This window comes from Coregonus clupeaformis, chromosome 18 (genome assembly GCF_020615455.1).
Source record: "Coregonus clupeaformis isolate EN_2021a chromosome 18, ASM2061545v1, whole genome shotgun sequence".
NCBI classification, from domain to species: domain Eukaryota; kingdom Metazoa; phylum Chordata; class Actinopteri; order Salmoniformes; family Salmonidae; genus Coregonus; species Coregonus clupeaformis.
The window spans coordinates 56,051,280-56,112,227 of NC_059209.1; the positions used below are offsets into that span (position 1 = coordinate 56,051,280).

General features: G+C 43.1%; 2 protein-coding genes across 4 annotated transcripts; both read right to left on the minus strand.

Moving 5' to 3' along the window:
* Positions 1-19,457: 19,457 nt before the first annotated feature.
* LOC121550530 (TBC1 domain family member 10A) lies at positions 19,458-29,961 on the minus strand. The gene is made up of 9 exons (XM_041862824.1): positions 28,974-29,961; positions 27,012-27,111; positions 25,608-25,715; positions 25,421-25,527; positions 25,170-25,284; positions 24,851-24,916; positions 24,547-24,736; positions 23,335-23,489; positions 19,458-22,733 (listed from the first exon to the last, which is right to left on the minus strand). Exons 1-9 carry the CDS (start codon positions 29,153-29,155, stop codon positions 22,023-22,025), a joined length of 1,734 nt encoding a protein of 577 aa, XP_041718758.1. The 5' UTR covers positions 29,156-29,961; the 3' UTR covers positions 19,458-22,022.
* A 712-nt stretch (positions 29,962-30,673) lies between these two features.
* Positions 30,674-57,683, minus strand: LOC121550529 (splicing factor 3A subunit 1). 3 transcript variants are annotated; one of them, XM_041862823.2, is made up of 16 exons: positions 57,633-57,683; positions 57,438-57,513; positions 52,609-52,718; positions 52,291-52,498; positions 51,894-52,145; positions 50,489-50,563; positions 35,274-35,424; positions 34,974-35,173; positions 34,701-34,815; positions 34,267-34,574; positions 33,840-34,094; positions 33,528-33,735; positions 33,196-33,356; positions 31,389-31,490; positions 31,187-31,258; positions 30,674-31,082 (listed from the first exon to the last, which is right to left on the minus strand). In XM_041862823.2, exons 2-16 carry the CDS (start codon positions 57,483-57,485, stop codon positions 30,981-30,983), a joined length of 2,367 nt encoding a protein of 788 aa, XP_041718757.2. In that variant the 5' UTR covers positions 57,486-57,513; positions 57,633-57,683; the 3' UTR covers positions 30,674-30,980. The 3 variants fall into 3 exon arrangements, with proteins under 3 accessions (XP_041718757.2, XP_041718755.2, XP_041718756.2); XM_041862821.2 differs by having other exon boundaries at positions 51,894-52,151; XM_041862822.2 differs by having other exon boundaries at positions 51,894-52,151; positions 57,620-57,640.
* Positions 57,684-60,948: the final 3,265 nt, after the last annotated feature.

Genomic DNA, 60,948 nt, shown 5'->3' on the forward strand with positions numbered 1-60,948 from the left:
TTTTACTCAACATATCATATTCCATATTCACTATAACAAATATATTTACTACGACATTAGCAAGAACCGCCACATCCTCAGCCGGCTAATCCAGTGTGTGAAGTTTTGCGGAGTGTTTGAGTTAGCTTTGCGAGGCAAAGATGAAACTGAGGGCTCCACCAACCCTGGTAAGCCAACACTTTTGAGATCAGTCAATAAATGCTTCTGGTATTGACTTATATGCTGCCCCTGTCTTCATGTTGTTGCTGGACATATCTTTTTTTAAATGTGTGTAGGTCACCTAAATCATCAGAAAAATTGCCCCTCCTGAGAATTTTTTCAGGAGCCGCCACTGGGTATAGGGAAAATTCGAGCATCATGTAGTAGCCTAAACCTATCGCTGTTACATTGAACTGGGTGAATGGAATATGAACGAGAGTCATCCAATATGCTGTAATAGAAATCAGGCCATTTTCATGAGAAACAACATGGTCCTCCCTCATCTTAAACGGCACTGACCGCCACTGATGTGCAGGGATACTTGATGTGCACTATGAATCTCAATAAACAGCAACGTTTAAAATTGACTTATAATAATCTTCAGCACCTTCCCCCGTTTCGCCATTATGCATAGTTAACTCTTCTCCTCCATCTCCCCAAACATCACTCCAGGGAGAATTGTGTAATGCCCGACATTCTGCCTGAAATCATGTCGGACCTGGAACGTCTATGGATCCGGCAAATATATAATTACATTACAGAATGCTAGTTAACTCATTCAGATACAACATATTCCATTCACCCAGTTCAATGTAACAGCGATAGGTTTAGGCTACTACATGATACTCAAATGTTCCCTATATCCATCATGAGGTTGCTACAACCTAGCCTATGAATTAAAGTTTACAACGTAGGTGCACACAGGTCGACAGACAGTGACACATGGACAGACAGTGACACATTCAATACCGCCTTGCACACTCTTGCCTGCATCTAGCTGATATAGGGTGTAATCAATAGTCCAACAGTTGCAAACGAGAGTGTAATCATTAGTCCAACAGTTGCAAACAAGAGTTTCTATTGGACAAATTCAGGTATGTTTATCCCCATTTTGTTCTGTTTAAGAAAGGTTTTTCAAAAGAATAGGCAGAATGAATACACCCCTGATCACGCGTAAACACTGTTCACTTTCATAACAGCCAAGTTGTATTCCTTCTCGAATCTATGCACTCTCCTCCTCTCACCTTTTCCCTTCGTCACTTGTGGACGTCAATGCACAACACATCAGCTGTATAATAATAAAATAATAATATAATATGCCATTTAGCAGACGCTTTTATCCAAAGCGATTTACAGTCATGCGTGCATACATTTTTGTGTATGGGTGGTCCCGGGGATCGAACCCACTACCTTGGCGTTACAAGCGCCGTGCTCTACCAGCTGTGCACTGGATCACAATAACAGAGAATCATTCTGAGAATGAACCTTCAAAACATACTCAGATTGAAAAGTGAATATTCTACTGAGTAGACCGTTTTGAAATGAGTCGGAGATTTCCGCAGGGGGTATCGATAGAGACTGTCTCAGACTCAACCTCCCCTTCCTCTTTTGTTGCTCCAGCGTGGGTTGTCAGAGCATGTGTATGATGGCTGCTGTACGTTGTGTGAGAGAATGGCGTGCCCAGCGTTCAGTGAAAGGCTGCAGGTGGTGTGACCTGACGCTGGCCCCTGACCTTTACCCAATCGGAGTGAGGCTCAGCTGCAGGGTGCCTGGGTTGACATGACAGCTCCTGCTGTGAGTTGTGGCGGGGCGCTAGGCACTAATCCCCCTCCAGCTCTACCAGCCTGCTGTCCCCACCCCGCCTGCTACACCCAACACATTCCTGCACATCAGAGCACAGCAGCAGCCCCTGCTAGGCCACAGGAAGAATACCCGCTGAGCCCTAAGGAGAGAGAGAGAGAGAGAGAGAGAGAGAGAGAGAGAGAGAGAGAGAGAGAGAGAGAGAGAGAGAGAGAGAGAGAGAGAGAGAGAGAGAGAGAGAGAGAGAGAGAGAGAGAGAGAGAGAGAGAGAGAGAGAGAGAGAGAGAGAGAGAGAGAGGACGGACAGACAGAGGGACAGAGGACGAGAGAGATAACTATTATGTGGTGCAACCAACACAATTCATGAATACTCAGTTAACACACATTTGAATAACTTTTATTTGTATTAAATCAGTATTTAACATCGGCATAACATATGTAGAAAATAGTATATGTACATCCATCCCTGCAAACCCATTCAGACATGCGCAGGCTTGTATAGCATAGTGTGCATGTTAGTGTGTGGCCACAGGCGTGTGTACGTGCAGGGCTGAGGATTTTGCCTTTGGGGCACAATGCCCAACGTACTGACTGCAGGACCTCAAAGGAGATCAAGAATAGAGGGTAAGGCACTCAGGGGCTGCCTGAAAGTAATTACCCTGGCATGCAGATAAACAGAGAAAACGCACATACGCATTCGTGCGCATGCACACACACACACACACACATACACAACACACACACACACAACACACACTCTTCAGGTCAGCCAGTGCAGACCAGGGCCCAACTCCCTGAGCTCTAGCTTTGCAAACACACCCTTCCTGTTTTCATAAGGGGAGAACACAGGAGCAGAAGTGGAGGAGAGGAGAGGAGAGCGATGGGGCAGGAGAGAGCTGTGAGGCCCAGGGCAGAGCCACAGTCCTGGGTGGTGAGGGTTGAGGTGGGGGAGGAATAGTTGATTCAGGTGAAGGGTGAGGGGTGATGTTAAAGGCAAGGGGGATTTTTCTACAATACAGGACAGAAATAAAATACAAGTTACGCATTAAACATTTTCATAACATAAAAGATGTACAGTTAAAAACAACCCTATAGAAAGCATACACATACCCAGTTTACAGCTTATCCAGGCACGTTGATGGGAGTGTACCACAGCATCAAAGTATTTCCTACTGTAGATTTTCCCGGTCCTTTCCTTTAGAATGCAAGGCACCGGGACATTAATGTCAACTTCAGGAGCACACTGTACCTGTTCCATGAGTCTCAGCACGTCTGTGAGTAGCAGAGTAGACAGAGGGGAGGCGACCAACTGGAGTGTTTCAGATGTATCTGTCGGTGGTGTGGGAAGTAAGGACAGAGTGTAGGCAAACATCAAATGCCCTTTCCTGTGGGATGCTGCCTCGCTGTGTGTGTTGCCATTTTCTCAGGGAAGACACTTACACTTTGACAAAAGATCCCACAGACACACTATGAATCAACCACATTATCAATGGAGTGGTGGTTAGTCACTCAACCTTGAATTGAACCATTACTGTATTGTATTCTCATCTATGTGTGTATTGTGTCTGGCTGAGTGAGTACGTACAGCATGTGGAGGAGGGGTTGCTGATTACTCAAGTTGCAAACAGAGAACTAATTAGGCCAATGCTGTACACCATTCAGTGTGTGAGCGGCTAGGCCGGCTGTGGCTGTCATCACAACATGTGGACTCCTGGTTCCAATGACTTCCTGAGAGGCCCCTGTACCTCTCCTGTGACTTGACACCATCACTTCAGCACAAAGCCCCACACACACAAGAAATTACTGAAAATAAATATACATTTTTCACACAATGACGACAACAAGTATACATGTGGGGATTCATCTTAGCATAAAGGACTCTTGGGATTCCATTAACAAAATGAAATATCAATGATTATAGAGATCAAGAGACTTCAAAGATTGGTTTCCAAATCAAGAGGGATGGAGATCATGTTTCAGCTAAGCTGAATAGTCAGAGGAATAGTGGATCCATGCAGTGGTCACTTATACAGGCTGACTTGTACATTATCCTGCTCCATCTGGGCTAGGAGGGTTAGGAAAGGAGAAGGAGTCCCTATTCCCCGCACTTTAGACACAGCGCTCAGCTAAGAAGCTGTTTCTCACAGACACAAGAGGCCCCATGATAATGTATCTCTGTATCCGGTCTCCTTCCTCCTTCCACAGTTTCTCATTCACCTGGTGTCTCTGTCTCAGTCCCTTTCCTTTACTCTGTCGGTGTCTCATGCTTTTCTGCTCTCTACAGTATATGGCAAGCTCTCCGTGCAAGTCACTGGGACTGTTTTATGGTTCTCCTTTGCTTGCGAAACCTCAGACCTTTTCAACTCTGCTTGGAGATGAGGAAGGCCCCTTCAGGGCAGCCATCACAGCCTCTCCCATTACATCAGAGCGATATCAGGAGGGAGGGAAGGAGAGAGAGAGAGAGGCCGTGGGTGGAGTCCCAGCTGGATCAGCTCCACCACACCATCTGTGTCCAGGCCTGGTCACACAGCACAAACACATGTGTGCAGCAGCCGCCCCTGGATCACCACAACGAACACTGGATTATTCATTCTTTAATAAGCTACTGTTTTTGCACAGCTCTGCCCTGGTCTTTAACTGCTGAATGGTGCAAATGCTCACTGATGAGTTTTCACCAAACCAGGTCAAAGTTCATGTTGATGCAACTAAAAGTAAAATGTATAGTCATTAAGAGATACTTTGATGCCAATTTAGTAAATCCCCTCTGAGTATCCGATAACACCACAGCTAAATATAGTTATAAATACAGTTTCTTCCAATGAATTGAAGTCTGTGCGAACCTTTCTCTGAGTCGGCCAAGTGGCTGAGGGAAAATAAGGGAAGGGAACTTTGCCTGGGTTATTTCTGACTGCGACTAAGCTAGGTCTGAACATTGGGCGTGTTCAGGAGGAAGAACCTCTCTTGATAAAGTGTAACTTTGCTGGGCCAGCCAGACAGCCAGTCTCCAGTTCTGACAGGGCTCTGTATTGGCTCAGTTCACCCAGGGCCCGTTCTGATAGGGATATATTGACCAATTGTGCCTGATGCCAAAAGACATCAAGTCCGGTGTTTTTACAATCTCCCTCAGTAATGGCATGGTGCTCCTGGGTGGCACATTCTGGGTGGCAGACTACACTATTATCTATCTGGGCCAGAAACCTGGCCTGGGCTTTGGGGTAGCTGTCACCTGTTCACATAGCCAAACCTCCAGGCCCTGCCTGCTGTTCCCCCTTCGTCTTCCTATATACCCACCCAAACAGCTTTGATCAATAACACTGTGGTCGCCAGCAGTCTGCCAATATGTTCACCAGGCAGAGAAACTCATTGTTATCTTAATTACAGGCCTTGCGCTCTCTGACTGAGTCAGTTCTTGGGTGACTTTAAATAAGAGTCAGCTGCGTAGCTGGGCTCAGCCTTTGGTCCTGGGCTCTTTCAACTGGAACCCACAGCTTGCGAACACAGCACTACTAAACAAGGCATTGTTCACTGTGTTTTTGGTCAGGGTTGTTTAAACGAGAAAGGCATTGGCCATGACGGCTTCATTCGATGGGATTTCAAAGAAAGAAACGCAACCTGATTGAGAATCTACCCACTGGGCACACACTGGTTGAATCAACGTTGCTTCCATGTAATTTAAATGAAATTACGTTGAACCAACGTGAATAGACGTTGAATTGACGTCTGTGCCCAGTGGGTAACTTGTGATAAAATTGAGTGCACCTGTGACATCTGGAGAGGCTGGAGCTGAAACCCATATGTGGTTCCATCCGCAGTGTGAGAGTAGAGGAATATCAGCACAATGGCTGACACACACTGCCTCGGCCAGGAGAACATCACTATCTGTCAGCAAGGACAGGCATTGTGTGCCAGGTCCATTGTTTCAACTGACTGAGTTGATGGATAATATTTATGTGTGTTTATGTGTTTAAGAAGTGTAGATTTGATAGAAGTCCAGACTGCAGCTCACAACTTAAACCCCCTCCTTTCCTGTGATAACCAAGGTTGTTTGATTTTCTTCCCAGTCTATAGTAAGCCAGTTCAAGATGGCGGCCGTCTCTGGGGCTATAGCTGCGGCTGCAATAAGGCCGTAATAATGTATGGAGGAGTCAGTGTGTTCCTGAGGGAGTGCTCACAGGAAACACCTTCTCCATTATTATCTTTCCTGCTGTTATCGCTGGCAGCGCCGCCACTCTCCCCTCCTTACTAATCTCCTTTGCCGGCAGCGGCCCGCACGCCATCCCAGCACCGCTGTGCTTTCTCAGGGTCACCCGGGCCCCTCACACCCCCACCCACCCCATAGCCCAGTCTCCTCATATAACATACCCATAGAATACTCTATATACTGTAAACCATGCTATAAATGGGCCATATCGGTATGCACTAAAACCACATTAGATTTTGAGTTCAAATTCCTAAACACTTTTGCTGCAATGCAGTTGTTGACACCTTTTTCATCTTAAACATACAAAAAGGACAAGTCAAATAAAACATGTCGATTGGAAGAGGCAGTATGGGCTCCTGATGGCTCATTTGTCCATGATCGTGTTTCTCTGTGATTAGATAAACCTTCTCACCTGCAGTGTTCATACAACTATGAATGGCTGTGCCTGATGAGACCTGAGCCAAATCACAGCCTGCTGTCTAGCTGGATGACAGCACACCCCCAGGCAAGCACAGTGATAAAGGGACCTCAATGAGATTAATATGGAATACCTGAGTAATACACACACATATGCAGAAACATACCCTAACCCTAGCCTAAACTCCATCCAGATGTGTTCAGGAATGCTAGGACTTCATTGACTCCAATCAGAGTTATGTAATCATCCCCTCCTCAGGGGAAGACATGTATTCTAGATTTAAAAAATACAAATGGCTGACATGCACTCACTTACATGAATATTCTGGCTATTATTCTTCCCAAAACTTAACAGCAACAGCAGTTACATGTTTGATCTTGTGGACTATACAATTAGCATGAAACATCTACTGCTATTATCTGTCAACCCTGAAAAAAACCCAGTTAAAGGGGCAATCTGCAGTTCGAACAATAACAAAGTGGGCATCCCGCCACTGGTTTGGTAAAGAGCTGAGGGATTGGGCTGGAGAAATTTAACCACTCCCAAACTCATGTACAGAGCTATGGATACAAGTTTTAATCATGATTTGAGGCTGTATAGTGTTTGTTTACATTTGCAATTTTTACAAACAAAGGAGTAAAACAAGCATATATTTTGGTTTCTGATGGGGTACGACAGTTGAGCTAAGCTCATGAAGCTATAAGTTATATTATTCAAGAATCAATGGGTGTATATCATGTATGTATGGTTATGTACACCTTATCCACAACCCTAACCCTAGTACTTCAGCTGTCTGATTTAAGAGAAGCCAGAGAGTACCCCCGGAGACTTCAGCTCCATTACTCCACATAACGTTACGGCGTTAGCTAATGGGGATCCTAATAAAATTCACAAAAATGCACATCTCCTCACCGTGTCGGCTACACTACAGCCTATCCCAGGGTCTGCTTTTCCCAGCGCCCCTAAGCCTATACTAACTGTAAGTCGCTCTGGATAAGAGCGTCTGCTAAATGACTAAAATGTAAAAATGTAAATGTATACTACCCCACACACCCAGGCACCCAAGTTCTTACTGTCTGAACAATACCAGCAATGTGCCGTCTGTGACTGAAGATGTCAGAGAGAGTATTTGGTAATGCTGCTACTAGATTACGCCAATCCAAACATGGACTCATCTCAGAGCATTATTGCAGTAAAGCTGTCAGTACAGCAGCACTATTATGTCCTGGAACAGTTGAACAGAGTCATCTGGCTGTCTGGAAGCACCCTGTCTGAGGCATCCTACTACAGCTAGCCAAAACGGGTTGCATCACACTGCTAGAAAGAGGGTTGATACTGATGCACTGCTGATGAATCATCTTAGTGATGTGTTGAAATCCCCTGAGATGCTAAATGGAAATACAACATACTTTCACATAAGCTTAAAGCTTAAATCGTTTTTTGAGGGGTGGGGGGATATCTGGCCAGTGTTCAGAATCTAAGGTGAAGTCTGTTTCCAAGGGAGATGGATCCATCAATCCAGTGTGGAGGGGGATCTTGATAGTCAGAGTTATCAAAGAGGAGCTACTGGAACAGCTACCGCATCTCACACAAAAAATGGCAGGAAGTGACTGCTGATTTTCAGGAGGTGAACCAAACACAACACCTTTAAGCAGGATTCATTAGCATGGTTTTGGGGCTTGTGCAGCGGTTGGTGGGGTCAGGGGTGGTGATTGCAATACACCTCCTGTATTTAGCGCCTAACCACGCTCTGGACAGGACCTGCATGCGCCCAGAATATTGATGACCCAAATGTGTTGGGGGGAGGATTGTTTTTCATACAGTACTGTATCTTTGCTTTGTAGTGGAATCAAGTTGAAAATATCATCCTTTTTTAAAGAAATGATGCCAACAATATCATAGCCTACTGTCTCAGATCATTACTAGTGACTAAAATAGTGTCAGTGTGTGGCTGTGTGGTCCCATCTCTGCTCAGAGAGCACAATGGTTTGTTGAGTGCCTTCCAAGAGAGGACATCCTACCCATATGGTTGGGGGAGCCCGGCTCCGTACTAATCTGCTCCCACTGTTTGTAAAATAAACAGGCCCCCGAACACTAACCCACTGCCCACTTTGTTTCCCCCTCTGGCGGCCCCAATAATGCATCTGGCTGACCTTTAACCTAATCCCGTTTGAACCACACTTCCTGGCCAGTGCACAGTGGATATCACTGTATGGGCATTTGTGCAATGCCAGCCGTTTTAACATTGCGGAACAGGAGATTACAGGCGGGTTCCTGTTGTGGTTGCACACACAGGAGTGGGAAAACAAGCAGGACAAGAGACACATCATCCAAAACAAAATCACCTTGGTTATGAATCACATCACAAAGTCACAAACAGGAGGCATGAAATATACAGTCGACTCAGGAGGTCATATGGTTTCAAGCCAATAGGAAACGACGATGACTCTTTAAGTGGAGTTCAACGAACCAAATTATTACTTACTGGCACTAAAATAGTCCAAATTGGTGAAGTGAAATGAAAAACATTACTTGTTTAAAAAAATTCAAAAAGATAAATAACGGAAAAGTGGTGCGTACACATGTATTCACCCCCTTTGCTATGAAGCCCCTAAATAAGATATTGTGCATCCAATTACCTTCAGAAGTCACATAATTAGTTAAATAAAGTCCACCTGTGTGCAATCTAAGTGTCACATGATCTGTCACATGATCTCAGTTTATATACACCTGTTCTGAAAGGCCCCAGAGTCTGCAACGCCACTAAGCAAGGGGCACCACCAAGCAAGCGGCACCATGAAGACCAAGGAGCTCTCCAAACAGGTCAGGGACAAAGTTGTGGAGAAGTACAGATAAGGGTTGGGTTATAAAATAATATCCAAAACTTTGAACATCCCATGGAGCACCATTAAATCCATTATAAAAAAATGGAAAGAATATGGCACCACAACAAAACTGCCAACACAGGGCCGCCCACCAAAACTCACGGACCAGGCAAGGAGGGCATTAATCAGAGAGGCAACAAAGAGACCAAAGATAACCCTGAAGGAGCTGCAAAGCTCCACAGCGGAGATTGGAGTATCTGTCCATAGGACCACTTTAAGCCGTACACTCCACAGAGCTGGGCTTTACGGAAGAGTGGCCAGAAAAAAAGCCATTGCTTAAAGGAAAAAATAAGCAAAAAGCCATGTGGGAGACTCCCCAAACATATGGAAGAGGGTACTCTGGTCAGATGAGACTAAAATTGAGCTTTTCGGCCATCAAGGAAAACGCTATGTCTGGCGCAAACCCAACACCTCTCATCACCCCAAGAACACCATCCCCAGTGGCTAGATGTGCCAAGCTTATAGAGACATACCCCAAGAGACTTGCAGCTGTAATTGCTGCAAAAGGTGGCTCTACAAGGTTTTCTTGTTTTTTTTGTCTTATTTCTTGTTTGTTTCACAATAAAAAAATATTTTGCATGTAAATCAAATGATACAAACCCCCAAAATCCATTTTAATTCCAGGTTGTAAGGCAACAAAATAGGAAAAATGCCAAGGAGGGTGAATACTTTCGCAAGCCACTGTATTTGAAGAATCTCAAATATAAAATATATTTTGATTTGTTCAACACTTTTTTGGTTACTACATGATTCCATATGTGTTATTTCATAGTTTTGATGTCTTCACTATTATTCTACAATGTAAAAAATAGTAAAAAGAAAGAAAAACCCTTGAATGAGTAGGTGTGTCCAAACGTTTGACTGGTAGTGTATATGTACATACTCTGCCTTCAGAAAGTATTTACCCATTTGTTGTGTCACAGCCTGCATTTAAAATGGAATACATTTAGATTTTGTGTCACTGGCCTACACACAATACCCCATAATATCAAAGTGGAATAATGTTTTGTTTTTTTACAAATTAATACAAAATGAAAAGCTGAAATGTCTTAAGCCAATAAGTATTAAATCCCTTTGTCATGGCAAGCCTAAATATGTTCAGGAGTAAATATTTGCTTAACAAGTCACGTAATAAGTTGCATGGAATCCCTGTGTGCAATAATAATGTTTAACATAATTTTTGAATGACTACCTCATCTCTGTACCCCACACATACAATTATCTGTAAGGTCCCTCAGTCAAGCAGTGAATTTCAAACACAGATTCAACCACAAAGACCAGGGAGTTTTTCCAAAGCCTAGCAAAGAAGGGTATCTATTGGTAGATGGGTGGGGGAAAAAGAAGCTGACATTGAATATCCCTTTGTGCATGGTGAAGTTGTTAATTACATTTTGGATGGTGTATCAATACACCTAGTCACTACAAAGTTACAGGCGTCCTTCCTAACTCAGTTGCCGGAGAGGAAGGAAACCGCTTAGGGACTTAAAATCAGTTACAGAGTTGAATGGCTGTAATAGGAGAAAACTACAACATTGTAGTTACTCCACAATACTAAGCTAAATGACAGAGTGAAAAGAAGGAAGCTTGTAAAGAATAAAAAATATTCCAAAACATGCTTCCTGAATACAAAGTGTTATTTTTGGGGCAAATCCAACACATCACTGATTACTACTGCTTGTCATCGGCAAGGACTAGGGAGTTTTTAGGATAAAAAGAAACGGAATAGAGCTAAGCACAGACAAAATCCTAGAGGAAAACCTGGTTCAGTCTGCTTTCCAACAGACACTGGGAGACAAATTCACCTTTCAGCAGGACAATAACCTAAAGCACAAGGCAAATATACACTGGAGTTGCTTACCAAGACGACATTGAATGTTCCTGAGTGGCCTAGTTACAGTTTTGACTTAGTGTCATGCCCTGACCTAGAGAACTCTTGTTGGTTGGGTCAGGGTGTGAGTTCAGGATGAGATCTATGTTATTAGATTCTATGTTTAGGATCTAGTATGTGTATTTCTATGTTTGGCCGGGTGTGATTCCCAATCAGAGGCAGCTGTCGCTCGTTGTCTCTGAGATTGGGGATCATACTTAGGTAGCCATGTTGCCTACCTTAGTTGTGGGATCATGACTCTTGTTTGTGTTCTGGTTTGTTGTGAGTATAGCCCATAGGACTTCACGTTACGCTGCTTTTCTTGTTTTGTCAAGTGTTTATCTTCATTAATAAATATGTACGCATACCACGCTGCACCTTGGTCTGACCCGTCTCTCAACGATCGTGTGACACTTAGATCGGCTTGAAAATCTATGGCAAAACTTGAAAATGGCTGTCTAGCAATAATCAACAACCAACTTGACAGAGCTTGAAGAATTTTTAAAGGAATAATGCGCAAATGTTGTACAATCCAGGTGTGCAAAGCTCTTAGAGACTTACCCAGAAAGAAGCACAGCTGTAAACGCTGCCAAATGTTTTTCTAACGTTTATTGACTCAGGGGTGTGAATACTTATGCAAATGAGATTTTTCTGTATTTCATTTTCAATAAATGTTCCATCAATTTCTAAAAACATGTTTTCACTTTGTCATTATGGGGTATTGTGTGTAAATGGGTGAGGAGAAAATCATCAATTTAGTCCATTTTGGAATTCAGGCTGTAACACAGCAAAATGTGGAATAAGTCAAGGGGTATGACTACTTTCTGAAGTCACTGTAGCTACCTCAATTACCTCGTACCCCTGAACATCGACTCGGGACTGGTACCCCGTTTATATAACCAAGTTATCGTTACTCCTTCTGTATTTATTCCTAGTGTTATTATCTTTCTACTATTTTTCTCTCTGCATTGTTGGGAAGGGCCCATAAGTAAGCATCTCACTGTTAGTCTACACCTGTTGTTTACGAAGCATGTGACAAAAAAAAACGTGATTGATTTGATTCTAATAAAAAAATTGGAGATGCAGTAGCATCACAACAACATGCTAGAACAGAAACGTAATGCCTTCTTAAAACAAGCCAGTTTGCTTGAAAAAGGCTGCTCAAACAGACATGCAAAGCAGGCCCCTGAGCCTGTTTGTCCCACAGAGGGGGGAGTGGGACTAGATAAGCCAGTGGTCCCCCTCCATCAACAATGGAGTCCTGCCACAGAAGGTAGAGTTACACAAGCAGGCAAGGCAGGCTTACAGTCCTCTGGGGGCTCAGTGGGAGTGGGCTGCATAGGGCTGGGTTAGACATGGGAGGCTAATATGCTCCCGGCCGGCCAGGCTGCTTATACCCACCATCTGTGTCAGTTACTTGTCACTAACTGACCAGGAACCACCACAAGCACAAGTAAACAAACACGCCTTACAGAAATCAATTTAACAGCTAACTCTCTACCTGCATGGGCCTTTTAATTACTGATAATCAGTGCCACCAAAGCAGCAGATTTCAGAAACCCTTTGCCATGTTCAATATCTTGAACATGTAGCTCAATTGGTAGAGCATGGCGCTTGTAACGCCAGGGTAGTGGGTTCGATCCCCAGGACCACCCATACGTAAAAATGTATGCACACATGACTGTAAGTCGCTTTGGATAAAAGCGTCTGCTAAATGGCATATTATATTATTATTATCTTTAATTTATTTTATTTAATTTATTTAACCTTTATTTTATCAGGGAGTCATACTGAGACCAAGGTCTCTTTTACAGACGAGCCCTGAATTACATAAATTACAGAAAATACACACATCAATATAAATACAAAATGCAAGCAGAAAGAACATGGTCATAAAAAACAAACACATTCATCAGTAATAAGGTCCTCAATAAGCTTTCTGAATTGCCCTAGATGCACCAAAACATCAAATTTAAGAACATTTTGAAGATTGTTCCACAAATAAGGTGCAAGAAAACTAAAAGCTGATTTACCTAACTCAGTAGAGACCAATGGAATTTCCAGAGTTAACCATCCCTGAGACTGGGTGTGGTAACTCGTATGTCTAAGGTTTAGTAAAGATGTTAGGTACAGTGGGACTTTTTGTAAAAGGGCTTTATAAATGAAAACATAGCAATGTATCAACCTACGAGACATTGAAGAGGGCCAACCAACTTCCTGGTAGAGAATGCAGTGATGAGTCCTAAAATTGTCATCCGTAATAAAGCGCAGTGCGCTATGATAAACTGCATTTAATGAAGTGGCAGCTGTGTTCATATAGATGATGTCGCCATAGTCTAGGACCGACTAAATAATCTGTTTCTACTATTTAGCGAGAGGCAGGACCTATTTCTATGGAAGAACACCATTTTTATTCTCAGCTTCTTAACTAACTCATCAATATGCTTTTTAAAAGACAGCTTTTCATCTATCCAGATGCCCAGATATTTGTAAGCAGGGACACGATCAACATGGACACCATCCAAAGTCTAGAGAACAACATATACTTAATTTTACCTGCATTCAATACTAATTTCAGGTCAATAAGGTATTTCTGTAATACAATGAAGGCAGACTGTAGTTCAGATAGAGCCTGGTCAACCGTGTGGGCAATAGCATACACAACAGTATCATCAGCATACAAGTGCAGGTTACAGTTTTTCACAGACAAGTCGATATTGTTAATGTAAACAGTAAAGGGTACAGGACCCAGAGTCGACCCCTGCGGGACACCTTTCGTAATATCCAGGAAACCTGATTTAACACCATCAGTAGATACACATTGAGTTCTACCTGTCAAGTAATTTTTAAACCAGTTATATGCAGCCTGGTCTAGGCCAATTGAGGAAAGCCTCTGAATTAGCAGTGAGTGATCAACAGTAGCCTTTGACAGGTCAATGAAGAGGGCAGCACAATGTTGCCTTTTATCCATACAGTTAACCACATCATTTACAACTAGGGATGCAGCAGAGCTAGTGCCATGACTTGGTCTAAAACCCGACTGATGTACATTTAGAATACATTTAAAAAATAAGAAAGATCTTAGCTGATATTAATCAAGGATTCTAATATTTTAGCTGGCAAGAAAGTTTAGAAATAGGGTGATAATGATTTAGGTCACAAGAATCACCACCTTTGTGAAGTGGGAGTATATGATATAACCATCAGGTTAAAATTATGGGTTAATGATTCAGCAATCAGGGGGGCAGAGAGCTGCAGCAAAAATGGATCAAGCATATCAGATGGAGGGATGATGGGGAGACTGTGAGACTAACGTGAATTCTACTGAATCTTCCCATTATTACTTTTACAAGTATTATGAGGAAAAACATGCCCAGAATCAGATAAATTGGGATTGGATTACTTTAACATCCAATACATTATTGAGACAAGCAAGGAAGACACTAAACTAACTTAGCCAAAGTTCATGAGTTTCAGGGTGAGAATGTGGGTGTCGCTCATGGTTCATGAGCCCTAATTGAGCATGCCTCTGGCACTGCTGAGCTGGAGGATGAGGTGGGTTAGAGGAGTCGTGGTAGAGGGGAGCTGTGTAAGATTAAATCAAAAGCTTCAACACCCAGGATTGTGACAGCCTTTGCAGGGCACACAGGTGTGTAGCACTTACCCCCGCACACCCATCATCTCTTTCTGCTCAGTGTCCCGTGGGCTTAGCACCAAGCAGGTGATTAGCACAGACACTTACTACGCTTCACTTCTCTTTCCACCATTCACCCGCACATTACTGAATCTCACAAGATGAACACAGCCTCTACTGTTCATCAGATAAGAGTCTACTAACTGGCAGGCTGAATTTAGTTCTCGGACTACTCAATCGCTGTATTTTATTTGTCTATAGCCGCAGGCCGTATGTCAACTGGGGGTAATTGGAGTAAAGACCATGATGACATTCTAAGTATTTCCCTTTAAACGTGCCCTTGGGCATTCTTGCTTGTTATCATAAGTTACATTTACCACCTTGGAATTAAGTGTATACTTAGACCCCATATGAGGATAATAATAATATGGAAATATAGAACAGGTGCCAAAATTACAGTCCCACATGTTTTGAAAAGCCTCTATATCAGGAGGCTGTATGGTGCCGTACTGGGGCCCGCAGGCAAAACAGAAGACTGAAAACATTAACAGACATAATGATAACATTAATAAACGGCAGCCTGTTTGGAATGGTTGGGAATACATGAGCCAAAACATGGGGAATATTTGCAAGGACACACGAGACAAGCAATGTCTGTTTGGAGGAAGGGATCTGTAAGTAAGTGCTGTGTAAGCACAGCATATACACAAAGACAAGCATTGCTTTGCACAACTTACATTTACGTCATTTAGCAGACGCTCTTATCCAGAGCGACTTACAGTTAGTGCACACAATTTTTTTCATACCCCCTGTGGGAATCGAACCCACAACCCTGGCGTTGCAAACACCATGCTCTATCAACTGAGCTACATTCCTGCCGGCCATTCCCTCCCCTACCCTGGACAACGCTGGGTCAATTGCACGCCGCCCTATGGGTCTCCCGGTCGCTGCCGGCTATGACAGAGACTGGATTCGAACCAGGATCTCTAGTGGCACAGCTAGCACTGTGATGCAGAGCCTTAGACCACTGCGCCACTGTGCATATATAAATATCGACGTATTGTGTATTACCAATGTTATACAAGGTAACTACATCTTCATAAGGAAGGGAAAACATCAAAGTGTAGAGTTTCCCTTTGACAGTTGAAGATGAGAACTCCACATGGAGAAACACTGTGATGATTCAATTATCAGGCCTGCCCCAGACACCCTTCCTGAGTAGGGCTCCTCGCACAACCACTAATGTTTTCCCTGGGTGTGATAAATTACCCTTTTATTTCACCCTGCCTTGAAAAGCTCACCTGCAGAGCCTATTACAAGGTCTGCAGACATTCAGTACCAGTCAAAAGTTTGGACACACCTACTCATTCAAGGGTTTTTCTTTGTTTTTACATTGTATAATAATAGTGAAGACATCAAAACTATGAAATAACACATATGGAATCATGTAGTAACCAAAGAAGTGTTAAACAAATAAAAATATATGTTATATTTGAGATTCTTCAAATAGCCACCCTTTGCCTTGATGACAGCTTTGCACACTCTTGGCATTCTCTCAACCAGCTTCATGAGGTAGTCACCTGGAATGCAGTTCAATTAACAGGTGTGCCTTCTTAAAAGTTAATTTGTGGAATTTATTTCCTTCTTAATGCATTTGAGCCAATCAGTTGTGTTGTGACAAGGTAGGGGGGTATACAGAAGATAGCCCTATTTGGTAAAAGACCAAGTCCATATTATGGCAAGAACAGCTCAAATAAGCAAAGAGAAATGACAGTCCATCATTACTTTAAGACATGAAGGTCAGTCAATACAGAACATTTCAAGAACTTTGAAAGTTTCTTCAAGTGCAGTCGCAAAAACCATCAAGCTCTATGATGAAACTGGCTCTCATGAGGACCGCCACAGGAATGGAAGACCCAGAGTTACCTCTGCTGCAGAAGATAAGTTCAATAGAGTTACCAGCCTCAGAAATTGCAGCCCAAATAAATGCTTCACAGAGTTCAAGTAACAGACACATCTCAACACCAACTGTTCAGAGGAGACTATGTGAATCAGGCCTTCATGGTCGAATTGCTGCAAAGAAAACACTACTAAAGGACACCAATAAGAAGAAGAGACTTGCATAGGCCAAGAAACACACACAATGGACATTAGACCGGTGGAAATGTGTCCTTTGGTCTGGAGTCCATATTTGAGATTTTTGGTTGCAACCACCGTGGCTTTGTGAGACACGGTGTGGGTGAACGGATGATCTCTGCATGTGTATTTCCCACCATAAAGCATGGAGGAGTTGGTGTTATGGTGTGGGGGTGCTTTGCTGGTGACACTGTGATTTATTTAGAATTCAAGGCACACTTAACCAGCATGGCTACCACAGCATTCTGAAGTGATACGCCATCTCATCTGGTTTGGGCTCAGTGGGACTATCATTTGTTTTTCAACAGGACAATGACACAGCACACCTCCAGGCTATGTAAGGGCTATTTTACCAAGGAGAGTGATGGAGTGCTGCATCGGATGACCTGGCCTCCACAATCCCCCGAACTCAACCCAATTGAGATGGTTTGGGATGAGTTGGACCATAGAGTGAAGGAAAAGCAGCCAACAAGTGCTCAGCATATGTGGGAACTTCTTCAAGACTGTTGGAAAAGCATTCCAGGTGAAGCTGGTTGAGAGAATGCCAAGAGTGTGCAAAGCTGTCATCAAGGCAAAGGGGGGCTATTTGAAGAATCTCAAATATAACATATATTTTGATTTAACACTTTTTTGGTTACTACTTGATTATTATTATTATTTCATAGTTTTGATGTCTTCACTATTATTCTACAATGTAGAAAATAGTAAAAATAAATAAAAACCCTGGAATGAGTATGTGTTCAAACTCTTGACTGGTACTGTATTCGTTACATCTGCCTTTTAATTTGACCTGAGCCAACCTGTCATGCTCCATCAAACGTGGGAATCGGACACCTTAGAAACACAGGCGGCTTTTGCTTTGCACTTTGCCGTCCCCCCTATTCCTTAACACATAGAGCCATGGGATCAGGGAGAAAGTCACCAGCATCGCATGAATCAACCACTGTGACAGGGGTCCGTTAGGTCGAAGGATCAGGACCACATCTCTCTTTTACTGCTCCTTCTCCCCATCTCTATTAGCAGAGGACAAGAAGGGAGGGATGGATTTCTAAAGGCATATATTTCCGTTGAACAGATAAATCAGATATTTTCTGGAGAGTGGAGAAGAGCACAGAAAGGGCCTTCTTGATGTCTCCCTTTGAGATGTAAATGGTACGGTGGCACTGAAAGAAGGGCAGGTGTCCACTGCTGAGAGAGGGAGTGCGTAACGGTGGGTGCATGGATTCCTAAACGATTAACTGTTGACATACCTCTAGCGAGTTTAGAGACCACGAGAGCAAGAGGCAATACAAATTGTGACTATTAACAAATCATTGTACTCTTTACCATGGTTTCGCAAGGCCCCATGCAACCAGCCAACCACCCATTATCAAACTGAAATTATGCACAATACAGTGTATTCAGTATCTTACTGTATTTCATCACTTTTGGTGCTCAGTGCCAAATTAAACAATGTAATTCAAATACTGGTAATTGTTTAGTAATTTCAAAATCTTGACTTGCATTTGTTCATTCATCCCACAAGAAAGAAGAATAGAAAGACCAAATTATTAATTCCTACTGATCTCAAGGAAAGAAATTACCTGTTGCTTGGAGACACATGTAGTCCACCTATCGTCTGACCGTCAGTGGGTTTATTGGGGGCGTGGAGGTAACAATTTGTGCTGAACAAGGGGAAGAGGTTTGGTATTCACTCCAATTATCTCACACTTCGAGGTGGGAAAGAGATGTTTGACCGTCAAAACGAATTAAGAAAAACAAAACCGTCAGTATAATTGTTGTCAGGGTGGCAGACGTACCTTGGGATGACCTCACCTCGAGTAGGTTACATGTTGCAGAAATGAGGGAGGGTAAAAAGGGACAGATGTCAAATATTTCGTTAATTGGTTTAACTGTTTGAGCGTTCTTTCAATAGACGAATAATCACAAATGTGGAAGACGAGTCTACAATGTGTGTACAAAACATTAGGAACACCTGCTCTATCCGTGACATTGTTGTCACTTGTTAAATCTACTGCAAATCAGTACAGATGAAGGGGAGGAGACAGTTTAAAGAAGGATTTTTAAGCCTCAATACAATTGAGACATGGATTGTCGATGTGTGCCATTCAGAGGGTGAATGGGCAAGACAACATTTTTGATTGGGGTATAGTAGTAGGTGCTAGGGACACCGGTTTGAGCGTGTCAAGAACTGCAACGCTGCCAGGTTTTTCATGCATAACAGTTTCCCGTGTGTATCAAGAATGGTCCACCACCAAAAGGACATCCAGCCAACTTTTGGAAGCACTGGAGTCAACATGGGCCAGCATCCCTGTGGAACGCTTGACACCTTGCAGAGTTCATGCCCCGACAAATTGAGGCTGTTCTGAGGGCAGGAAGGTGTTCCTGTTTTGTACACTGTGTATATTCTCTTCTACGGCTCTACGGCTCCCTCTGCTGCTAGAAAGTAAATTCACACCCCAAACCTCATTAGGCTCCCTTGCCTATTCACTACTATACTAAATAATAACCCATTTCCAATTTGCAAAGTCATTAGCTGGTGTTGAGCAAAGTGATTTTATTTGTAAAAACAACAATATGTAACCACTTCTTGGAGAAATACAGAATATATGATATATTTACTGATGGTCGACAGAAATAACAGAGGTCTCTTCAGAAGAACAAAATTAAAATAAGCATTATGCTGAGAAGACATTGGATATTTCTAGGGAAGAAAGCATTTATTTTGTGTTTGCTTTTCAAACTAAAACTAGTGTCAAAAGTGTCTAGGTAAAATAGATTCAGTTAGGTTTATTTATGGCAAATGGTGGATTTTGATTATTGTTCTTGTTAAATAAAATATATGTAGTATGGAAACAATTGAAAAAATAAATGTTTGTTACAAAATGACATTGTTACTTTACAAATTTGTCTTATATACACATTTTAAGCATCAAGTTCAACTAGAATACCTGCAAACTGGGAAGTATGTGATTCAGGCCACTATGCACTTAGGTGGAGAAAGGCTATGTTTGCTGTTTTTTACTTGCCCTCCATTCAACTTTTATTGCTTTTTATTGAGGGTTTAGAGGTGACTTATAATAGAAACTTGTAGGATTCAGTGGAATTATGTGTAATAATACTTGTTGTGCATTGAGTTATGCACATCTTAATCCCTACTGAATTATTTCCCATAGTTCCGTGAACAGTATATTTAAACTTAACACCTCTGATTGCAAACCTTAAGATCCCTCTAAACTGAATTCACCAAAAAGGTTGTGGTCACTGCCTCACGATGTTCCCAAATTAATAAAACAGATTTAAAAATGGAAATGCTTCAATGTTATCCCAAAACATGAAGATTCAAAATGTCCCAAAAGTAAGGTCTCGATCACCATGTACAGAAACCCTCTTTGCCTGTCTGCAACGATGGCGTTGAGACAACTAAGCATCCAGTAAGAGGTAGTGGATCACTCTGATGATTCTAATCACAGCTTTGTTTTCATCAGCATCTTTGCTCCATCTGTATCTGTCACTCAGCGTAGCAATAAGGTGATTAATGTCTTTCCAATACCACAGAGCTACAGTATCTAGCCTGCCAGGTCCATATCACCCAGCGCACCTGTGGTAAGGAGCAGAGGTCAACACTTCACAGCTAACTGCTATGGCACTCACACAGTCCCCCCATAAAGTGTAAAAAATATGAACATGCATGAATACATACATGATACAGAGAAGACTATGCATGTCGGCCACAAGACTAATTGGCTTTTAAGGAACCCAAGGGCAGGAATGTGTCATATTGTGAGGAATGTCCAGTCCTCTCTCCCTTTTGCTTATCTTACATGAGTTAAACGCTACATAGGGACTGGAATTGCCTGGCACAGTGAGGATGTGTCTGTTCTCAAGACATTAGGCCCATTACCACCTGGCTAGGAGAATACAGTCACACAGGATTTATGCACACGTCATGTCACATTTTACTGTAAAGTAAAACATGCTTGCATACTAATGAAGTTCCTTTGAACAGAATTGATAGGGAATGAATGTGCTCATATTGTAAATTCGAGACAGGATTGCTGTGCGTTCCTTTTTAGGAAGGGGAATGTAACAGCTGGAAGCACATACCAAGGCTGCTCTCTGGTAGTGAAGAATGGAAGGGCTCTTTGCTTATCACCAAGGCCAACTGGGACTTTAAACAATATTTACCCATCTCTTTCTTAAGCATTCCTATTTCCTACACACCACAGGTGATTTGGAGATTTTAATGAATATTTTAGAAATAAACTTGCATTTTGCACAAATGAAGGCAGGTTGAGTAAATCAAGCCTCTTGTTAAACCCTAGAACATGGTACTCTATTGGGTGATCTTTGACATGTCTAAAAGGAATGCATCATATATACAATAACTACACTATCAGTAACATGTCTCCCTTTCACAACACTAATAGTCAGAGTGAAGAATAATGAAGAGGTAACATAAGGATTAAAGTAGTAGAACACTTAGAAGTGATGCATTAGTGTATGCTGCTGACTGTGCGGTCTAGGCAATTCGGTGTCTTTAAAGCAAGCAGAATAAAAATCAATAGGAAAATATACAATTGCCGCTCATGGTTGGGCAGCAGTGCCATTGGCCATGATACACCCAGTTGCTGGTTTATGGCTGAGCTGTGCTAGTGCCTGGTAAAGAGACAGAGGGCTTGGTTGGCATACAGAGGGCCTAAAGTGAGTGAGTGAATTGGAAGATCTCAATGGCATACTCCTCGTGCCCTCGCTCCTCAGCTCCTTCTCAGAAATTCAATGGGTTTTTAGAAGGAGACAAGGAGAGAGGACGCAAGGAGTATGCAATTTAGAACATCCCAATGACAACTGGAACATCCTCAGTAGAGCCACCTTGGAATCTCCCACAGAGGTCAGGGGGCACATATGCCTGGCCTGGGGCAGAGCAAGGACTTTTTGTGTCTGGGTGGCATCAGCTTTAGACTCACACTGTGGAAGTGAGTCATGTCCAAGATAACACAGGGACTGTTCCAGTTCATCTTTCACTATTCACTCCTCCTCTACCTTGTTCCCATCATGCCCAGTTTCAGACATGCAGTTCCACCCTCTGTCCAAAGCAAGAGCTACAGGTATGTGTCCTGATCTGCCTCTGTGCTACTCAGGCTCTGTGTGGACTTCTGGAGAGGCGACACTGTTAGAAGAGACTGGTCGTTAAGGGATGGTTGGTCGTTAAGGGGTGGTTGGTCGTTAAGGGGTGGTTGGTCGTTAAGGGGTGGTTGGTCGTTAAGGGGTGGTTGGTCGTTAAGGGGTGGTTGGTCGTTAAGGGGAGGTTGGTCGTTAAGGGGAGGTTGGTCGTTAAGGGGAGGTTGGTGAGGCGGTGGAGATTCTTCAGGTGTGTTTGGGAGGGGTGTGTCATTGACGAGGGGCTGCTGTACTGTTGAGTCTCTCAGAGTAGGCTGAGGCAGAGGATATCTCAGTGGAAGCTGAGGCAGAGGATATCTCAGTGGAAGCTGAGGGTCACCGGGTAAAGGATAAGGGTTGGGGATCTCCATGACAGGAGGGGCTTTCTTCATACTTCCTTCCTTCTTGCTCTTCTTCTCTCCCTTCTTCAGCTGAGGTGTGGGCTGAGGGGGAGGCAGGGGCGACTCTACGATGATGGTGGGGTTCTGACGCAGGTCCTGGCGACTGGGAGGCTCCGAGGCCATGATAGCCCTGGCACCATGCATTCTGGGAGGGGACTTGCAGTGAAGCTCACCATGGTTCTTCCTCCAGCGCTTCAGCTGAACATGGTGCTCCCTTTCAACGTCCCGCTCTGACACAGGCACCTCCAGAACCTGATGGAGGAGAAGAGAGGTTACTGCTGGTGGTTGACATTACAGGCACATAGTACAGTGTTTCTAAATAGAAAATTGGTTTAGTCTGCCTAGTAGGAAATGTGATGCAAAAAGACCAGTGCTAATGGCCAAGAGGAGAAAAGGCTCTTTCAGTGGGGATTCATTCCAGTCCTAATCTTAACCTTGTTAGTAAATGTCAAACTGCCTGAGGCCGAAGGAGCGTCTCACAGTGAGGATGGTCAACTCTATCAGAGAGGCTATTGTCAAACTGAAGAGACACTCACACGAAGCAAAGGAAAGGGACTAGACACTAACTAGTCAGAACTGTGGTCAATGTGTCTCTCTCTGCATCAGTTGAACTTCCACTCTGAACTCTACATTTCCACAGTACTACAGAGTTCTGAACAGCCATTGTTCTCTACAGACAAACAATGATGACTATTCTCAATCTGGGTGAAATAGGGGTGTGATCTCATTCTCTTGGTCCTTGCTACTACCCCAGTCTGCTCAAAGACCATACTTCTCCTGTGGTTATGCATCGCTAACCATGTTTATTATTGGGTAAGTCCTATGTATCTCTGCCTGCTAGTGAAGTCCTTACCTCTCTGACTAGGAAGCCCTCCTGCATGTAGCGTGGCTCTATGGCCCTCAGCAGCTCCATGGTCTCATACTGGCCCTGACACGCCTTCAGCTTCTCACGGGTACCCAGCATGCACTTCAGCAGCACCAGGCCCACCCGGAAGATGATCTTCACACCTGGGGGAGGGGTCAGAGGTCACACGGTCACTAACTGGACATGATGGATGATTCCAGATGTTAGAATCCACAATTTCAAGCATCAGAGGAACTTTACTGATTATATCATTTGGGTGATCAATAAGGGAGAGTGGGGTAAATTGAGCCACCCTTGTTTCTAGGAAACCATACACAAAATTAATCATTGGACCAAATATTTAGGAAGAGGCCTAATTTCATCACGTCTGTGAAGGAAGAAACCACATGGAAAAAGTGGTAAGCAAGTTGGGTCCAAAAAACTGATTTTCACCAAGTCAAATGAATGTATTGTTTTAATGGTTTCATGATGCTGTTTAGATCAGTTGGACTCTATAAGCTTCAATAGGAGGTCCTAAACCTAGCATGAACGTGCATCCTTCTAGCTGTGTGGGGTAATAGTCAAAATGTTTGCCTTGGGTAAGTTCAGCCAATGGCCATGGGGTAAGTTGAGCCAATGGCAAGATGAGCAAATTGAAATGTTTTCTTCCCAGGTGTAATACAAGGCATTATCGCTGGGATATGAAGTAATAACAGGGCCTGGCCTATGTTAAGTGTTTTTAAAAAATATTTTAAACTGTTAGGTGTTAAACGTGTTTAGAAGCTTAAAATGATTAAAAGACCAAAAAGCGATTGTGATGAATTGTGTTTGGGAAATGAAAATAGACATGGCTTTAAAAAGGTAGTGGTAATATTTCATTCAGTACAGACATTTGTAGGCGGCTTAACTTACCCTGTCCAGCGGCTCAACTTACCCCATACCCGTGGTAAGTTGTGCCAAGAGATCACTTTATTTGGACAAGCTATGTTTTCAAAACTGTAATGTTTACATGAATTCTGATTATTTACAGGGATACACATCCTAAAATATTAGTAGATATCTTTGTTAGAAAGAATACTATATTTCCCTTGACAGAGTGAAAGTAAAAAAATGGCTCAACTTACCCCACTCTCCCTTACTGTAGATGTCCAGTGTATAAATTGGAGGTTGTAACTGAATGAATGCAAGACAGATGTTTGTGTGGAAGTTTCTGCAACTAACCGTCACAGAGGAACATGTCCCAGACGCGGAGCACTGAGGCCCAGGGCAGGGTGCGGGAGAAGGCACACATGAACCACTCTGTCATGTAGAGGATGGGCTCCATCTTGTGTTTCTCCAGGTGGCGGTAGGCTAGTGGGGAGACGCGCCGAGTCAAGGCATACAGGATTTCTCCATCTAACTGGATGGCCTCCTGCAGGGAAAGAAGAGCGAAAGAAGCATGTAGTCTCATACTGACAGGATAACAACACATATCTTGTGTGGTCTACCTAACCTGTAGTGCATTAGTGAAGGGTACATGTCTTACCAGCCCTGCACTGTAGTATCCAGGAAGGTACTTCTCACAAATTTGGACCAGCCCCCAGAACGCATCCTGTGGAAAAACATACAGATGATGGTGTTAGGAAATTGGGACTAGAACCTTCCCTTTAAGAGGGAAACAAAACTAAAGCACACACTAGTGGCAGGCAAACTATAAGTGTAGCATACATAAACAATTCCATCGTAAATAGGGTCACAAAAAGTAGGAAGCTGGTTCAGAGCACTATTCACTGAGCTACACCAAAGGTCAGGCAGTCATTGTGAGAGAAGCAGTTCAAGCATGAGCCCAGAGGCACAGGGTTCACCTCAGCAGGCATGTGCATGAGCAGCACAGCAGCAATGGGAGCCTGGGCTTGACAGTAGCCCTCCTCTGGCCTGTACAGCGTGTAGGCCTTCAGAACACGGAACAGGTCCTGCTGCCTGTGTGGGTAAACAAACAAACAAACATACAAACCCATGAACACAGCAATGAACACACACAAGGACAAATAAGACAAAAAGTTAAACATCAGTCACTGAGTGAGGGTCAATTATTCCACTGTGTGAGACAACTAACCCGTGGCCCCCCCGTGACACAAACATCTCATGGAAGGGGAACTGTCTGTGCAGGTCTTTCTCAATCACGTCCAGCTCCTTCGGGTCTCCAGCCAGACTGTCCAGCTCCTGAAACAACACCAGGGAGAGTCAACCACAGTCCCACACAGTAAAAACAAACAGAGAGCAAGGGAAAGAACATAACCAACCTCAAACTTCCCTCGGTTCTGTTCCCTCTTCACTTTTCCTCCTGACAGGTAGAGCCAAGCACGGCCTCGCAGTGAGGGAGGAATCCCTTTCTGACACCGCAGTCTCACCTGTTAAACAGAGACAGAAATGTATTCATCACCAACCAAGGAATGTGCCAGTTAAAATAAAGCTGCATTACAACAGAGTTATTATACTACAGCTTTATACTGTAGGCCAGTATCGTTGACTGAACTGGAGGGACCCCATATTCATGGGAAACAGAACAGGCCTTTGGACATAGGTGATCCAAGACAATATTGTACAGGTTCAGTGGAATAACAGCTTATTCACAGTACTACTCAGTCCATTTATTTTTACTGAGATCACAGACCACTCCTACTCCTCCCAGAAGAGTGTGAACATCCATATGAAGATGTCATGGAACAACAAAGTAGAGAAGCGGAAACAGAGACACGACGGCCTTCACTGACTGACCTCAATTAACCAGCATAGCAGTCACAGGAAAAATGCCTACTGAATAATTGTGTTTATTTAAGTGTGCCCAACAGTGTTTCATGTGGCAATGCCCTTAACCAAGTCCATACTTGAGATTGCAGTCAGAACAAGCTAGTCTCTGTCAAACCTGAAATCTCACCACCATCTTTGTAACAGGGATGTGATGTTAGTATTACCACACCCAGAGTGTTGCTCTGTCACTTAGCCCAGCATGGAGTCGGTGAGGGAGATGAAAGGCTCATGATATCCGGGATCCTTGGGACGTCCCTTCTCCATTAAAGTTTAAATGTAAAATGGTTAGGTAAGGGTTAGAGTTTAGGGTAGGGACCCCCTAAGGATACCGGACAGCACTAACCGCTGACTCAAGGAAATGAGGTGAGGCTGTAGTTGAATAGTTAACGCTAGACACACTGGTAGATCCGGCTAGGCAACTGGAGATGCAAACAAACTGGCCAGAGGCCAAAGCCCAGCACAACCTCCATGAAGAAAACTATCAAAGGTTTTATGCTTCTTCCAAACATTTTAAGTTTACAGAGGAACAAACAGGCCAATGTGTGAGCGACATACAGGTTAACACTGGCTTGTCTTTGAATTATTAGGCACTGCAACATGTTATCGTCCAATACAGCCCAAACACCCAACATGCCTGCCCTGGACAGAGGATGGAATGGAAGTAATAGTTTAATGTACAAATACAGGGCAGTGTCAACAAGATGCAAGCACTAACTAGGCCCTGGTTGGCTAATAACATAATAAGGAGTTGCCACATACTGTGCAAAAATGTATTTAGGATTGTTTGAGGAATAATTGAGACCAGATGGTGAGAGACAGTGTTAAAACAGTCTAGACACGGCAACAAATGAAGTTGTCAGACCTATGAATGTTCCAAATCTCAGCAGCTCTCTGACCTTTTTGTGTCTTTTGACCATCCATTTGTCCCAGTTGCTGAGCATGTCCAGCCACTTGACCTCTCGCTGCCTCAACACCTCTGGAGGGATGTCCTGAGCCCTGGGGGGGAGAGAGAAGAACATGAGGAAGAAAATATTAGCATGTCCAAAACTATATCTAAGAACAATAATAGAATGTATCTCAGAAGTGTGTGTGTGTATTACAGCTATTTTTATATAAACGGTGTATAGAAGAACTACAATGCAAATGGACAGGTTTTGAAGCATTAAAGATAAGAGATTCAAGCAGGGGTAAATGGAAAAACAGGTAGGCTATCCGAGAGGCATTCGATTTTCCCTCTACGTACTTAGGCAGGGCGGGCCTGGTGCAGAACCAGTCGAGAGATGAGGTAATGCTATAATGTGGTAAGTTTGGCTCTATCCAAGAAACGGAACTGAGAATGATGGAACACTCACAAAGCATGACAAAATATAGGCCTAACGTTTTCTTATAGCTTGGCCTGATGGCACTCAACTGTATGTAATCATCAGCACAACCTTGTAATCATGAGATGTAAGAAGTTTTCAAAGAGAGGCCTTTAAATTTGGACAACCCTCTTTCTGTAAAAGAAGTCTGCTGTAATTCTGTTCACTCCAATCCCCAAAATTTGCCAAGAGCTATAAATATGTGCATCTCCTTTGCAAGTTTGTCTACCACCCTACACAAATGAAAATAAAATAAAACCCTTTTGTCTTCCACTTCCGATAAAACCCTTAGCCACAACGGGGCACCAGAGCTGTGGCACAAGGCCAGCCAACCTTGCAGAAAACAGGAAGCTCCCAAGCAGCTAATGCTTGGCACAACTTTCATTCAATCCTCCACTCACAGTGTGCTACTCCGCAGGGCGAAGGGAGCAGTAATCCAGTGACAGAGAATCCAGTTGTGTAATTGTGCTCTAACTTTACGCATCCTAAGAAGGAAACTATTAGCGTTAGGAAAAGAGCTAAATCACAGGCATGAAAAATAAGTGCTGAACCAAGTGTAAAAGGAAGAACACGTGCTCAAGAAAACAAAACCTAGGGGCGGCAGGTAACTTAGTGGTTAAGAGCGTTGTGCCAGTAACCGAAAGGTCGCTGGTTCTAATCCCCGAGCCGACTAGGTGAAAAATCTGTCGATGTGCCCTTGAGCAAGGCACTTAACCCTAATTGCTCCTGTAAGTCGCTCTGGATAAGAGCGTCTGCTAAATGACTAAAATGTAAATGTAAAAACCTAGTGTCCCTACAATAACAAAAAGGGAGCATTTGCGTCTCCATGCTGCCAGCTGCACAGTCGAAAGTTATATGCCGTCAGTGTCCATAAGCCATTGTCATTCAAAGACGCACAACAAAAGAGGTGGATGAACTGGAAAGGAGTTTAAGATGATAAAGCCGGTCGTCAGCGTCACCCTTCACACCCCACAAGTTATTCTCGGTTCGCCTCCAGAGTATTCTGTTCTTATGTTATACAGACCAAACATTGGACAATAACAAACAATCAGGGGCATCCCATGAACTTTAGAGCAGAGAAGTGGCTGGAAGGCAGGGCTGTTTACAGAGACTATGATGTTAGTAAAAAAAATGCACAGGTCTTAAAATAGTACTGTATTTAAATGACATAGCTAGCTAGAGAAATAAATCACATTCTGTAAGAACAGTGAGTTTCTATCAAGTCCACCTCAAATATCCCATTCACATATCAACTAGGAGACATGATTGGGAGGTTGATACTGGTGGCATTTATTTTTCATGGGTGGGGTTAGAGAAGAGAAACCTTTAAAACACACATTTGATGTAGTTCAGTTCATGTACATCTGTGAAAGAATTGGCATTTGGTAAACATTTCACACCTTCCCCACCCAAGTTGAGACAGTTAGCCAAGCAACTACAGGAGTAAGCAAACTTGCAAATGATGGGCCATGCGAGCAGAACACCAAGGTTACTTACGATTCTTCTGAATACTGTTGCGCCCCTCCAATAAATCCATATTTATCGGTATGCCTGTCGTTGGTAAAGCCGTTGATCTCGGAGTCTGAGCCAAGAGAGCTCTCGTCGTCCATATGACTGCTGCTAATTGTCCTGATACTTCTTGAGTCGGCCGACTGGCGACCATTCTCTATTTTAGCCATGATTAGCTCAATAATACCCAAAGCTAACGTTATTTCGTTGGCACTGTCACAACCAACGGTATGAAACCAGACGAAAGTTTCCAAACAAACAAAACCATTGCCATGGCATGGAACACGTAGCTAGGCTAGCTAGTTAGGCTGTTAGCTTGTTTGCTGCTAATGCTGGCAGCTAACACTAGCTATCTGTCAGGACTTATCGAGTTTTTTAAAAGTTAGCTAGCTACTGTAATTAACTACTACCGTTAATAACGAGATGAAGTAACTAGCTAGTTAACACAAACAAATACGTAACGTTCCCTGGGCGAGCCAAATGAGTAAATACCGTAAAATTCCACCCGTGTGATGTTGACGTCCCAGCCTTTCCAATCTGGCTAACGCGTTAGCCTAGCTAGCTTGTGATGCGTCAATGAATTAGCTCGCTAGTAAATTAGCCGGATAGCTAAAAACGTATCCTAGTTTGAAATAACTTCCATCGACTACATGTTAATCTAACTAGCACAATTCACCACAAATGTGACATTTGTGTTTGTTATGTCGGTGAAGCAAACTAAACAACGTTTAAGTGACATTCCTTCCTTCCTGGTCCATTGATTCCGTTTCCTCGCCAGGGGGGAGGTTCGGCTGTCTCATTTTAGTCTCAGTGTCCCGGGGTGTAATTTGTCCAAACAGGTCCAAACAGTTGTAAAAGGTAGGTCCCTCCCAGTTTCGTTTAAGAAATCCCTTAGTCGCTTGACGCATCCCGAAAATCGGTCTTCTCGCGAAAACGTCTGTAGGGTCCGAACGGTTTGACCTACAAACTATTATGGCCACTCTATGGAAAGGGGAGACTCAAGTGTCACGAGACTCGTCTGAATGTAACCGGTAAAAAAAATATATATGGAAGTATGAAGGTAGTTTTGTGCCTAACCCAAAAAGGGGTTAAATATGTGTAAAAAAATACACTAAAAAGAATCCTGAACTTTCATATATATATATATATATATATATATCATACATACATACATACACACATACACACACACACACACTAGATATAGATCAGACACTTCAAAAACTTGTTTCTTATGATTTATTTTTGGACTGTCTTTTGCCATTTATGAATGTGTTATTCAATGCGTTTCTCTGGGCTGTAGTAGTAACGTTAAAGGCCAAATTCAATATATTATCAAATAATTTGTATATATATATTTGTTATACCTGAAGGGGTCCTAAAATGCAATATCAAATAGCTAAATGATCTATAGTATGACCATCTTAAAACAATTCCCCCAACAGCTTAGACTTACAGGGGCTAAGAAACATTTTAACAGAATCGGCATAATGAATACACCCCTGGCTGCTCATCTGTTGCTGTGGTTGCAACTTTAATTTCCTATTGGTTGTCACATCAGCTGCCTCACTCTCTTGAACTTCTGCTTATTTTTAATATTTTGAACTACGCATATGATATCCCACTTGCACAGCATGACAGTATGCCCCATTCCATTCAACATACTGAACAAACTAAAATGACAATGGTGGCATTTTATTACTTTATTTGATAGATTGACATGGGCTGTAAGGTCTGGACATGGGTAACAAGACCTCATGGGATTTGCAGAACAAATACACTGACCAAACCCCCTGCAAAACAGCAGCATGAATTACAATCCCCTTAAACAATACAATTAACCTTTAGAAAATAATAAACGCTTAAAATATGAAACTGTAGCAAATTATAGTTTGTTTATGGTTTATCTATGCCTTAAGCATTCTTTACAATTTGTATGACCAAAAAAGGATATAAATTGTTTTGAAAGATCTGCTCAGACAAATGTCCCAAACCTCACTTCTTTCTCCCACCTCTCTCCTTCAGTGCCAGGTGTATGACTGAACCATTGTTTATGTTGTAGTAGGCCAGCGAGTTGGAATCTTTTATGAAAATTCCCTGTAATGGAAGAAGTGATAGATGTAAATGACTCCAATGATACCCGTTCATGTCAGTTTACATTTACGCGTACAATTATTCAAAACAGGGACGACAATGCTTACCTCATACTGTAGCTTTTGCTTTCCGGCTGGCATGCCAGTGGCTTCATGGATTTTTACTTTAATAACAGACACCTGTGGTGAGAGAATGGGAAGATCAAATATTATAAATATTCCAGTAAATTTGACTTGGGGGTGCACTCCTGAGAATATATAAAGTACAGGTAAAAGGGAGCGTGGAATGGTGGGTGAACTACTAACATACCTGATCTGTGAGTGGGACAGTGAAATTGAGCGCTTGTCCACTTAGCTTCCATTCAGTCTTGTCCTGCATGTTGGGAACTTGCACTGTGATTGACACTGAACCCTATAAAATAATATACAGTAGAATAACTATATTTGTACAGGAACCCTTACATGTCAATACACAGAACAACCAACAGCAAGCATACGATGACTGACAGGGCATACAGTGCATTCAGAAAGTATTCAGACCCCATACCTTTCCACATTTTGTTATGTTACATCCTTATTCTAAAATGGATTACATTGTTTTTTCCCCTCCCTCATCAATGTACACACAATACCCCATAATGCCAAAGCAAAAAACATTTTTTTTTGGTGCATTTACATAAGTATTCAGACCCTTTACTCAGTACTTTCTTGAAGCACCTTTGGCAGCGATTACAGCCTTGTCTTCTTGGGTACAAGCTTGGCACACCTGTATTTGGGGAGTTTCTCCCATTTTTCTCTGCAGATCCTCTCAAACTCTGGCATGGGGAGCGTCGATGCACAGCTATTTTCAGGTCTCTTCAGAGATGTTCGATCGGGTTCAAGTCCGGGCTCTGGCTGGGCCACTCAAGGACATTCAGAGACTTGTCCCGAAGCCACTCCTGCATTGTCTTGGCTGTGTGCTTAGGGTCATCGTCCTGTTGGAAGGTGAACCTGAGCGCTCTGGAGCAGGTTTTCTTCAAGGAGCTCTCTGTAGTTTGCTCCGTTCATCTTTCCCTTGATCCTGACTATTCTCCCAGTCCCAGCCGCTGAAAAACATCCCCACAGCATGATGCTGCCACTACCATGCTTCACCGTAGGGATGGTGTCAGGTTTCCTCCAGATGTGACACTTGGCATTCAGGCTAAAGAGTTCAATCTTGGTTTCATCAGACCAGAGAATCTTGTTTCTCATGGTCTGAGAGTCCTTTAGGTGCCTTTTGGCAAACTCCAAGTGGCCTGTCATGTGCCTTTTACTGAGGAGTGGCTTCCGTCTGGCCACTCTACCATAAAGGCCTGATTGGTGGAGTGCTGCAGAGATGGTTGTCCTTCTGGAACATTCTCCCATCTCCACAGAGGAACTGGAGCTCTGTCAGAGTGACCATCGGTTTCTTGGTCACCTCCCTGACCAAGGACCTTCTCCCCCGATTGCTCAGGTTGGCCGGGTGGCTAGCTCTAGGAAGAGTCTTGGTGGTTCCAAACTTCTTCCATTTAAGAATGATGGAGGCCACTGTTCTTGGGGACCTTCAATGCGGCAGATATTTTTTGGTACCCTCCCCAGATCTGTGCCTCGACACAATCCTGTCTCGGAACTCTACGGACAATTCCTTCGACCTCATGGCTTGTTTTTTCTCTGACATGCACTGTCAACTGTGGGACCTTATATAGACAGGTGTGTGCCTTTCCAAATCATGTCCAATCAATTTAATTTACCATAGGTGCACTACAATCAAGTTGTAGAAACATCTCAAGAAGTATCAATGGAAATAGGATGCACCTGAGCTCAATTTCGAGTCTCATAGCAAAGGGTCTGAATACTTATGTAAATAAGGTATTTCTGTTTTGTATTTTTAATAAATTTGCCAAAAATTATAAAAACCTGTTTTCGCTTTGTCATTGTAGATTGATGAGAATTACTATTTTTTAAAAATCTATTTTAGAATAAGGCTGTAACATAACAAAATGTGGAAAGAGTCAAGGGGTCTGAATACTTTCCGAATGCATTGTATCTAAATCCAGCCGTGGATCATTCACACTACTGCATTTTGCAAGTAGTCCTTGACATTTAATTGGCCAACAAACCTTGTATCTGCGGAGGAACTCCTCCTCTGGCATAAGGTTGTCCTCTGTCTTCATCTTCTTGCTGGCAGGCTCATCATTATGGGGTGGGGGTGGCTGGGAAGGTGGCTGCGGGTCAGGGCGGGGGCGGGGGGGCTGCGGGACGGGAGGGGCAGGGACAAATGCTGGACAGGGAAGAATAAAATCAGTCAATAAATAACATGCTTAAAAGACAACCTGAATTAAAATGGTAAATAATCATGAAAGTAATTGGTAGCAATGCATATTTCTGAAGTCATCCATTGGATTTCAAAGTATTTAACACTGTGGGAATAGTGTAGCAATGGTTCGCTTACCAGTTGGGACCACCATGGGTGGTGGTCTGGGGGCCATCATGTGAGGTGGTTGGGGCATGGGCACCACGTTGATGCGGGGAGCATGCATCATGGGGGGCATGGGTGTTAGAACCTGCCCTGGGGCTAGGCGCATCGGCACAGGGGCCATGGGGGGCCGTGGAATCACAGGCACAGCTGACAGGAGAGTGGTGCGTACAGGGGGCAGCATCTGCATGATTCACAGGGGAAAATAGACAGTCAACCTTATATATTGACATAACGTTACAAAAAATGAATGTTTTAGCACTTCTATTGAACAAGAAAGCAACTTACAGAAGGAGGGGCCCGAGCAATCGTGTTCATTGGAAGGTTGGGTTTGGGCAGAAGGGGGGCAGAGGAGATAAGGGGTGATTGATGATGATGATGGTAAAGCTCAGGCTTGCTCGGTCCAATCTTCTCTTTGCTCTCATCCTCCTGCACCAGTCCCTTGGCCTTGTGAATGGCCTCAATCTGCTCTTGTAGGGTGATGTTGGCCTGTGCTGCCTGCTGAGTACGCGCCATGCTGCCAGAGTGCCCATCCCAGGTCACCTAAGGAGGGAAGGTGCATTAAGTAAAGACTTTGACCTCATAATGACAACGAGAATAAACAAGATTGAAGCTAAACAGAGATTATACCCTAATGACTCGTAATCGATTCCTCTTAGACATTTATTTCACTCATAAACCACATGGCTATTTCCCTCTCTCCACTTGCACTCACCTTCTCCTCAGGCTTCTGGATCTCCTCTTCTCCAATCTTCTTACCGATGGCTGTCTCCTCCACACCAAAGATATCAGTACGCCTCTCAGCCAGCTGTTTTAGGCTGCTCTCAATGTCCATGCCAGGGGCGTAAACCTCGTCCTCGATTTGCCTCTCTCTGATGCCGCGGTCCCTCTGCTCCAGCCAGCGGGGATCCAGCAGTCCAATGCGCATGTGCTCCTGCATCTTACTGGCTTGGATCCTCTCACCCGTGATGGGAGAGATGAGGTACTCATCCAGAGTCTTGGCTGGAGGCTGGGGCTTGGAGGCTATAGGGAAAGAATAAGCAATAAAATGTAAGGGCAAATTAAGAACAGGCATGTATTTTCCAGTCCTTTATGTCATACATTATATGAATCTAGATGTTTAGGTCCTGATGATGGAATCCCTCTCACCTTTGGGGTCGTAGTCCTTGCGGATAATGACCTGGTCTGGAGTAGGGGGCAGTGGGGGTGGCATGGGGTTGTCTGGGGGCAATGGTGCCTTGCCATCATCCTCGTCATCAGAACCCTGGGGAGAAGGCATCAAAGACTCTACATTGATTACACTATTTCCTAATAATAGTAATATTACATTCAAATTCAATCAGTAACTCTGAAGAAGTAATAAGCTGTTAATGACATCCTACTGTTATTTGTGTCTACTAAAACAGGTCTGTGTTTGCTAACCTCATCCATGTCTTGCAGCTGTGTGTCCTGATCAGGCTGTGTGGGACGCCCATCATCCCGCTCCTCCCGCTCATCGTCCTCCTCATCCTCACTTTCAACCTCCATCTCCACCTCCTCGCTCTCTCCAAACTTGTCATAACGCTCCTGGGTCAGGATGCGAGCTCCCAGCTCCTCAGGTGTGGTGGGTGGGGGAAAGTGGCCTGTTGGAAGTCATAACACCATCATTACAAAGCTAGTGACACAGGGGGTGGATAACATTCTCTCAGGAACAGAACATATCTATTCAGTTAATTTCCCTACCTTGCTCATTAGGCTGGAAGTCCACGGTCTCCACCACTACAAAGTCATGCCAGTCAATTTGAGCGTAGGACACACGCTCTTTCTCCCGCTCCTCCTCCTCCTTCTTCCTTTCACGTTCCTGGAACTTCGCCCACTCAACGCGGTACCTCACCTGTTGATAAAGCCAGAAGATAAGTTGTGAAGACAATTACCATTTTATGAGCTAATGGTGGGTAAACCCTACCAGACCTGGGCAGAAAATAGTTGTATTTTGTAGTTTATTTGAAAATACCAACTTTACAAATACTCAAGGAAGTCGAATATAGTTTGTATAACTAAAAGGCAACTATTTTCTTTGATAATCAAATACAGGTCTCCGAAAAACAAATAATATTTGAAAGTATTTTGAATACCTCTCATTTTAAGGTATTTGAATATATGCAAGTTATTTGAAAACAAAGAATATACACTACCAGTCAAAAGTTTGGGCACACCTACTCATTCAATGGGTTTTCTTAATTTTTTACTATTTTCTACATTGTAGAATAATAGTGAAGACATCACAACTATGAAATAACACATATGGAATCATGTCGTAACCAAGAAAGTGTTAAACAAATCAAAATATATTTTATATTTGAGATTCTTTAAAATAGCCACCGTTTGCCTTGATGACAGCTTTGCACACGCTTGGCATTCTCTCAACCAGCTTCATGAGGTAGTCACCTGGAATGAATTTCAATTAACAGGTGTGCCTTCTTAAAAGTTAATTTGTGGAATGTATTTCCTTCTTAATGCCTTTTGGCCAATCAGTTGTGTTGTGACAAGGTAGGGGTGGGTATACAGAAGACAGCCCTATTTGAAAAAAAGACCATATTATGGCAAGAACAGCTCAAATAAGCAAAGAAAAACAACAGTCCATCATTACTTTAAGACATGAAGGTCAGTCAATACAGAACATTTCAAGAACTTTGAAAGTTTCTTCAAGTTCAGTCGCAAAAACCATCAAGCGCTATGATGAAACGGGCTCTCATGAGGACCGCCACAAGAATGGAAGACCCAGAGTTAACTCTGCTGCAGAGGATAAGTTCATTAGAGTTACCAGCCTCAGAAATTGCAGCCAAAGTAAATGCTTCACAGAGTTCAAGTCACAGACATCTCAACATCAACTGTTCAGAGGGGACTGTGTGAATCAGGCCTTGGGGTCGAATTGCTGTACTAAAAAGGACACCAATAAGAAGATGAGACCTGCTTGGGCCAAGAAACACAAGCAATGGACATTAGACCGGTGGAAATGTGTCCTTTGGTCTGGAGTCCAAATTGGAGATTTTTGGTTCCAACCGCCGTGTCTTTGATGATCTCCGCATGTGTATTTCCCACCGTAAAGCATGGAGGAGGTGGTGTTATAGTGTGGGGGTGTTTTGCTGGTGACACTGTCTGTGATTTATTTAGAATTCACCAGCATGGCTACCACAGCATTCTGCAGCGATACACCATCCCATCTGGTTTGGGCTTAGTGGGACTATCATTTGTTTTTCAACAGGACAATGACCCAACACACCTCCGGGCTGTGTAAGGGCTATTTTACCAAGAAGGAGAATGATGGAGTGCTGCATCAGATGACCTGGCCTCCACAATCCCCCGAACTCAACCCAATTGAGATGGTTTGGGATGAGTCGGATGGCAGAGTGAAGGAAAAGCAGCCAACAACTGCTAAGCATATGTGGGAACTATTTCATCATACATGTCAAGCAGTGAAGTTTCAGCTCTGTCTGTCAGTGGACTCTTCTGTCGTTGGTCCTCTTCCTTGGTGCGCACTGTCACTGTGTCCGTTTCCATCTTGTCCAGCTGTGTCTGTTTCCATCTTGTCCAGCTGTGTCTATCATTTCACGTAAACACTGTTTCTTGTCTGCATCGAAGTAGCGGTTGTTGTACCTAGCATCGAGCATGGTGGCGACACAGTATAGAGGCTCAGAGAGAATGCCACCGAATCGCTTGTTCACAGCCTCTAGTAGAGTACTTTTGCAAGTTTTAACCCCACGGTCTGTGTCTGCAGTTTTGTTGAGCAGGCGTTTCAATGCCATGACAGAGGGTATCACGTCTGCTGCAGACGCAGTTGATTAGCTTATTTCTCGAGTCAGTTGTTCAAATGGAGCTAGGAGTGTGTTCATGTTTTCAATGAGAGTCCACTGGTTTGTACTGATTGTTGCAGGTAACTCATAGTCGGCTGCATTCACGCCAAGCACTCGTTTCTGTTCCAGCAGGCTCGCTATCATGTAAAAAGTACTGTTCCTGTATTGCTTGCAGGCGGCTGTATGCTAGCTGTGAGTGTTTAAAATGACCCACTATCTTCCTACCTGTTGCCACTGGTGTGTGTGCCATGCATGGCAAACTGGGATTCTTCCAAAGCCTTTGTCATGTTATGTGCATTATCACGTAGCACAGCGTGTACTTTGTTCTTGGGGATTTTCCAAGTTTCAAACATGTACTCAAATGCCATTGAAATGGCAGCAGCGGTATGAGAACCAGCACATTCTTGAGCATGCAATACGGCTTTCCTCAGTACGAAATCCTTGTCGACCAACGGTGCTGTCCAGTGTTGCCAACACCTCAGTAAGGAAAGTAGCTATTGGCTGTCCTAAAAGTCGCTAAATAACGTCATCACCCAATTTGCATAATTGGCCATGTGCATGTAATTGTGATGGACGGGTGGCGGCAATACACCTTTTGGGGTTGTAGTCCACCATAAAACCCACAGAAGAAGAAGACGACGAAGAAGAGGTGTGAGTTTGGTGCGGAGAGCTCGAGTAAAGGACGCCCAGGTAGCGAAGGACCAAAGTTTATTGCTCATATTTTATCGAAAGCGCTATGAATAAGTGTAGAAAGGGAGAGTAGGAAGGTAAATGGAGTCCCTTGAGAAAGCAAGAAGCAGATGTATGTCAGCAGAAGTGCAGTATTATCATAAGGAAACGTATACTTGGATGACGGAGGAGGAATGGAGGGAAAAAGAGAGGCAGAGGAGGTCTAAGAGAGAGAGGGAGGAAGACAGAGCTTGAGTCTGTTAAAAATGGCGTAAAAAAAGGAGAAGGTTTGTTAAAGAAGAATGGTAGGAAATGTAAGCAAAGTGAGCTGAAGACAGGAGGAGAAATGGAAGTGAATAAGGGTGAAGTATCAGAGGTGGAAGGTGTGGTGAAGTACTCGGAGCCCGAGGATTGCACACAGGGTCAGGATGAAGATGAGTCTGTGACAATAGGAGTGAAGGTTTTGGAAAAGGTGGAGCCTTGCCTTTTGGCTGATCCATTTGTGGTTTCAAGATGGGTGAAAAGAGCGTTGGGTGAGGTGGAATCGGTGAGGGTAACCAGAAGTCACGGGGGGCCAGTATGAAAATGTATGCACTCACTAACTGTAAGTCGCTCTGGATAAGAGCATCTGCTAAATTACTAAAATGTAAAATGTCTAGTGATAATTGTTTGTGTTTCTGTTGGTCAGAGGAAGAATCCGCTCAGATTTAGACAAATGAGGGAAAGAATGGTGAATTGTTTCGCTCTCAAGAAAAGGGCAACATGGAAAGGAGTGATTAAATGTAGAGTGATTAAATATAAAAGTTGACCAACTGTCATTTGGTGCGACACAAACAGGGGGGCGAGAGTGGGGAAACAGAGGAGCCATTGTCTTTTCTTTTGAGTTTTGAAGTTGAGTCTTTGCCTGATAAAGTGAAGTTAGGGTATATAAGTTATCCTGTACAAGCTTATGTGCCGAATACATTACGATGTTACAGGTGTCAAACTTATGGGCATGTGGCAGCAGTGTGTAGGAGGGAGGTTCCAAGGTGTGAGAAGTGTGCAGAAGGGCATGAGATAAAGAAATGTGTAGCATTGGGGAAAGTAGTGGTATGTGCTAATTGTAGGGGTGCCCATGGGGCTGGGGATCAGAAATGTCCCGTGCGAGAGCGGCAGGTTGAGGTTTTCCAGGGTAAGAGTAGTGAAGAAGTTGTCATATGCTGAGGCAGTGAAGAAAGTAGAGGAAGATGGGTCAAGGGGGAGGAGTGGTGAGAGTAGTAGAGATGTACCAATGCAGAGGGATAGGCCAACAAGTGATATATGTTTCAGTAAGATTGGATTTTTAGCATTTATAGCAATGGTTATTAATTGTACTGCAGGGATGGAACGTAAGTCTAAGAAAATTGAGGTTGTGGTGGCAGCTGCAGAGAGGTATTTGGGTGTGCAAGACTTGACATCAGAAGAGTTACAGGGAGTGTTAAGTGGTGATGTTCCATCATCTCAGGTTGAGGGCATGAGGTAGGAATTAATATATTTAAATAGTGGAGTGGGGTGGTGTTAATTATTATTAATAATTTTGAATTTGTGAGTGTAGTGTTAGATGGTAGGGTATTTCTTTATTTTATTTTTCAAGCAAAATAAAAGGGAGTTGTACTCCAGTCTAGTAGGTGGCGGTAATGCAACAAATTGGATGCCAACCGCCGTTAAACCTCATCGAAGAAGAAGATTGTGATGGAAGCTGAGGAATAGGCCCTTTTCACGATGACGTCATCTAACTTCCGCCTTTCCGCGTAGCAGGTTAACTTCACTTCCGTTCGCCCGTAACCTGAGACTTCTCAACGAAAATACAACTGTTGACCACTAACTAGCAAGCTAGCTACTTGAAGAAATTCCAAAAGGTACGTTTAAGTTAAATTAGTAAAGTTAAGAGTAATAATGTTTACGTATATGCAATGGTTTGTAACTTGCTAACGCTATTGTTAATTCATAATTGTTCACTGCCTTAGTTACTTAAAAGTGGGCTAACGTTAGCTAACAACAACTTAGTACCAGATACCGATAACGTTAAAACTGAGGAGTTCCTCTCAGAATGCGGGTTGCCAAAGCCTTGGCAGACAACTCCCCACGAACATGGCATATTTCACGGAATCTGCTGGCTGTCAGTCGGGGTTTGCGTACCTGGCTCCACAGCTGGCATTCTGACTGCATTCTTGTTTCTGCTTCAATAGCAGCAGACATCTCCTCTGACACAATCAGGCTGTCCAAATGACATTGTTGTATGTAGTTGGGCTCAAAATCAATGGGAAATTTAAAGTTGTAACCTTCAATAGGCAACTGAGGAAACTCACTGGCACCAGGGTGTTTAATAATATCTCTACTTAATTCTAGAGGGCACTGGTAAGAAAGCACAGACCCAAATGGCACAGGGCCAAATTTAGAGTCCACCAAATTAAGGCCCTCAAGCCCGTGTAGCAATTTGCAAATCCCTGGTTGTGGACGGATGTCTTTCAGTTTCTCAGCACTGGCCATGACGTGAGGATCCGGAATAGGCCCTGGCATGAAAGTGAGATATGTCAAGTTTAGATTTCATTAAATGCCACCTTATCTTTTTCACTAAAAAAGACAACCACACTCATCACTCATCCAGTCTCGTACATGCTTCTAATACAAATAAAAAAATATCCACTGAAAGTCTATATAAAAAGTAACAAATAATAATCACTTTTATGTTTGTATTATTTTAGAAATGCACTAAAGTCTTTGTGCTCTAGTACAGGCGGGGGCTCATTCAGACTCACCATCATAGGCTCGGTACAGTGTGCACTTCACACCAGCTCTGACACTTGTTTTTTTCTTAGCCGCTGGTTTACACACCGCCATATCATTGGTGGCCTCTGGTACAATTCCCTGTGATATAATAATGATGAACAATACATTGTCAAAAGTCAATACAAACTGCAAAGTTCTGCATCAGTGTAACAAATAATGTCTGACCTGTGTCCTAGGCCGGTGCCAGGTCTGCAGTGCGCTGGTGCATGACAGAGGCAATGGCACTGTCTTAAAGCCCATGGTAACATAGTGAGCACTTTGAAAAAGAAGTGCTACTATGTGATTACATAGTGCTTTCCCAGCAGAGCAGGAACATGACATGTGATTGAGTACCACAGGAACCTCTGCAGAGTCTAGTGTAACCTGTTCATAGAGACATAACAATTAGTGCTGTACTTACAAAACATTTTTTCTGCGTTTCATTATAAACTACTGTACACAATTTTCAAAACCCAATTTCTTTTTTTAATTAAGAAAATTGGCTGTTCTGAAACCTTTGACAAGTAGTGCCAACACTTATCGAAAATTTGAACATTTTGAGTTATCACAGAATCTTTCCCAGTCTTTATTGCCGTCAACAACCCACATCGGGTTTGTAAGAATTTCGTTGTGTATTAAGTTTAATGATACAAAATCAGAGCTCAGACTGAGAAACAAACTGATCCACAGTGGAACTTTGTGGAATCATTCTTATTAAATCTGCAACCGCAGCAAACACAACAAAAAGAAAACTTATCTATCTTAACCTATCTTATCATAATGTTAGAGAACTGTTTATCTGAGAAACCTGAAGCCGATGAGCCTCCTCATTTTTCTTCATGGACCTGTAACATCGCCCTCTCACTGTCACCTCACCGTTAACTACACTTGAGACTGTTTCAATACAGTGATTGGGAGAAAGGGCGCAGCATTAGCCATTAATACATTACTGACTCTTATCTTACGGTCGATACAAACAGCAGTAATATTAAAAAGAGGCTGCAAACAGAAACTCGTCAGCTCATAACCTTCGCTAGCATAGGGCTAATTTAAGCTAAATAAAGATAAACACGTACCTTCATAATCAAACAGGTAACCTTCAACGAAGAACTTGTAGCCTTTATCAAGCTTCGATCTTGAAGTAAGGGACCACTTGTCAGCAAGTCGTTCTACGTCGTTAAGTCGTATTGGTGGCAGATGTGAAAGGGACTGGGTGAACTCCATAATGATGTGCTACTAGCTAAGCGTTCCTAAGCGACACCGGATGTAAACATAACCTGCATCGCGGCAGAACGGAAGTTGTCTGACGTCACGTGAAAAGGGCCTATAATGTCGTGGGAGAGACAAAAAGTGAGTAAAAAACACCCTACATTTACATCCCGCCCTGAATGTACGCCAGGGAGGGATCAGCCAGCCGCGGCTTTCCGCATGCGCGATTCATTTGCCGTCTGGACGCGGAGGGGTGAACATCTCCTGCTCTGACCGCAGGTGGGAGGGACTGCTGCGCGAGGACTGGTCCGCTTGTGAGTGCTTTGGGACGGAGGTGGGGCCCACGGTAGCACCCGCTGCTCGTTGAGAAGAGTACGAACGATACGTGCTTTCACACAGAGTCTCCAATAACACAAGAAAAAGTCGCTAGATTTGTCGCTAGTCGCTTTTTTGAAAATGTGTCGCTAGAGGGGTCTGAAAACTCGCTAAATATAGCGACAAAGTCACTAAGTTGGCAACACTGTGTCAGACTCAGCATGCTCATGGGGCTGACGTCGCTGGTCCAAATGTCAGTCGTGAAGCTAATAGCAGTGACGCACATAGCAAGTAGCTCATGGATGTACGTTTCAACAATACTATGTCCCTCCGGTAGGGAAACATCTGAAAAATACTGCCTACTTGGTAGTGTGTACCAGTGCTCGACCAGTCGGCGAAAGCCAACATCATCCAACGACAGAGAACGGTAGAATGTCAAGGGCAATGAATACCATCATCTTGGCGTTAATGGATTTCGCCTTTGAGTTGTCTCGCCGAAATGTTCTTACTCTTTCAAATGATTGCTCGACTTGAACTTGTTTAGTTGTTGGAAGTGTGAGCTTTTCTGCTTTTGTTGTAAGTAGTCGCTGAACATCTGGGGGTGATGCACTTTCAAATGAGTAATTAGGTTTCTGGTATTGAAAGATTTCACTTTCTCCCCTCCTTGGGAAATAATAGCTGTGCAAACGTTGCATATGGCCTTTTTATGATCTTCCTTTGAAACTTCACACAGCAGACATTGTGGGCTAGGTTAGGAGTGCTGTGTTGCGCTGTATTTTCCGTGGCGTCATTACGTCATCTACCTACGTTATACAGGTATGCATGTCAGCTTTGACATCGGTTTTGCACATCGGCGTTAAACTATACATAGAGCCGATGCCGATGTTGGCATTTTTAGCTAATATCGGCCGATTCCGATATGCTTACCGATATTTCGTGCATCCCTACACATTTCCACAGGTCTAATGTCCATTGCTTGTGTTTCTTGGCACAAGCAGGTCTCTTCTTATTGGTGTCCTTTAGTAGTGGTTTCTTTGCAGCAATTCGACCATGAAGGCCTGATTCACAGTCTCCTCTGAACAGTTGATGTTGAGATGTCTGTTAATTGAACTCTGTGAAACATTTATTTGGGCTGCAATTTCTGAGGCTGGTAACTAATGAACTTATCCTCTGCAGCAGAGGTAACTCTGGGTCTTCCATTCCTATGGCGGTCCTCATGAGAGCCAGTTTTATCTTAGCGCTTGATGGTTTTTGCGACTGCACTTAAAGAAACTTTCAAAGTTCTTGAAATGTTCCGTATTGACTGACCTTCATGTCTGTAGTTTCTCTTTGCTTATATGAGCTGTTCTTGCCAAAATATGGACATGGTCTTTTACCAAATAGGGCTATCTTCTGTATACCCCTAAGGTGTGATAAACCACAGTTGAGTTGTGTTATAACAGGGGGGGGCAAACACCTTTTCACACAGGGCCATGTGGGTTTGGATTTTGTTTTCCCTTAATAATAACAACCTTCATTTCAAAACTGCATTTTGAGTTTACTTGTGTTATCTTTGACTAATATTTAAATTTGTTTGATGATCTGAAAAATTTAAGTGTGACAAACATGCAAACAAATAAATTACATTCATTTATCGCGCAGACCGAAATTGTCATCGTCAGGAAGGGGGGCAAACACTTTTTCACACCACTGTATATACATAGTTGAAGTCGGAAGTTTACATACACCTTAGACAAATACATTTAAACTCAGTTTTTCACAATTCCTGACATTTAATCCTAGTAAAAATTCCCTGTTTTAGGTCAGTTTGGATCACCACTTTATTTTAAGAATGTGAAATGTCAGAATAATAGTAGAGAGACTGATTTATTTCAGCTTTGGTTTCTTTTATCAAATTCCTATGGGATTGACGCCTCCCAAATTTTTTAACAATGCCGTCCCTGTATAGCGCCACATTGACATGATTGGTTGACGGTAGGTGGGGGCGGTACCTCTTGTATAAACACAAACTCACTTCCTTGACAACAGCTCTGCACTGCTCCGCGAAGCGCAAGAAGTATGAATACCTTGACTTCTGCTGAGGCCATTCTTGCCCTAACTTCTGCTGAGGCCATTTCACCGTGAATGCTGCATGGCCAATGCAGACGTTGGATTGACCATGCACCCAGATGCACAATGCACTTCTCTCTCCAGAATGCGTGCTCTCATGCCAATTTGTGCACATTCATTGTCTCATAACTTCATTGTGTGAATTGTTTGCGTTTGATTGTTGGTGTATATCAATTCCCCATGACATATATTCACCAGTAGTACGTTTACCGTTAATTCCCATAATTTCCAAGCTACAATGTTTGTTACTTTGGTTACGGTAATTTCTTTTAATGCATTCAATATTAACAGTCTTCCTGTTCTCATTGTCGGAGTGGACACATTGTTTGCAGAGTGCACAACCTATGCTACACTTGTGAGAAATACGTTTTGGTTGATTTAATTCCATTTACGAGTTCTGTCAATTTAGTCATTGTCTTTTGTTTGGAGTGCTCCTGTTAATGTTGAGTAAGGACGCAAACGCATAGAAGTAGGCCTATAGGCTACCTGGCCTGCGCGCAAATGTAGGCATATAAATGTTCACATTTGGGGATCTGATAGTATTTCTGATTGGCTTAACGCACCACCACTAATGACCTGTTGAGCTTCTCAAAGTCATGTTTTCTTCACCTCAAACAGCAAGCAAACAAAGTCTGTTTTTACATCCATTTAGAATTCCAATAGTTCAATGTATTTGAAAAATATTTGAAAATGTAATGCTCTGATCCAGTGGAAACGTCATAAAATAGGCTTCTTATCAGTGCTTGACTTGGACTGAAATTGGTTCCGGTACTCATTTTGTGTGCTGGTACTGTTTATATTTAGGTGTAGGAGCTCCACAATACTTTTGAGCTAATATTCTATAAGAGGAATAGGAGCTCAAGCAGTAGAACATGTGAGGTGCCGGTACTCAGCTCCGGTAAGCTCCTACCCAAGTCAAGCACTGCTTCTTATCCCTTGTGCAAATAGCCTACAGCTGTGTCTGTCCTCACTGGCACAGGAAACTGAGGGCCCAGAATATCAGACCCAAGTTAGTTGATACAATGTTTCAAGTTCGTTGCAGACAAGCCATGTGTAGCCAATGTGATTTATAGGATATTTATTTTTAAATCAGGATATTTTCTACCTGCAGGCTGCAATGTATTTATTTGTTGGCTTTTTGTAGGCTATTTTTACATAGTTGGCAATAGAAGTCATTTTTTAGGTTTGTATCATTTTTTCATTTAGATTTGGATAGAATTTCGATTAACCACATGACAATGATTTTGAGATATGAAGACGTTATTATAAATTAAATGAAACAGTTTCACGAAAATGTGCAAATGAAAAACATAACCAGCACGAAGATTGGTAGAAATGGTAAGATAAATTGTCTTTCCACATGAGAAGAGTTGCCGACTCCTCGTGTAGCCTATTACCGGCAACTTCAGCAGAGTAATGGCAGAATCTGCAAAAAAGCCAGTAGGAGTGGGAGGAGAATATTTGGGTCAGGTAATTTTTTATTTCGTCTGGTTATCTAGATCTCTGGTGCCCTCTTGAGGCATCAAACCAGATGCTTAAAGCATCAGACAAGCTCAATGCATATAGTTGATTTTATTAAAATAGATGTCTATAAATGGAAAAAGTGCTAAAAAAAATAAACACTAAAATAACACATCCTAGATCTGAATGAATGAAATAATCTTATTAAATACTTTTTTTCTTTACATAGTTGAATGTGCTGACAACAAAATCACACAAAAATGATCAATGGAAATCAAATGTATCAACCCATGGAGGTCTGGATTTGGAGTCACCCTCAAAATTAAAGTGGAAAACCACACTACAGGCTGATCCAACTTTGATGTAATGTCCTTAAAACAAGTCAAAATGAGGCTCAGTAGTGTGTGGCCTCCACGTGCCTGTATGACCTCCCTACAACGCCTGGGCATGCTCCTGATGAGGTGGCGGATGGTCTCCTGAGGGATCTCCTCCCAGACCTGGACTAAAGCATCCGCCATCTCCTGGACAGTCTGTGGTGCAACGTGGCGTTGGTGGATGGAGCGAGACATGATGTCCCAGATGTGCTCAATTGGATTCAGGTCTGGGGAACGGGCGGGCCAGTCCATAGCATCAATGCCTTCCTCTTGCAGGAACTGCTGACACACTCCAGCCACATGAGGTCTAGCATTGTCTTGCATTAGGAGGAACCCAGGGCCAACCGCACCAGCATATGGTCTCACAAGGGGTCTGAGGATCTCATCTCGGTACCTAATGGCAGTCAGGCTACCTCTGGCGAGCACATGGAGGGCTGTGCGGCCCCCCAAAGAAATGCCACCCCACACCATGACTGACCCACCGCCGAACCGGTCATGCTGGAGGATGTTGCAGGCAGCAGAACGTTCTCCACGGCGTCTCCAGATTCTGTCACGTCTGTCACGTGCTCAGTGTGAACCTGCTTTCATCTGTGATGAGCACAGGGCGCCAGTGGCGAATTTGCCAATCTTGGTGTTCTCTGGCAAATGCCAAACGTCCTGCACGGTGTTGAGCTGTAAGCTCAACCCCCACCTGTGGACGTCGGGCCCTCATACCACCCTCATGGAGTCTGTTTCTGACCGTTTGAGCAGACATGCACATTTGTGGCCTGCTGGAGGTCATTTTGCAGGGCTCTGGCAGTGCTCCTCCTGCTCCTCCTTGCACAAAGGCGGAGGTAGCAGTCCTGCTGCTGGGTTGTTGCCCTCTTACGGCCTCCTCCACGTCTCCTGATGTACTGGCCTGTCTCCTGGTAGCGCCTCCATGCTCTCGACACTACGCCTGACAGACACAGCAAACCTTCTTGCCACAGCTCGCATTGATGTGCCATCCTGGATGAGCTGCACTACCTGAGCCACTTGTGTGGGTTGTAGACTCCGTCTCATGCTACCACTAGAGTGAAAGCACCGCCAGCATTCTAAGTACACCGCCAGCATTCAAAAGTGACCAAAACATCAGCCAGGAAGCATAGGAACTGAGAAGTGGTCTGTGGTCACCACCTGCAAAACCAGTCCTTTATTGGGGGTGTCTTGCTAATTGCCTATAATTTCCACCTGTTGTCTATTCCATTTGAACAACAGCATGTGACATGTATTGTCAATCAGTGTTGCTTCCTAAGTGGACAGTTTGATTTCACAGAAGTGTGATTGACTTGGAGTTACATTGTGTTGTTTAAGTGTTCCCTTTATTTTTTTGAGCAGTGTACATTGTAAAAAATTTAGCACTCGATTGGTCTAAAGAACAGACGATTTTTGGCCGACAATTATACTTTTTTTGTCAGGGACAGCCCTAGTTCTTGTGCAATTAATATCTATAGGCTACATTAAGATTTTTCTTTCATTCATTAGTGCATAAGCCTAAGCTTTAGGGCCTAACTGTACACGCACCAAATACACGGCAATCGCCAAATGCTTTTGAGAACTTGGGCAGAAAAAGTTAACGTCGATCCACTGAGGCAAAAAGGACAATGTCGGAGTTGAATTCAATAAAGGAAAAGCAACACGGGGGCCCCTTGGGGTGTGTGCTTAGTCCCCTCCTGTACTCCCTGGTCACAACTCCAACACCATCAAGTTTGCTGATGACACAATGGTGGTAGGCCTGATAACTGACGGCAATGAGACAGCCTACAGGGAGGAGGTTAAGGAGCTGATCGTGGACTACAGGAGAAAGAGGCAAGAGCATGCCCCCATCCACATCGATGGGGCTGTAGTGGAGCGGGTCAAGAGCTTCAAGTTCCTTGCCGTGCACATCAATAATGACTTAACATGGCCCAAACACACCAGCACAACAGAGCCTCTTCCCCCTCAGGAGGCTGAAAAGATTTGGCATGGGCCCTCGGATCCGCAAAAAGTTCTACAGCTGCACCATCGAGAGCATCTTGACTGGCTGCATCTCATCTTGACTGGCTGCAAATGCACCACCCTCGACCGTTAAGCGCTACAGAGGGTGGTGCCGACAGCCCAGTACATCACTGGGGCCGAGCTCCCTGCCATCCAGGACCTCTATATCAGGCAGTATCAGAGGAAGGCCTGAAAAATTGCCAAAGACTCCAGCCAACCAAGCTATAGACTGTTCACTCTGCTACCGTCCAGCAAACGGTACTGGATCATTGGCTCTCGGACCAACAGGCTCCGAGGCAGCTTCTACTCCCAAGCCATAAGACTGCTAAATACCAATAAGACTGCTAAATAGTTAAATGGTTACACAGACTATCTTGCACGGACTCTACGCACACTCACAAGACTATACACTGAGTATACAAAACATTAAGAACAGCTGCTCTTTCCATGACATAGACTGACCAGGTGAAAGCTATGATCCCTTATTGATGCCTCCTGTTCAATCCACTTCAGTGTAGATGAAGGGGAGGACACAGGTTAAAGAAGGATTTTTACTCACACAAAACCCACACACATTCACTACATACACACCCAGACACATAACACACACACGCATACCGACAACACATTCACACACTTTTACATTCATCATTTGCTGCTGCTACTCTGTTTTTTATTTTACTCTTATTACCATCTATCCTGATGCCTAGTCACTTTTTTTAAAAACCTTTATTTAACTAGGCAAGTCAGTTAAGAACAAATTCTTATTTACAATGACGGCCTACAAACCCGGACGACGCTGGGCCAATTGTGCGCCGCCCTACGGGACTCCCAATCACGGCCAGTTGTGATACAGCCTGGAATCGAACCAGGGTCTGTAGTGACGCCTCAAGCACTGAGATGCAGTGCCTTAGACCACTGCGCCACTCGGGAGCCACTCGAGAGCTTTAGCCTGCCTCCATGTACATATCTACCTCAAACACCTCGTACCTCTGCACATTGATCTGGTACTCCATCTATATAGCACCATTCTTGTGTATTTTATTTCTCTTGTGTTACTATTCTTTTTATTATTACTTTTTAACTCTGAATCGTTGGGAATGGCTCGTAAGCAAGCATTTTTTAAGTCTACACCCATTGTATTTGGCACGTGACAAATACAATTTGACTTGTTACAAAAACTCTCAGCTCATTGCTATGCAATTAAAATGGAATTACCAAAGTATTATGTAACTACATGCTAATAAAATGTTGCTCCACATGTAATTACAGTTTAATTACACAGGCACAACAACAGTTTAATGTTAAGTGTTACTGAGAATGCTAACAGTAACATGGCTATGAAGTGTCAAAAGGACACTAAATGTCTCAAAACATGCCTTCTTGAATCAACTACAGCCAAGGTAGGTCGAAAATCCTGTTTGTTTATATTCTGAGTAAACTATCCCTTTAAAGATGGTATAGTGTGTGCTTGAAACAAGGACACTTACCCTCAGATGCACAGAGGTTTGAAGTTGTTTTTTCCAATGTTTGGAAATGGCTTTGAATTACTCTGTAGTAATTTCAGGTATTATAAAGTTAATTGCAGCTTTCAACCTTTTCAGTGGCATGTTGAAAGAGTCATGCAGTGGTTGAGCGTCACAACTTATACTTATCTGTACAAAAGATAGTTGGTTTGACTAGATAATGTTCACCTGGGGAAATGGACATTACAGAATATTCAGATAGAAATGTATTGTTAAGATCAAATATGACTGTCAGATAGATTGGAATAGTATAGAAGATTGTGTTCTATATTCATTCCATTTCTATCTTCAACATGCAGTTCCAGATATAGCCCTGCCATTAAATGAAGGCAGACAATCCAATAGTTTCTGAAAAGTAGTCACTTCCTGAGATTTGTATTCAAATATATTTTTTAAAGTAGTTACTTTCTGAGATCTGAATTCAAATAATTTTCAAAAAGTTGTCACTTTCTGTGATCTGTATTAAAATAGTTTTAAAAAGTGATCTGTATTAAAATAGTTTTAAAAAGTAGTACTTTTTGGGGATCTGTATTCAAAGTAGTTGTAGTCATCTCCAAAGTAACTATCATCCCCCGAAAAAAAAGTTTATTTTCACAAAGCATAGTTAAAACTATAGTTATCCCAGGTCTGAACCCTACAGCGAAGCGTCAGGGGCTTACCTGGTCCAGCACCTCCCTGGGGTTCTCAGCCTCTCTTTTCAGCTTTATCAGCAGTCCCTTGGGAGGGATCAGAATCTAGGAAAAAAGAACCAAGACAAACACAGGTGAGCATCACAACACAACCAGCTGAAGATATGCTCTACTACTAACAAGTGAAATTATTTAAATGCTATAATATTTCAACAAGATACACTACATGACCAAAGGTATGCGGACACCTGCTTGTCAAACATCTCATTCCAAAATCATGAGCATTAATATGGAGTTGGTCCCCCCCTTTGCTGCTATAACACCCTCCACTCTTCTGGGAAGGCTTTCCACTGCGGGGACTTGCTTCCATTCAGCCACAAGAGCATTAGTGAGGTCGGGCACTGATGTTGGGCAATTAGGCCTGACTTGCAGTCGGCATTCCAATTCATCTCAAAGGTGTTTGATGGGGTTGAGGTCAGGGCTCTGTGCAGGCCAGTGAAGTTTTTCCACACCGATCTCGACAAACAATTTCTGAACGGACCTCGCTTTGCGCACGTGGGCATTGTCATGCAGAAACAGGAAAGTGCCTTCCCCAAACTGTTGCCACAGTTGGAGGCACAGAATCGTCTAGAATATCATTGTATGCTGTAGCGTTAAGATTTCCCTTCACTGGAACTAAGGGGCCTAGCCCCAACCATGAAAAACAGCCCCATACCATTATTCCTCCTTCACCAAATTTTATTGTTGGCACTATGCAGTCGGGCAGGTAGCGTTCTCCTGGCATCCGCCAAACCCAGATTCGTCCATCGGACTGACAGATGGTGAAGCGTGATTCATCACTCCAGAGAACGCGTTTCCACTGCCGCGGCGAACTTTACAACACTCCAGCCGACACTTGGCATTGCGCATGGTGATCTTAGGTTTGTGCGGCTGCTCGGCCATGGAAACCCATTTCATGAAGCTTCCGACAGTTATTGTGCTGACGATGCTTCCAGAGGCAGTTTGGAACTCAGTAGTGAGTGTTACAACCGAGAACTGATGATTTTTACGTGCTTCAGCACTCGGCAGTCCTGTTCTGTGAGCTTGTGTGGCCTACCACTTCACGGCTGAGCCGTTGTTGCTCCTAGAAGTTTCCACTTCACAATAACATCACTTACAGTTGACCGGGGCAGCTCTAGCAGGGCAGAAATTTGACGAACTGATTAACTGTGGCCTATGACAGTGCCACGTTGAAAGTCACTGAGCTCTTCAGTAAGGCCATTCTACTGCCAATGTTTGTCTATGGAGATTGCATGGCTGTGCGCTCGATTTCATACACCTGTCAGCAACGGGTGTGGCTGAAATAGCCAAATCCACAAATTTGAAGGGGTGTCCACATACTTTTGTATATATATTGTATATGCCACAATCAATATTAATTGGTAAGATGTTTTACCTTAGTGTACTGCTCCACCAGCTTGGTGAAGTAGTTGAAGAGGCTGTGTTGAGGTCGCAGGAAGTCAAACTGGTAGTTTCGCTGTTCTTTCTGCATGAGCTGTGTGAGGAACTGGCGCCCGTTGCGAGCAACAAACTGGGCGGTCAGCTTGACAACATCCAGGTCGAATGCCGAGATCGAAGGAGGGTCAGCAATGAACTCAAACTCGGGCGGAGGCTCCTTTGGCACCACTGTCTCATGAATCACCTGGGCCTGCAACTACCGGTAAAGGAAACCATAACTTAGAATAGCTCTTTTTAGGCATCAATCACATCTTACACTTTACAGTGAACCATTGACACAATCAGTGATTTATAATCGATAGACAAGGAACCACCCGATGTCTAGGAAGGAACACCTTTTGAGGAAGCTGCTGTGAGTTCTGCAGGGCCTGCTGCTGCATGACCTTTGGCACAGCCGCAGATGGCTCCTGGCCCTTGCCCTCCTTGAATTCATTGACCTTGTGGCGGTAGTAAGCATGGTAGGGGTCGTTGGGGTTCAGGAAGTTGAACTTTGGGTTGTTGATCTCATTCTGACGGATCCTTGCCTCGAACTCTGGTCCATTCCTGAGAATTAATGGAAGGAAAAGAATGCATGACCATTGCAATATGACATCATGCATAAGACTTCATACAATTGTATAAAAAACATGACAGAGTGAGACTGAAAAACCAACCTGGCAACAAAGCTGGCAGTCTTATCAACGATGTTTCGGACCTCAGGAGGTGGATAGATGATCCCAACTATGGGTTTCGTTGCTGGGGCTTCCTCTGTAGGTTCATCTGCCTGTTGAAACAATATATATTGCAGAAATTACCTGGTTTGAAGTCTCGTCACGTTGAGGCGTCTGAGGCTACATTAATGACATTTAATTTACCATACACCCTACCCTCTTAGTACTATGGTAGTAGATCTTCTGATGACTGGGTGGATTTTTCATCAATCCAAACCTTTCCGATAAGGCTGGGCAATATATAATTTGAATCTGTGTTTTTCGTGATATTCCAAATGCCTGTATCGCAAGAATCTAATTTTTATTTTTATTTTTTATGAGCGTTTGTCTGTTTGTTCTCATGTTGTCTTTTTGGTCTCGTCTCCTTCAGTCCTTCTGTGCTGTGTGCAGTTTCCCATTTACACCAGATATCTGTATATAATGAAGAGATGTTCACGTTTCCGCCCTAACAATGGGAGTCATTGCCCCAAAGGCGGGAAGGCAGGCGACAAGCTTAGGTCCAAAATAACCCATAGAAACGCATTGGACTTATTTTGGACTTATTTTGGCAAGTGAAACCTCTCGCTTCGCCTCATCCTCTCTGTTTACACACACACACACACACACACACACACACACACACACACACACCAAGCCCCTTCCCAATGCCACTCACAACAACAAAGAGATCACTTCTTCTCTGACAAGCGGTTTCAACTCGCTATTTGCATTTGAGGTTTGGTCCAACAGAATCGGTCATATGGACACCGAAACACATTGAGACATTATTTTACTGCAATAAAGGAGAACTTAACCTTTCTAACGATACCCTTTTTATGTCTCAACTCCTCAACTTGCATGCAGAGCAGACACTGGAGTGGCAATGAACATTGATTCAGGAAAATGAAATGCTCAGTTTGTCGCGCGGTCTAGTCTGTGTTTTATAAATGTGCAATATGCATAAACACAATTATATAAGGAATTGGCAACTTGTTCTCATTCTGAGAAATAAGGTATGCCACTTGATTTCAACATCTGAAAAAGTGAACAGGCTAACATGCTGTTCAAACAGTTGGAGACGGACAGAAGAGTGTGTTCATAACAATTCAACTGTTCTGCCTCGTTAGCTAGCAAATAGATCCAAGTTGGCTAAACTTGAAATATAAAGATTAGCTGGCTACCCTCTAGCACGTGGGCTTGTGCTTGAGAGATTGTTTATGAGACCTGTGTTAATTTTCTATAATGCCTGCCACAAGAAGTTAGTCATTGTTAGTGTAATGTGCATTATGCATGGTTATGGTATAATTTGTAACGAAAAGGGTATTTTCATAGACAGACTTGAAAACCAGATCAGTGATTATTGCAAAAAGGCAGGTAAAACTATTTTCATAAAATAATACAATTATTAGTGGGTCTTATTGTTGTGGAAGGCTTATATTTAGCCTGGGTATAATTTCACAAGCCCTGAATTCATTAGATTATTGCTGACTGTTTGAAATGCAGGGTATTTGATCTTTAATTGTACAACATATTTACATTTTAGTCATTTAGCAGACGCTCTTATCCAGAGCGACTTCGAACCCACAACCCTGGCGTTGCAAACGCCATGCTCTACCAACTGAGCTACATCCCTGCCGGCCATTCCCTCCCCTACCCTGGACGACGCTGGGCCAATTGTGAGCCGCCCCATGGGTCTCCCGGTCGCGGCCGGCTACGACAGAGCCTGGATTCGAACCAGGATCTCTAGTGGCACAGCTAGCACTGCGATGCAACAAAGCTTATTTAGAGAAAACATTTAAAAAAAATTTTTTGATATATATCGTGAATCGCCCATAAATTTGAAAAAAAAATATATAGCCCAACCCTACTTTCAGATATAGCTACAGAAGTATCTACACTGGGGTTAGGATGTAGCTGGAATTGTTTACTTTCTAGACAAGGCCTCTCAGCTGACTTAACTAGTATAAAAATGTCCAGTGAAAATCTAAATTTTAAAAGTTAATATTCTCTTAAAGTGGAACTGACAGCATTTTAGCAACATTACATTTGATTAAAATCTGTTCATATACACCCCCAGGAAGAATGACACGTTTTTACATTTCCTGACAAGCGAGCACTTAGATATGGTCATTTTCAGGTTTTCATAAATTCGTAGAATGTTTGGTAATTATGTATAATAAAGGCATTTTTGAAAATTCTATAGCAATATAGAGTGGGAAAGTGGTTGTGCGCTTGGACAATTAATAGACACTGCAATAGAAAAAAACTAATAAAAACATCTGTATCGTCCAGGACCGGAGTCTACATCAGAGGTACAGTAGGCCTATATGCAAACAAGCCATTTGCCAAAAGGGCCTGCCATCATTCACTTTGAACTGAACTGTGTGTTTACAGGCAGTTGCAACAGCGCGACTTTAGATCATTAGAACGCATTCGGCAAAAGCCACAAAATACACTTGAATGGATTTCTGCAAATATGTAGCTAAATACCATGGGTGTCCTCTTACATTTGGGAACTTTACAGTCCTATTGATCAAACAACCATAAAAAAGGTAGGCTCTCTTTCCCTATATGCACATCAACAAGATCAACAACTAATGCTAGCCAGAGCAAGATGAGCTAAAATCTAACGAAGGAACATTATATAAACCCTCTCAAACTTTTTCAGCTAGTTGGCTGACAAAATTGCACTGATAAACGATGGGGAATAGCCTGCTCATCCTTCTGCAGCTTGCCTGACAATGCATGCGTTGTCCCAACCAAGCACCCAAGCTAACTAGCTAGCTACTTCCAGACGCAAATGAGAGAACACCTCAATGATAATTTTACGCACCCTAGCAGAGCTGGTTAGGCTGTTTACATGTTATATAGAGCGTTCGTGACTAACTATAAAAAAAATTGCCTTAGTTTACTGACACAGGTCATATTCAGCTGGTCTTCCGCGATCGTAAATTCATCAGTTATTCTGTGCTCTGGCACACTGAGACAAGATTGCTCTGAAATCGGAGTAGAGGGGCAAGCCAGAGTGGATTTGCAAATGCAAGAGATATGCTAACTGGATAACAGTCGTTCAGCATAGCTAGCTAGCAAAGCAATTCACATCTTGCTAACTAACCAAATAACACGTGAATCTCCAGCTGTGTAGCCACCGAAAAACAATACGAGATTTAAAAGTCACTCACTCACCACTCCTCCAATGACATGACGTCCTCCTAGCAGTTAGTTAGCTAGCTATCTAGCTAACGTTAGGCTCTGTGTTTTTAGCTTTCTACATAGATACGCTAGCATATTAGCCACGTTATGAATGACTTGTGATCATTGCCCTTGGTAGTTTGATTGTATTGACATTCCCAGCATTAGTTACATTCGTCTGTTTTTGTACAAAATATTGAGTTATTGAAACTGAAACAGTGTATCCCGAATGGAGGCAGCAAACAACGTACTAGGCCAGCTGTGATTTACAACCTGATAGCAATATTTTTTGGACTACCAAGAAATGTATTGGTGAATTATATTAATCATGCAATGAACTGCATCCATCTTTTCTGCCAACAATGCCTTAATGTACATCATGGAATGTTGAGTCAAATATAACCTATTTTTAAAACCTCTTATAAGTTGGTTTTGTAGCATAAACTGGGAATTCTATCATTTTTTACTGATATTATGATTGTCTGTTTGTTTCATATCTGCAAAGTAGTTAAAACACTGTCAGTTCCACTTTAACTCACACCCAAATAATGTTTTTGACTCATCCTATACTCATGTGTGGACAAAGCATAAAATGGAGAAAAAAACACTTCAAAAACCCTACCTCAAACTTGTATCTCAAACAGACCGTTTAAAACATGCTTGCTATTTCCTCATAGAGAATAGAGTTGGCCAGTGTTGCCAACTTAGCAACTTTGTCGCTGTATTTAGCGAGTTCAGACCCCTCTAGCGACACATTTTCAAAAAAGCGACTAGCGACAAATCTAGCGACTTTTCCTGGTGTTATTGGAGACTTTTGGAGACTGACGTGAAAGCACGTATCGTTCTTACTCTTCTCAACGAGCAGCAGGTGCTGCCGTGGGCCCCACCCCCGTCCCAAAGCACTCACAGGCGGCCCAGTCCTCGTGCAGCAGTCCCTCCCAGCTGAAGTCAGAGCAGGAGGTGTTCACCCCTCCGCGTCCAGACTGCAAATGAATCGCGCATGCGGGAAGCTGATCCCGCCCTGGTTTACATTCAGGGCAGGATGTAAATGTAGGGTGTTTTTTACTCACTTTGTCTCTCCCATGATGTTACTCCTCTCTCCTACAGCGTCCATCACAATTACATGCACATGGCCAATGATGCAAATTAGGCGATGACGTCGTTTAGCGACTTCTAGGACAGCCAATAGCTACTTTTCTTACTGAGGAGTTGGCAACACTGGAGTTGGCCAATCAGCATGACTAAAATGTAACAACCGTTAAACACCCACACCATTCCAACACAGAAAAGTTGGTTTTTAACATACTTAATTACCATTTTTTGGAAGGAAAACTATTTCACTCATATTGTAATTAATTATAGGTAACATTTCATAGAAATCTGGAAAAACTGGAGAGTTGCTTTAAGTTAGCTAGCGCTAGTTTTAGTAGCTATAAAAACAGAAACAGATAGCAAAGTTATTGGGGCAAAGTTTCTGGACATAGCTAAGTAACGTTACTATTTTTAGACAATACGCAACACGGTAGTAGTGTTACCCCAAATCTTCACAATTACAGGAGGTAGTAAAAACGTTAAAGAGCGATTGAGGTAGCAAATCTTACCTTGCTGTTGGGCTCAAGATGAACAATTTGTACAGGCCCTGGCGGCATGGCTGAGTCAATTCCTTGATTGGGTTATCTGTTAAAACGTTAAAAGTTCAACAAAAACGTTATTTCTCTTCACAATTACACTACTTCTCGTACTGTATATCTAGAAACGTTATTAATTGCACAAAACTATTTACAGATAGGACCTACGAGTGCGTTTTTCTGTCGTTGACCCGCCTGGAATGGCTGTCTTTTACTTCCGGAAACACATCTAAGCATTATGGGATTTGCAGTTTTTCTAGCAGGTCGCTATGGAAATAACATCCATCCAACTAAGCACTGCTCGCTCACAGCGTCTTCCTGAAGGGACAACAACAAGTGGCTAGACACAACACATGAGAGAGAGAGAGAGAGAGAGAGAGAGCGCAAGCTACTACGTTTTGTCAAGATGACCCATCTCTTAGGACGTCGTTGAAAGTCTCCTGAGAGATCTAATAGATCTTCAAGGTGCTGTTCTGGATGTCTTCTACATTTACATTTTAGTCATTTAGCAGACGCTCTTATCCAGAGTGACTTACAGTTAGTGAATACATCTTTTTTTATACTGGCCCCCCCGTGGGAATCGAACCCACAACCCTGGCGTTGAAAACGCCATGCTCTATCAACTGAGCTACATCCCTGCCGGCCATTCCCTCCCCTACCCTGGACGACGCGGCCGGCTGCGACAGAGCCTGGATTCGAGTGGCACAGTTAGCACTGCGATGCAGTGCCTTAGACCACTGCGCCACTCAGGAGTACAAGGATATATTGACATGGGGGTCTAGTTCGTAGAGGGCCGGCAAACCATGCCAATATATTCTCCAAACACCGGCTTCGAGGGCATTATCACTTTTATAAATAATAATAATATAATATTCCATTTAGCAGACGCTTTTATCCAAAGAGACTTACAGTCGTGTGCATATATTTTTACGTATGGGTAGTCCCGGGGATTGAACCCACTACCCTGGCGTTACAAGCGCCATGCTCTACCAATTGAGCTACAGAGGACCACAACCGTTTTATACAACGGGTTACCAACATATTCAAATAATGATTGACATATTTTCATTAAAAACGTTATTTTGATTAATTTATTCAATACTATTTCATCCTTCCACAAGATAGAGTCCCGACACAAATCTAGGGTTGCTCCCCAAGCCGGCTGGTCGTTCATTCTATTAGTTCGGTGGCCAGAGACGCGACCCAGTCCTTCAGTCTTTATGTTCTGTATCTATGGACGCGACCCAGTCGTTCGTTCTAAATGTCCCATTGTCATACTGGCTGGCAACGTTTTTATCCCTTGCTTTCTAGCTAGCCAACTACTACTAGTTTACAGTCATGTCAAAAAGTGCAGCCATTTGTTTACGCTGTTTTCTAATCACATTTATTAGGATACATCCATAACAATGAGCTAATGAGGCGCGATTTTGCCTGGCATAGAACATGTTCTCATTCTTCAGGACACTGTTATTCAGGCGAGCCAGCCAACAACACAGCTAACACAATCACTTCAAACTGAAGCTGGAAAGACTGCAAACTAGCTACACTTCGTTTCGTTTTACCTTTTTTCAATTGACATTTATTTGTATAAATCCATAAAAATGATGCCAGCTGATTCATGATTTCGACTGGCTGAGAAACACTGCTTGCCTGTCTGTCTCCTCCCGACTTGTTCGTTACTACCGGACAGCTGGAGATCGAATTTGAATATTGAAACAATGTTGCAAATGTCGGAGTGAAAGACAATAAGGTTTATACAAATCTCCATTGTTGAAAACTAAATGTTAGTTAAAAAGAAATGTGAGATAATGTCTAGATGTTTTTCATAGTGGATATCAAGTTTATAAACTGCTTGGCTGGGTTGATGAGACAGTGGATTGTGCAGTCAGATGGAACAGAGTAAATAGGCATTTTAACGTCATAGATTTAGCAGGTGGTAATTTGTGGAATACACACCGGCAGGAATGTGGTTTTAACCAATCAGCATTCAGGATTAGAGCCACCGGTTGTATAATGTACAGTATAACCTATTGTAAAGATATGATGTAGCTAGAGAATAGTTGGAAATTACGATACGTGACTGTAATCCATTTATTTCCCCTAGATTACTACTCCTGCTGCAAATTTGGACAGAAAGAAAACATTAAGCAAACCGCTCCATGTGTATCAATTGGCCTTGTAATTGGACACTATTGGAATAACTTTATCCAGATTGGCAACCAGAGTGAGTTTTTAAAGCACTCCTGTTGTTTCAAAAAAAAAAATCACAGAAAATTAATATCTTATGACCATGTTGTTCCCCCCTCTTATTCAGAGCGTGAAGCAAGATATTCAAGAATTGATCAAAACTCCAAAGTGTGAGGAAAATACCACTTTCTCTGTAGCATCCTCACTCCTGATCACAAAAAGTGACCTTTGTCCACAGTCTCCATCGTAGTGTCTCAGCACTGTACTTCAAGAACAGCAACAAGTACATGTCATCCACAGAAAAGGACAAATGGTAAAAAGAGCAAATGGCGGCCCCTCCTGTCCTCATCGCAGAACAGCAACCACCATCCCATTCTGCCTTCCCCTTATATCCACATACACTCACAATGTAAGTTGCCAGACAGTAGACTCCTCCCTTGTCCCCTGTGATGCCTGTGCTCAAGTCCAGTCCAGCCTGAGCTCAAGTCCAGTCCAGCCTGAGGGAGACTGGTGATGCTCTTGTAGAGCTGTGTCGGAGCGAGGGCCTTCCCACCTCTCTGCAGCGCCTCCTAGTGGCTGTGGATGACATCCTGGAGCAGGGCCGTCTGACTGTAGGAGATGTGTCCCAGTGGTCAATATACTTTATATCTGTCCATTTTAGGCTCCGTGTCCATGGAGAATAGAAACTCCAAACTGAAGGCAGAGATTAGTTTGCAACAAGAAAGGTTACACAAACTTGGAAAGGACATACACCCCCACCCCAAGTCTGATGTTTTAGGAGCAGAAGGAGACAGCCCAAGTAAAAAAAAAAAATATATATATATATATATCTAATTGTTGTGAACAGAAAATCTGTGGAACCTTGTCCTTTCTTTGTCAGAGTGTGAGAGATGAGCTACATCAGGAAGTGAAGGCCTTGCAGGTAGAGGAAGAGGCACAGAGTTAACTAGAGGAGGAGACAAACACTGGAGGCTCAACTGTTCAGTACTCAGCTCTTACTTGACAAAGAGAACTTCAAGTACCAGAATGCCTGTCGCCAACAGGAGGTCAGTATAACAGCCATGTGTAGGGTTGGGTACTCATGGGGGCAGTTGAGAGTCTTTAAAACCAGACCTGGGGCGGTACTAGTACATGTGTTAAAGGCCACATCTAAAAACTCCAATCCTGAAGATTGATTTGAGTCTGTTTTACGTGAGTTGTTACTGCACAGTCTCACTCTGTGTCTTCAACAGTCACTGCAGGCCAAGCAGATGTCTCTGTTGGAGCGAGTGGATGCTCTGGACCAGGAGTGTGAGGA

What these genes read in the sequence shown, in the direction of transcription:
- LOC121550530 (XM_041862824.1), bottom strand. Translation starts at nt 29,155, where the DNA reads ATGGCTAAAATAGAGAATGGTCGCCAGTCGGCCGACTCAAGAAGTATC. An exon ending in AGAACCGAGGGAAGTTTGAG is followed by an intron (nt 25,528 to 25,607) that starts GTTGGTTATGTT and finishes GTGTTGTTTCAG; the next exon opens with GAGCTGGACAGTCTGGCTGG. An exon ending in GGACATGTTCCTCTGTGACG is followed by an intron (nt 23,490 to 24,546) that starts GTTAGTTGCAGA and finishes CCCCTCCCCCAG; the next exon opens with GTGTGAAGATCATCTTCCGG.
- LOC121550529 (XM_041862821.2), bottom strand. Translation starts at nt 57,485, where the DNA reads ATGCCGCCAGGGCCTGTACAAATTGTTCATCTTGAGCCCAACAGCAAG. An exon ending in CTTCCAGCCTAATGAGCAAG is followed by an intron (nt 35,174 to 35,273) that starts GTAGGGAAATTA and finishes GACTTCCAACAG; the next exon opens with GCCACTTTCCCCCACCCACC. An exon ending in TTGCTCGGGCCCCTCCTTCT is followed by an intron (nt 33,736 to 33,839) that starts GTAAGTTGCTTT and finishes TGAATCATGCAG; the next exon opens with ATGCTGCCCCCTGTACGCAC.